We start from the raw sequence: 72,089 nt of genomic DNA on the forward strand, positions 1-72,089 counted from the left end.
TACCGGCAATAAATATGCATTATGGTTAGATTTTAGAACAACAGAGGATAATTCATTACATGGTTCTGGAATATATGGATGAGTTGAAAAATATTAAAAGATCAAAATTACTATTTAGATTACAACACCCATTTAAATATGAATTTATTTAAATTCAATTAGTTTGTTAATCTAGTTGAATTCTAGTTATTGGTAGTTGTAACAAAAATCAAATAGATTTAACAATATTTTAACTAGCTTGTTAATCTATTTTAATTCTAATTACATTCTAGTTGAATTCTAGTTGTTAGTAGTTGAAACAAAAATCAACTAGATTTAACAATATTTCAACTAGCTTGTTAATCTAGTTGAATTCTAGTTACATTCTAGTTAAATTCTAGTTGCAACATCACACAATTAATTTTTTTGTTATATAAATGGGAGGTGAAAAGAAAATAAAATCTAAAAATGGTGATGTTCCAATTGAAAAAACTTTAGATGATTTAGGAATAACAGAAACAAAATTAACTCCAGATGATGGTGCTTTAAATAATGTTACAACAAATAATAATTATGAATATTATCTTTATTGTAAACATCAATTAGAAATATTAATAGCATCTGGAAAATGTAAAAATTTTGTCGGTAAAAATTTAACTTATAATGAATTAGACACAATGAAATCAGATGAAATTATTAGATTATTTAAGATTTATGAAGCCGCGAGAACAGCTAGAATTAATGACGCGATATCAGAAAATGTAGTAAAAGGTTATAGTAAATTATGTAATTATATACTACCAATTGAAAATGAAAATAGATTATATTCTGATTTAAAAAATGATTATTTAGTTATGACTGAATTAAATAAATGGATTGGATATTTATCATTTCAATTAGGTGGATTTATGACATTATTATCAACTGGAGTTATAACATTTTCAAATATTGAAAGTAAAGATATTTCTATAATAAATGAGCGAGGTGAAAGAAGTGAAGGAATTAACTGTGAAGAAAAAACCGAGAACTCAGAAACAAATTGAATGGTCTCGGCAATTAGGAATTAAATCACAAGAATATAAAAAAGCTGTAAAAGAAAAAATAAGTAATAAAAATGTTAATAAAAATGGTGAAAATATTGTTATTTCTACTCCTTCTGATAATAGAATATTTGATAAATATTTATATTTTACAGTTGGATTTGTAATTGTATTCATTTTGATTGGGTGTAATTGGTATAAGAAATCAAATAAAATTCATGATATTAGTAATTCTGAACCAACTGCTATCAAAAATGAAAGTACTTCTGAAATTCCAAAATTGATAATAAAAAAAATGGATTAATATTTTAGAAAAAAAGCAAAAAAAAAAATAATTGAATATCTCACTACTTTTGTCTATCACTGTGGAGCAATTAAATTGTCCAGATAAGTCATTTCGGATTCTAGATATTCATTATTTTATTAATTTATTTTGTTTTTATTTGAATATTTGAATTTGAATTTGTTAATCAATTAACATAGTAATTGATTACTAATTTGATTAAAAATTATATCATAATGAAGTTAAAAATACATAATTCATTTATCAGTTTTCATTCTTACATTCTTTTCATTCGGAATAATCTATAATTTCAAATTTCACATATTTTTTTAGCACCAACAACATTTACTTAGGTGTTTTAGCTAAGTATATAAGGTAATTCATTCAACCACTGGAGTAGCTCTGGCCAGCAGAGGCATTTTGAAAATGCACCTTCGTCCACTCTCCGGGTTTCTCCTTCGGTTTCGAATTTCGAGGTTGGTAGAAATTACATTAGGCGCCTTTAATATAATGTGATTTCTACCAATCATTGAAGGAGATCCCGGTTGACGTGGGTCGCCGGGGGTGTAAGTAGAAATGACGGGGGATAAGCGTCCCGTGGCGCCTTTCAATAATGGGATGCTTATCCCCTGAAAACTCTGTAGGTTGAGGATAGGGCAATTTTGCTAAAACTTACCGTAAAAACATTGAAATATTCCTTTTAATCACGAGAGAATGATGACTATCCTCCTGTCGTCACGGCCGAGCTAATTTAAATAAACCTCGTTTTCAGCAACTAATGAAAACGCAGTAATTCAATACCAGCTAACTGGTTTGTGTGTGTTGTATGTACTGCGTGCTTATTATATAACAACAACGTTGTGCAACACCTGTTTGATTGATCAATATTCAAATAAAGCACTCTCTTATAATAATATGTAACAGATGTACTGTATGATTATAGTTGTTTATAAAACGACTAAGGTCATTTTGGATTCTAGATATTCATTATTTTTATTTCTTATTTAATCAACAATTTCTAAATCATGATGACCGTCTTCATTTTTCCCATGATATATTATTTTAAATCCTACTAAATCTTTCAATTCCTCCATACTCAATGAAACCCATTTATCGGGTAAAAACACTTTAAATTCTCGTGATGTACTAACATTACAGTAGCTTAAATTAGCTGATTCTTTCTCTCCATATTTAGTTTTTATCTTTTCTAATTTCAATATTTTATGTTCAATTTCTTTTGTAACATCAACTAACTTTTTTATTTCAAATTGTTTTTTTGCTGGTTTTATTCTGTTATTTATTGTTGCTAAGAATGCTTTTCTATCTCCCATTTATTAGGAAAACAAATTACTTGTGGTGATGAGTAATTACTTCCCTTGTATATAACAAGCTCACAGCATCTATTTATCCGGGTACAGTTGACACACGCGCAGCTGTTGTTACGCGCACTCACTGTTTATGTATGTCACAATTTTACTACGTAATATTTCTAAAATTTCAATTGCATCTTTTATTTCTAATGAATCAATATAATTTCTAACATTTTCCATGTAAGGTTTATCGATGTATTTTTTACAATATGGGCAATAATATTGATTTTCATTAACATCACTTTTTTCTGTTTGGAACTCACTGTCTCCCATTTATTAGGAAAAAAAAATTACTTGTGGTGATGAGTGTTAGGAAAAAAATTACTTGTGGTGATGAGTGGTGTCTCGCCCTCTCGCCCTCTGGTATGAAACCCCACTTTTCTAATTACTAACGGCAGCACATCAAATTCGTGAAGTCCGAAGAGGACGGCATCGATAACAGGTTTCTAATAAAATTTCTCATATGTTTATTTACAGTACCAAGAAAAGCTAAACATTTACAATACGCTACAAATAGGTATGCACGTGTCCACAAAATGCAAACCTCGTCTCAAAGGTAGAAAATATTCTATTTAGTATTGGTGAGTTTACAAAACTTGCACAAAACCTGACATGACGATTGGGAGAAATTGAGACCGACCAAGCAATGAGCCCCGACGACCGCGCACCGATAATACAATAAAACATGAGGGCGTAACCTGGAAACGGATATGCCATGACACTTGAAGGCGGACAAATAACACAAAATACAACTACACCAGAGAACGACAATTCGGTGAAATAAGTTAACACGAAATATGTAGAGTACTGACTAAAGAACGGTTTAGACAAAAGCTTGACTACAATAATATAGAATACATGCTGAAAAGCTGAAATAACGGGTTTTCCGCCTCGTTGGGTTAGATATCTACCATCATGCGTAAAGAGTTTGGTTGAAAGCGGCAGAAAACCCTGATAAGAGGTCGTTTCATCGCTGGGTACATCCAGCGGATCTCCGGCCTTCATATCAAATATCTCGCACGGCAAGCGACGCGAATGAGTAAACTAAATGCAAAACACCGACGCCTACAAAAATATACGGATATCCGAGAACCGGCTGAAGCGCCCCGATTATCAAGAGGCAAACATTACCGACGATTCGCGATACAGCGGCATCCAACGCGTAAATCGTTTCGTAATTGCCGTCGAATTTCCGGTCGGCGACGTCCGAAAGCCACGAAAAATAGAAACTGTTCAAAAGCGCGAACGCCACAGTGCTGACGAAATGCGGACCGAAAGACTGCCAGATGTTACCGATGAACCGATACCAGACGAACGCGCAGGCGATCGCCAGACAGTAGACTGTTAGATAAATCCATCGATAGCGACGGGTGACCGCGACGATTATTCCGAAGAGGAAATTCGTGCACAAAAAGAAAATGGCCGCCGATACGAGTAAAACGGTGGCGAGTTGCCAATTATCGGCTTTTGAAAAACGCGAGATCAGCAACGGCGCAAAAACTACGTTCATATTTGCACTCGTGACAAAAAGGCATTTCAGACCGATCAACACTAACGTCTGTGCGTCTGTCAACATCGATTTTACGACGCTGCTCTGCAGAATTTCTTTCACAATCTCGTCTGCAGGTGTAGACGCCCGATTGTTATCGATTTTAATGAAAGCGCGAATTACCATTATCACCACCGCTACCGCGAATAGTATCCAGAACGGCACAGCGCCATCTAGCGATTTTATTTCGTATAAACGTCCGCCGTATCCGAACGCTGTACCGGCGAATATGCAGCTGTAAACAAGGTTTAACGCTAAAACGCGACCGGACTCCCTAGCGACGAATGCGATGGCGACCATCGTCGAGCCGGCGTTCAGAACGACGGCGCGGGAAAACCCGAATACGAAGTTCAGAATCGCCAGCGACCACCAGTGACGCGACGCGAACACGGAGGAGAGAATAGCGACCAGCGCCGACACCAGTCCGAACCAGAACGGTAAAACGTGGCCGTATCGAAAAGCGAGACGTCCTGAGACCAGGTTTCCGACGATGAGTCCCGTGTCGTAGAAGACTTTAGTAACGGCGACGCTGATGCCGATATGAGGATGGTCGGATACGCGCGTTCGGTTGTTGTAGAATCCGTCTTGTATGTCGGCGACCTCGGCCATCAACGTCCCGCACCCTGTGTTTATAACGAGCGACGCGGCGCTTACGATACACACTATCAGTACCGGAGTCGCCCGCGAGCGAACGTCGCATTTCGTCTGCGTTTCTCCGCCCTTCGTATTTTCGTCGTCGGTCAGAGATCCGTAATCCGGGTCACCGATGGTTGACGGATGGTTTTCGAACAAACGTTCTTTCATTTCGACTTCGTTGCTCATGTTTCTGTTCTCGGAAATATACAATAGAACTTACTTAATTCGGGTCACCTGCGACTGGCCCGATTTAGCGCTATCATTCGAATAGTCGAAATAACTTAAAAACGAACTGGAATTCTAGCCCGGAATAAGTGAAACTCCGAAAATGAATCGATCGGAATTGCGCGAGTTATTACTGTAGCTGTAGAATTTCAAGTCAGTGTAATACATTTCCAGTCGTTCCAGATATAGTTCGGTGCAGAAATGGCCCGGTGCTGAAGTGCTACGTTGTATGGTCGAACTGTGGCCTTTATATTCACTATTCAATAAGTTATATAGGCCAACAGTAGTACTTCGAAGTCACCTTACCATAAGGTGATATGAACAATGTAGTTTAATGCCTATAATATAATAACATTCATAGGTCGGCCTACTTTATTACAGTAATGTGTATGCATTGCTTCAATGAAATTTATTTTCACATTTTTTGGAAAAAAAAATTCGTATGTATATGTTAGTATTAAATTGATTTACTTACGATAATAATTGGACTAGATAATTAACCTGTATGTTTTTTGATAATAAATAAAATTCTGCCTGCCTGGTGCAGAGTTTCCATAAATCTGTGTTGTTTCTTTTGATAAATAAAAAAAACCCTCTGCAACGCGATCTCAAATGTTTTGATACTTTCTCAGTTTGTACCAAAAATATTGCCAATTTTTGGTCCTCCAGTCCTGAAAAGTTATTTATTTTCAGCACAAATTCATACAAACGTGTCATCTATACCACAAAACACTATATTCGCGGACCAATTTATGATGTATGTGTGGGCCTATCTATCGTCAATATCTGCCTGTGATCACAACTTTCAATTAAGATTACGTAAGCTACTCGTGCACAAAACGCGGCAGGCGCACAATAGAAACTACGCGGTATGTGTACTTTTATTATCGCCGACAAAGAGGACCGATATTTCGCAAATTGGATTCGGGAGGTTTAAACCTCCCAAGGTCAAATGTCCAAAATCGTGACCTTCAGGGAGATTCTACGAAAGGCCGATCGTAATCCATGTTGGTTGAACTTGATACCATAATGCTCAATGGTTTGAATGTCAAACCATAGTCCGTATTTGGTAAAAGTTGTAAATTACTTAAAACCGAAAGAAATACCCACTATTGGATCAAGTTTTTCCTAATTACACAAATTACTTGAAATATCCACGTAATGAAATGTCTACACAATACCAAGAACAACCTGATTTTATTCTGTACGGAATTCATTCCTATATTTTCGTCATTATAATCGGAGGCAGTATTTCTCATTGATTTTTTCAATAGCGTCATTTCAGCCATGGACTGTAAAAAAAAACGTTACTGATTCCATGGTAACAAGCTCATCTCCCAGCAGAATATTGCATTTGATTCCTTTCTCGTTGTGGTTTTGTCAAAGCTATATTTTCACAGTCCGATCAGTGATGCAAATAGCTAGTCAGTAACGTTATAACCAATAATCTACAGAACCACCCGAATTGTCATATATTTTGTTTCACAGGAACAAAGCTTCTATGCATAACCGAATATTCGATGACCCTGAGTTAAAACTTGCTCCTTTATAATGTTAAGATATCGTGAAAATGATCACAGGTTCGAACCAAAAATAAAAACGAATTATTCTTAACAGATTTTTGCAAGTACGATATTATGAGAGATTATACAATAACCGATTGCTCTACATGGCAAATATCAAACGTAATACCCTTATATTGCATGGGTTTTGCATTGTAATTCGTTAACGCGTAGGCCGATGTTAAACCTCGTTTTGCATTTTTCCCGTATCAGCAAAGCCTAGGCGTAGTTCGACTTTCAACGCGATCATCTTATAATATCTTTCAATGCTTCTAGTGAGCCCACTTACTTCAAGCCTTGGTTGGCCTTATAGAGTCGACTACGATTAGTGCTATCGATAGCTTTAACAATCTCTTTTTGCCAAATGGTTTCCTTTTCACTGGGGATACATGGGAACCAATTAGATGTTTGTTGCTTGATGAATGCTAACTTTTGTGGATCAAGCTTACCTTTGGCTTTCACGCCGTTCACCTTCTACCTCGAATGTCATCAAGACTAAACCCCCGTGAAGCTGGCACCTGGTTCCCGGTTGCCGGTTCAGCTCCCAATTCAAAATCATTTTGAATCGGGAGCCGAACCAGTAGCTAGCTACCGGTTCCCGGTTCCCAGTTCGGCTCCCAATTCAAAATGTCACTTTCCTGTATATTTTGAACCAGTAGCTGAACCAGTAGCCCGTCAGTAGCCGGGGTCAAGACTAAACAGTTCACAACATAGTTTACTGACAAAACATGTTCTAGACCCTTTACTTTTATATACAAGATTTCTCAGAGATATAATTGAAAAATATTCCACTCTACCGGCATCAACTGCTACATGTCGTTAGAAACCACATCAGACGTGAAACGCTGTATTGGTGAATCAAATGGCACATTCAACATTGCAGTGGCATTTTTGCCAGCTGGGCTTGTAATGGGTTTAGTAGAATCAGAAATACTGGCATTTTCAATCAAATATGCCTGCAAACAGTTTACATTAGATTCCGCAGAGACATCAACAAAGTAATCACTACCGTACATGAAAAGAATTGTGCCATTTTATCCTGTGAAGTACATTGGGAGGAATCGGTCTGTACAGAATCTCTGGATATCTTAAGCAGGCAAATTTCCACTTCAATGAGGCTTTTACGTGAAGCGCTCATCATCATTATCATTATCATTATCATTATCATCGTCCATCGTTATGGTCGTCGAAATATAATTAAAAATTCAGGAAACAGTACAGGTTTACTAGACTCAGGCACCGCAGTGGTCCGTAGTGTGTGATTAAGAAATCTATATTCCGGCGGTGAATACGCGTTACTTAGTATTTTCTATTTCATAGAATTCCCGCTATCGTTATTCATAGGGGCAGCACTGATCGGTTGAGATCTAGCAGAGTCGCCCATCTGCTGTGTCATGTAAGGAATATAGACTACGCAGGCCAGATTACGCTTCTTGTGCCCGGTTCTGCCATCCTCGCTTGCCGGGGTTTGATTGCCTCCCGCCGAAGCTATCGTCAAAATTCATTATTATGAACGCCAATATTGATTACGTAGTGCACATCGACTCGCACAGTACCCCCGTAAATAACGCGTTTTAAGCATCAATGCATATTAAAATTATTGTGACGGGTTTAAAGGCGTCAAACAGGGTTAGGGTTAGGATAACGTCCTCTATTTGACCTCGTGAACATTGATTTATGAGGACTAGAGAAATCTCACAATAACGAAGCCAAGATTTGAAAATTCTTTATCAGAATGATTGTATTTGATGAGCGACGTTTCGGCTAACAACTGTTAGCCATCATCACACGTACTGAGAACAAAATCAAATGACAGGATATTTATACAAGAATATGACAAATGATAAAGATTAAAGGATTAAAATTAAAGTAATTAAATAACACTAAGGAAGAAAACAAAGAAGACAAACGACAAACTCAGGGGATGTAGTGCGAGATTAAAGGGTAACTGACACTTTTTAAAAGATTTTCTACTTTTTACACTAAACGATATATTATAGTATACAATAAGGCTAGGTGATTTCATAATTGGACAAATCTTTTCAATCTAGTCAGAATTGATGATTTTGATGTTCGCGCACCTGTTCAGTGTATGCATTGCTTCTGCTGAACGCGTTGTACTGTGTCTATTAATAGAACTACGTCACTAAAGTAACGGCTCGGAAATGATGTCTATAGAAATGAATAGGAAATAAGCTACAAGAGCAATTCAACTTAATTTCAAACCTATTTGGCATTCGAATTGAGCCAAAATGCCTCTTGATTTTGAAAGTCTACATATTAATGATTATAATTAGCTGTTGAACGGACCATATCCGTTCAAACTAAGCGCAAAAATAGGATTTGAATAGCAATCCATGGCATTTTCTAGTAGACACCAGGGAACATGGATGTTTACATCATCGTTTTGTAATATCATTTAGTGATAGTAAGTAAGATCATGGTTAGATCTAAGAATATTTTGACTAATGAACTGATGATGAAACTTAGACAGAATTAGCCGCAAGAATAATTTCAATTCTTTTCTTGAAATATACCTCGTATTGGTAGCGGCTTTGGTCACAAAATACGAATATTTCCTCATCCATCCTATTTTAAAACTAAGAAATAACGTTTGTGAAAGATTTGTGATGTAATCTATCAAAACTCTTCTGCAGCGTGAAACTTTAATCGAAAAACATTATTCCTTTGAATATTTGTTGTAAAGGCTGTAGAAATTTATGAAAGTTTTTGTAGAGTTTTGAAGTGTTAGTTTTAAAACTAGGCCTACTTAGTCTTAAATGACTTTGAAAAATAGTAAATAGTAAACGAATATGAATCTATTTATTCTTTAGCGAGATCGAAATCTGTGATTACATAAGACACTGTAGTATGCTTGTGGTGCTGAACTATAGGTGAACTATGGAGCAGCAGTAACAGTGCTGAGAGCTTAGCATAGTGTACTTTAAAATAGCTTCATAGCAGCGGATTGAAATCTGCATCTTCAATTTGATCGATTTAGCCTATTCAAATTACTCATTGATTCTTTGAAATAGGTTTATGCAATAGACAATAGATCCTTTTAACTCCCTGGCCAGTTTCAAAGCTGTAAAACAATCTGGCATTGAGATATAACAGAAAATACACGCAGTTTCCTCAAAATTCAACGCATTTCTATAGACGCTATTTCTCAGCTCTGCCTGTAATGACGTTGCAGCGCGCACCTGCTGATTAGCCGACGCTGAACAGTAAGCGATGTAAACAACGAAATGAGGTCAAAAATCTTGTTACAAAATCACAAATTGCGCGTTAACTAAACATTTTGGAACAGAACGGTTGAAGATGAGTGTATAGATCAATAGAATACATCATACTTTGAAATAAAAAAAAAAGTGTCAGTTACCCTTTAAAGTAATCTAAAAACAAAGCCCAGACAGTTGAATTATGATTGATAAAAGCTGCTGTAGATTTTGCATATTGTGCGTATATAACTGTGTTTCATTAAGGTTAAAGGATTCACGCTAAATCGGTCACTTATAACCTACAATATGGCGCTTTGAAAATAATCCTTTTCGAAACAGCTTTATTGTGGAGCATCGCGCGCATAGGTAGGTTTGGATTGGTTTATCCCGGAATTCTCTTCTTCGTTTCGACCAGAATGTGCTCTACTTGCTCCGGAATAGGAAAATCCTGTAAACCTGATAGGTTTAATGGCCTCTACTTATTCGGGAATACTCATCTGGAGCTTTCGTTCGACCAAGATACGCTAAAATATCCGGAATATAACGTTCTGTACACCTGATAGAAGCGACCGGGAGAGAGTTTGGCAGGTTTGATTGGTTATCTATCGATTCAGGAGTTCTCTTCTGGCGGGGTCGCGTCGACAAGAATATGCCTGAACGGTTCGATGGCGATCGGAACCTGTCTAAAATGGCACCCAGAGTATACTGAGATCAGTGACTCAAAAGTGGATTTAAGATAACCGACGGATTAATAGCATAGTAAAAATGAGCTTTCAATTGTCACTATGTCAACTATCCACTGATTAGCTATAATACAACTTTTTGTTTCTTTTTAGCAGACGACACCCAAGTTACGAAGATGAACGATCAGAAATACGGCGAAAGTCTCCGATTTTTTCTTCTGCATTGCAGCCAAATGAACTTCGGACTGAAGAGATTATGTGAAGCAGTTCGTGTCGTCTGTCGGACCGCTACCGACAAACTGATGACAGCAGGCGGTAGGCGAAGAGGTTTGAGAGTGCTATCAGTCGGTGCGGCTCACGGGTATCTGTTAGAAGATGCGTTCACCGAACTCGGCGATGAAGTTGGTTTCGAACGCGTCGACTGTGTTGAACCGAACGAGGTCATGTCGCTGGAGCTGGAGACTCGAATGACTGAACTCGCCAGTAAGTACGACTTCCAGTCCGAGGTCTATTGATACACCGGTCACAATCCTCTCTTTAATCGTTATCTATAAAATACTTGAGTAAGGCCCTGGCGAGAGAACGTGTCCGTGCACAAATCCGAATGAATAAATTGAAATACCGGATGATGATATTGAAGATAATATATTTTATTTACCTTGAACCTGAGAATGATTTTCCTAATCCCTATATTATGAATTCCTATCGTTCCGAAGCTTCTCCTGTCCTGCTGTCGACACTCGTCTTACTAATGTACAGATTCTCCCGATTGACTGCTCTCTCAAGATGCGGGTCCCTTTTATAGAAAGAATCGGCATTCTTTAAATACCGACTCTCCCACTCGACTTTTGGCAAGGAGCAGCAACCTTACTATCATGACTGTTTTGGTCATATAGAATTTGGCCTTAATGATTCGCTGATCTAACATTATTTTCAAAACTGATTTGCTAAACTAACTTTTTCCTTCCAACCCTCCTGTCATGACGCGTTGTGATTTACTCACTCCTTGCTAGTCGTTGTTGAGAGATCAGCTATTGTCTGTGAATTACCAACGAGCGCATACAGACAACAGAAACTTCAGACAGCTAGTTTTAACATTTAACTCAAATTAATTTTTCTAAAACATTAGCGATTATTAACAATTTGTTCTTTAACAACATCTAGATTACTCAAATTAAATATCTTTTCAAAACTTTGTTTTCTTTTCTAATTACAGTACAAATTCATTGTTTCTTTTTTAAATATAATTATAATTAACTACGATTCAGAATACATTGTGATTGATTATCAATTCATAGATTATTTGAAATACTATACTAACTATTTTATCTACAATTTAACTAATTCTATTTTAATACAGGATAAGCAAAACAACCACATCTTCCTAAACTTCCGGTTTTTCCTTTTACGGAAAGTAGCCGGGAATATCATCAAGTATCAGCGTGATCCCTTCACGAGCCTCATTATAAATACACTCCATTGTCCCGACCCAACCAAATATGGTTCCAACTATTTAAAAGTTTTATATAAAGATTTTCTGAATGTTTGCCAGATCTCACAGCAGAAGAACCGAGAAAGAATTGTTGTTTATAGACTGATTTATGGTTTGCGTTGGTAGATGAAAGCATCAAACAAGAACTTTCGTAATTCTTACTACTAGTACGTTCCTGTCTGACGGCTTTAACGTAACCCCTACGCATACGGAAACAACATTAAGAACATTTCTAAATACTACGAAACATTTTCAAATACAACGAAAATCTAGCTGTGGATCAACACTCCCTATCCAGTTTAAATTTCGTCCCGAAATTTTGAATTAAAACGAACTCGTGAATATCCCGCTGATACCTCTAGAACAAATCCTGAAAAAGAACATTAGTAAACAATTCATTATAACGAGTAACTATTTCTTAGAATTCGACACTACAACGCATATTAAAGTTCATGATATAGTTTATCATAAAACCGTATTTAAAGTTCTGGATACCCAATCGGAAAAAAGTTCATTCGAGACCGCTGTCCCCGCACACTAAACAGTCGAAAGTTAAGCACAAAACAGTTCACAGTTTGAGTTTAGAATTTACCGCGAAGTGACGCAACAGCTACCAGACACAACAAGGTACGTCATGGACGGACGAATGACGTCATCCACCGCAGTTCCTCGAAGCGCGTACTGCTACGTCGATAGTACGGCAAAACGCATTGATGTTCAGCTGATACTTGCTCGCTATTCATAGACGCTATAGTACTACGGTTACTATATCGGAGTCTTTTCTCCACAGTTAATATAGAAACGGAACAGTAATGTATCTGCATCATATACTGCTTGCGCGAACAACATTCCATTGAACGTAAATGTGAATACACGGGAGCCATCTTGAACACACTCGACTTCATCCCGCTAAAATGTCTACGGAATTTCTCATTTTTTTTCTGCTCCTTTCGTATCGCGTTGGCCAGGTGTCTTTGTCCACCCTTCATCACTTAAGTTTGTGAGTATATAGCAAGTCTTCGAGAGTGACAAGCACCGCTAACCATGGCCATAATCGCATGACTAACATCGAGCATGAATCCATCCCGTTAAAACCAACGCCCAAAGTTCGCTGTTGTATGTCGAATATTCGCTCCGTTTCTTCGTTATTTGACGAATCGGGAAATTAATATATTATATTAATATATATTAATAAAGTTGCTTGTTTATCATACTATCAGTTGCGTCGAATAGTTTCAGGATACCTCCCAACAAGTCCCCATCTCCATATGGTCACTATCAGGGGGGTACCCATCAACATCTATTGCGGTTGACAGAAGAAGGCATTCTTCCATCGTAGTGCTGTCATATTCCGACGGTCTCATCTTCACATCCGATAAGGGTACCTTACAATCAAATAAAAACACAGAGATTATATAAAAATTTCATAACTCTTTCTTAACTGACAATCAATGACATCCATTCAGACTACAGATAATAAACCCTAGAGACTAGTGATATTTCAGCAAAAAAACCAATATTACGACAATCAAGCTATTATTCACTTTTATTTATGGTTGTCTTTATCTCCTGTATTAGATTAAACCCAGACCAGGAGTTAACTCATTGGCAACAATGCGTTATATATACTTCAGTTTTACAACACTTAAGTAATTATATTTTGATAACTTACTGAAGAGACGCTTACCGTATACAATTCATAATTTTCAATAGGACGTATGCATCTTGATCCAAACTCTAAATAATTCGATTATACTTACAAATTTCGTCTGACGTCTGAGGGTCTTCCACATGTGTGACAGACACCTCGGTGGCCGAGGAAGCTGTCCTGACTTCGCCTCTGTTTTGAGTGATCGGTCAAGTGACCACCCATCTGTCCACGAATCACTACGACACGTATCTTCAAAGAGGGTGACGTGTCGTGATGTAGGGTTCGTGACTCGAAGCCTATGCCTCGATGGCATGACGCTAACAACTGACCTTGCGCTCATGAGATCACGCATTCTCAAATCATGTACTGGCTCAAAGGCTGCAATCGATGACTGAGACTTGTCAATTAACCACTTACGGTCTACGGTGACATCGCATGAAGGGGAAATAATAGTCATACGCGTGACTTTAACCGACGAAGATTTCCCCAAGATGACATCATTACTAAAGTAAATTATGTCGGCGCCTGGCAACAAGGGAGCCTTTTTAGCATAATCGATAACTGCCTGGTTTCGTTCCAGGAAATCAACTCCGAGAATGAAGTCCGAGGTGACTCCATCCACCACGTACATAGAATGTGACACGTCCAAATTTCCTAGTACAAAATCTACGGAAATAACACCTTTTAAATCAAACTTAGTACCATCTACCCCACGGGCGGACTGAAATTGTCCCTCCTGCAAAGGGCCATTCGATATCTGAGGATGATTGATGAAGTAATTGTTTGACACTACAGAAATATCGGCACCCGTATCAATCAAAATGTTTAACGGTGTCCCTGAATGACTACCAGTCACTCGGTTGGCGGCACTTGCCATGATTGACGGGGAATAAGCCTCCTGTCCAATAGTGTTGTTCTGACTGGAAAAGGACCCTATGTCGTTGGTTGACGTGTTACCTAAAATCATCGTAACAGGTGGAAATTGTTCCTGACAGTGAACAGTTGGTTGACAATCGGAGTTCGAATCTCCTATCCCAACCTTTTCGTTGATTGGTATATTCGGTTTAGACGTGAGAACAACTTGACCTCTATCCTGTTCATGGGACATTCCATTCCCAACCGGATGGTGAAAACTGCTGGCATTTGAGGTGACAGGAAAGTTCTGTCCTCTTTCAAACGAGTGACACAAATTCTCCGAAATTGACTCCTGACTAGATATCTTTGATAAAATAGTTTCCATATTACTCTGATCATTAAGACATTCCGATCGTGAATTATTACTACTACTTGAACCTGATGACACAAGATCACATTGTATTGCTGATTCGGAGGTTGCTGGGTACCTATACTGATCAAAAGCGCCTTCGTGACAATCTAAATGAGACTTCCTATCTCTAAAAAGGTCATCTGCCGAATCCGTCGGACCATTAACCCCTCTAGGGTGTGACCTATCCATACTAATATTGTCACTCGAGCACGCCATATCAGCACGTACCTCCTGCAATTTAACCGGATCGCTAACCGTAACCCTCCTGTGTCTTTTTATATGCTCGTAAGTAGTCGACAACTGGGAATTGTCCCTCCAGATGTCCTCAAAATTGGATCCCTGATCCATATAAAAATTTCCATCTAACGACAACTGGGAATTGTCCCTCCAGCTATCCCCAAAGTTACGATCTTGAATGTCATAAACGTCATCAGCACCCCATGAAGGAGTGTGATGGCCGGCAAACCTATCTAAATTCAGAGACTCACTGTCATGAAAGTAATACGCAGTACAATTTTCCTCAGGTCCAAAATAATCGTCAACTGAATCAGCTAGCATGTCGCCCTGATCAAATGACATGTCAAATATATCCTCCCTATCGTCCTCAAAATAATCATCATCATCATCAAAAATATAATTATCAATTACCGGACTGTCATTATCATAACTATGATAACCCGAATATGTGTCATCCCACCAATAATCACTCCTTATTAACGAGTCCGGCGAGGGCTCAGTTGACCATTCATTGCGCGACCCCACCCTTATCGGTCCATAGGATGAGGTCTCCGGTCGTTTCCCTGACCAAATGTTCGATTAACCCGTTGGGAATCACACCCAAGATTCTGTGACCGAAACTGACCCCTACCAGAATTTTGGGGACGGCGATTATCACGCTGAAATGCGTCCCGGTTTGGCGAGACCCGTGACCTTTGTTGGTCGTAACGCCACGTCGGGCAATTCCTGGCGTAATGACCAGGGGCGTGACATTGAAAGCACACCACCTGGCCATCCTGTGACCTTTGTGACGGGCGGCTTTCGCTATAAAATGTGGCTCTATCATTCCGCTGAGTACGGGTAGACTTCTGGATGTCCATAATTTGGCGGAACATGTCCCGTAACTCAGTCATAACGTCACCCATCGCTTTATTTGGTTCGGTCCCAATTTGCGATACCTTGGGAGAAGACAGAGCTTTACGTTGTTCGATATGCTCCGCCATTCTGGCTGCCTCCCATGCATCCCTAAATGTCGTCGGACGCTGTGACAACAGGTAGACAGAGATGTCAGGGCGAGAGTTGTTAATTAGTAACATCTTTTTCTGGTGGTCCGAAAATTTCAAACTCGAGGCCACACGATCGATCTCTTCCGCAAACCTATCGACCGGTTGTGTCTCCCCCTGTCGCATCGTCGTCAAAGCCGACTCCTTGACCAAAGCCCACGAGGTGGGGCTAAATCGCGCGCAAAACGCACGGACAATATTTTCCCAGGGAGTGACAACTTTGCCACCGGCCGCATCGGTTCCCTGATCAATTCGAAGATCATTAAATAAGATTAGGGCCGGGCCAGCCATAAACCAATACAACTGTTTCTTTTAAGCGTCATCGTTCCAACCCCTTAGATCGGCCAAACGGTCAAATCCTTTGAACCAATCAGAGACGCACTGGTCGTCTCGTCCCGTAAATTTAGGGAGCAAAGAGAAATTCATGAACGCCGTGGCTGTGTCCACCTGTTCGCGAAGGCCAGAGAGGGCCTGCAGAACAGTGTCGTTGCTTACAGCGGATCGTTCCCGTGAGCCACCCGCACCGTACGTCGTCTCCCCTCCAGTCGACATTGTATATCTTTAAACGAATACTAATCTTAAATAACATTTTAAAAATGTCCAACCCAAAAAACAGATGTAGGTTCGATTCCCCATCCTGGCTGGACGGTTTTGGCAATTCACAAGGTGGAGGGTTCGAACCCCTCAATGGCTGTAGTGCAGCCCCATCGGTGTCGACCTGCATGGCGAGTGGGTTAGAATCCCACAGAGGTCCCCGACACTCCTCCGGTATTACACATGAGCGTGCAGTGGTGGGTTCGAATCCCACGACGGCTCTCGAAGTTCCTCCGGAATCTCAAATGGTCGTGCACTTCGCGGGTTCGAATTCCGCAATGTCTCAACAGGGACGACCGGTGTTGGCAGTGGGTTCGAATCCCACAATGGTTCCCGAAACTCCACCGGAATTTCAAATGGTTTCGTTTGAGGTGGGTTCGACTCCCACAATAGCTTTTCGAATGTTGGGTTGGTTGTAGCGCGGCGCTTCTTAGAAAATGCGTTCTTCGCACGACAATGTGAGCATATAAAAATGTATACCATTTGAACAACAATTAATTACTAATGCAAAAGTTTCCGGCACAACTGAACAGTATGGGTTTCGGCACCAGTGATACGCCAATATCCCGGGTTTCGGCACCAGTGATACACCGGTCACAATCCTCTCTTTAATCGTTATCTATAAAATACTTGAGTAAGGCCCTGGCGAGAGAACGTGTCCGTGCACAAATCCGAATGAAAAAATTGAAATACCGGATGATAATATTGAAGATAATATATTTTATTTACCTTGAACCTGAAAATGATTTTCCTAATCCCTATATTATGAATCCCTATCGTTCCGAAGCTTCTCCTGTCCTGCTGTCGACACTCGTCTTACTAAGGTACAGATTCTCCCGATTGACTGCTCTCTCAAGATGCGGGTCCCTTTTATAGAAAGAATCGGTATTCTTAAAATACCGACTCTCCCACTCGACTTTTGGCAAGGAGCAGCAACCTTACTGTCATGACTGTTTTGGTCATATAGAATTTGGCCTTAATGATTCGCTGTTCTAAAATTATTTTCAAAACTGATTTGCTAAACTAACTTTTTTCTTCCAACCCTCCTGTCATGACGCGTTGTGATTTACTCACTCCTTGCTAGTCGTTGTTGAGAGATCAGCTATTGTCTGTGAATTACCAACGAGCGCATACAGACAACAGAAACTTCAGACAGCTAGTTTTAACATTTAACTCAAATTAATTTTTCTAAAACATTAGCGATTATTAACAATTTGTTCTTTAACAACATCTAGATTACTCAAATTAAATATCTTTTCAAAACTTTGTTTTCTTTTCTAATTACAGTACAAATTCATTGTTTCTTTTTTAAATATTATAATTAACTACGATTCAGAATACATTGTGATTGATTATCAATTCTTAGATTATTTGAAATACTATACTAACTATATTATCTACAATTTAACTAATTCTATTTTAATACAGGATAAGCAAAACAACCACATCTTCCTAAACTTCCGGTTTTTCCTTTTACGGAAATTAGCCGGGAATATCATCAAGTAACAGCGTGATCCCTTCACGAGCCTCATTATAAATACACTCCATTGTCCCGACCCAACCAAATATGGTTCCAACTATTTAAAAGTTTTATATAAAGATTTTCTGAATGTTTGCCAGATCTCACAGCAGAAGAACCGAGAAAGAATTGTTGTTTATAGACTGATTTATGGTTTGCGTTGGTAGATGAAAGCATCAAACAAGAACTTTCGTAATTCTTACTACTAGTACGTTCTTGTCTGACGGCTTTAACGTAACCCCCACGCATACGGAAACAACATTAAGAACATTTCTAAATACTACGAAACATTTTCAAATACTACGAAAATCTAGCTGTGGATCACTATAGACGTAAATTCTCTAGCGAGGAGGTGCCTTCTTTCTTGCCGAACGACTTCTACGATTTGATCATTTTTTCGCACGTTCTCTATTACTTCGACGATCCGGCGGAATGTCTGGAAGTGTCGCTTTATAAGTTAACTAACGAGTGTGGACGAGTTTTCCTGAGCTCATCGACGAAGACCTATTATTTCAGCATCACTCGAGAAATCAAAGCCCTCACCGATGACGGTTCATCGCCCATTCCCTGCGGACTAGTTGAAATAGATGAACACCTACGCGCTGAAGCTGCTAAGATGAAAGCGGTTTCGCGCTCGACCGACGAGGGCGCGATTTCTGGTGCACCTAGCTCTGAAACCGGTCAGATCGTGCCTCAACGAACAGGACGCAGCCATTCGTAGAATGGGTGATGCGATACTGACGTTCATCGCGGGTCGGGATATCGATACCTTACTGGAAACATCGCGCGCACAACTTCAGATTATCATCCGTAAATACGTCGTCTATAATTATGGATTCCCGATGTTGCCTATAACCCTCGAACACTTTTTATTGGCCAGAAACGTCTGAGGAACTGACGCACGTTTAAATACCGTATATTCGTGGGTCCAAGGACTGACTCTCAAATATACGTTGATCCATCGAATAAACCTGACCGGGCCCGTACCGAGCGAACCCTTGAATTTTCAAAGTACCCTTCTATCAATCGCTGGGGTCAGAAAATTCGGTTCAAGATTTTTTTTGAGATTTAGAAATAGGTTCCCTGTTTTTTATCTTTGGAAATTGTAATCCAATAATATGTAGAAATTAAAATGGATATTTTTTACTTATCCTTATAATTAAAAACCGGAAGACACGATGCTTCAGCCTCTCTTTCTTTAGGGACCATCGTCGGGTGTTGGGTATATAGTATTTTCTTGATTCCGATCGCGGATACAAAAATGACGCGTTCTATGTCAAACAAATCGTTATTTCTCTCTGCTTATATACATGCAGGTCTATATGCGAATAGTTTTGTCAAATAAAATGTCATGGAATACAATTCTATACATTTCACCTTTTTGTTGTTGTGATTGAGTTTTTATTGGCGGATTTCCAAATAGCCAGAACCTGATATTCATTTCATAATGCGACGATTGACCCTCCAAATGTAACGTGGCTCTGCCCTGTCTGTCCGGGGGGCACTCCACCAACCAGCACAAACTAGGGGTCCAGGGACACCATGCCCACTTGGGAAGTGGTTCCAAATGCTCAACAATCTAACAATTTCAATATTCAACACCCCCTGGTGACCATATTCAAAACCCAATGACCTCGAAACTCACCACAATCATAGAACATGTCATGAACTACAACTTTGCAATTGATCATGGTAACAAAATATGCCTAGGTACCAATATAATAAGGAAATACTAAGTTATTCTACTATTCAACGCCCCCTGGTGACCATATAGAAAAACTTATGTCCTTAAAACTCGCAACAATCATAGATGATGTCATGAGCTACAACTTTCCAATTGATTGTGGTTACAAAATATGCTTAGGTACGAATATAATAAAGAAATGCTAAGATATTGCATTATTCAACGCCCCCTGGTGGCCATATACAAAATCCAATGACCTTGAAACTCACCACAATCATAGAACACGTTATGAGCTACAACTTTCTAGATGATTGTGGTAACAAAATACGCTTAGGTATCAATATAATGTGGAAAAACTTTTTCCCACTTTTGAAATTTTTAAATTTGATGGCCGCCAATTGCATCATAATTGGCTGATGAAAAATACCTGTCTCAGGTATTAAACATCCCTTTCCAAAGAATACCCATCACAAATTGCAATAAGAAATGGTAAACCAGTAGGAAGCTACAGGACTCAGGATTCGGGCCAAAATTAACATTTTTGGGCACTGAAAAGGTCATAGGACGGCCATCTTGAGTCTGATCGACCTAATTTTTGTAATGCTGATGAACCCTGGAGGGATTCACATATATCCGAAAGATCAAGCTAATTGATCAAAGCGTCTTCAAAATTTCCCTCAAAAAGTTCAAAAATGTGTAAAAAGTGCTGATTTTGGCGAACAGCAATGGCAGTCGGGCATCTTGATTCTGACAGGGCCAGTTTTTGGGCTGAAGATGGGTCTAGGGTAGATACATGTGTAACCCAAATATCAAGACGTTACCTTGAAGCATCTTCAAAACTTCCCAAAATAACTGGATTCCGTCTACGGACGGACGGACGACGGACGAAAAGTGAACGCAATAGCCCGCTGGGACTAAAGTCCCAAGTGGGCAAAAAAAAGAAAGAACAACCTGCGGGAACGCATATATACTATATATTTCAGTGGTTGCCTGAAAGGCGGCCGCCAACAAACTAACCCCATTCCCGCCAAAACTTCGAAATATATACGTTACATGAAGGTGGCAGCACCGAACGGAGGCTGTTGAATAAACTGCCGAATAAAGAAACGGCAACTGAGATAAGAACACTCAGGCTATAAACAACACAACAGGGCTCAGTTTCACAAAACAAAAATTTAACTCAAATTTTTGGTGTAATTGCCATTGGTTACTTTATGTTTTCTTTCGCGCACTCCTTGACAAACCAGGAAGTAAAATATACATGCATCAACGACCTTGATAATATCGCGCATGAAAAAAGTGTCTGTGTAACCGAAACTAAGTATTAATCCATAGTTCAATTAGGGTCGAATCCCGCAGTAGACAATAATAATTATTTTGTCATTCAACTCAAGAAAAGAGTCGACTTAAGCAGCCAAAGGGAATTTATTATCAATCCTCATATAGGCCTGCAAAGAAACCATCGACATAATAGGGATGTTGTAGCGAAAAAATGTTTTTTTAAGCCGGCCTCTGCTAAATAAAAAGTTTCGGTCCCCAATTTCCTTAACAAAAAATGACATTGGTCGGTGTTCTTATCTGTTACTAATACTTGCATTTCGAAAGATAAACCGTACTTACCCGGAATGATGTTACCAATTCTATATGTCAACGTTAGATCGTTCACGCGTTGAGTTTTAATTGCGCCCCTCTTCTCGTTCCGTGCTACAAAAAAACTTCCAACTTCCGCTTCCAACTTCAATGGCCGGATCAGTCGGTCTTGGGTTCCGTTAGTGAAAACCATGATAACGTTCAAAGGTTCAAATATGTGAACAACACTGCTGTTTACGACAGTTCATTACTTCTTAGTTTAGACCTTGAGGGTCTAATTACGCCTCAAGATGTTTCGTCATTGATGTTGGTAAAACGCAAAACTGCATGCATTTTGCGAGCGGTAAGAAATTTTGCTGCTAAAATTCCCAGGCTGGGTATGACAGCTATAAAATCCAAATATCTTTTACCAGAGGAATTAAATGATGCAGAGATGTGTTTAATTGTAAATGCGCAACGGGAATCGTACCCGAGCGAGTATAATTCGCTGCATCAAGGCATAGTAGCTATAAGAGTAGGTTACGTTGTCTCGATCCATTCATAGATGGTTCCTGTATAAGAGTCGGGGGTAGGATACGTAACGCGCCCTATATTCCAAATGAAGCAAAGCATTAATTATTACTCCCATTTGGTCACCATACGAATCTAATCGTGAAACGTGAACATTTATTGTCATTGCATTCTGGGCCTGAACATGTCATAGCGTCTGTACGACAAAAGTATTGGCCTATCAAGGCTCGAATTGTGGTGAAATCAGTCATTCGCAAATGTTTTACTTGTTGGCCACGAACGGCAATGCCTAAGATACCTTTTATGTCTGATTTACCGGACTTTCGTTTAACTGCGTATTCTCGCCCATTTGAATATACAGGAGTTGATTACCTTGGACCTCTGTTGATAAAAAGAGATCGTTCTGTTATTAAACGATGGGTTTGTCTATTCACTTGCCTTGTGACTCGGTCAGTTCACCCTGAATTAGCAGATTCCCTCGAAACTGATAGTTTCATGTTGGTTCTACGTAGTTTTATTGGTAGACGTGGTACGCCTAGGGAGTTGTATAAAGACAATGGAACCAATTTCATTGGTGCTGAAAGGGAATTAAAGTCTTGTCTTTCAGAATGGAATCAGTCATTCATATCAAATTTTTTAGTAGAAAAAGGCACGAAGTGGATTTTCATGCCGCCCAACGCGCCTCACTTCGGTGGCGTATGGGAACGTTTAGTAAGGTCGGTTAAGAGAGCTTTGAAGTCATTACATGGGGAGCAATGTATCTGTGAAACTGTATTACGTACTACCCAGGGTGCCATTAACAGTAGACCCCTTACATATAACAGCTCAGACCCGAACGATCTAACACCAATAACCCCTAATCATTTTCTCGATGGTGGAGCATCTTCAATAGTCTCATTTGGTAAGTTTGAAAACAGAGAGATCAATAGCCGTAAAAGGTGGCGGCAGTGTCAGGTTCTGGCGGACCGTGTGTGGAGACGATGGATCATTGAATACTTGCCTTCCCTCACTGTAAGAGGTAAGTGGACTGATGAAACCTCTAATGTAAAAATTGGAGATTTAGTAATTATCGTTGATAAGAATATCCCAAGGGGACAATGGTCGTTAGGTAGGGAAACAAATACTATACCCGGTAAGGATGGACGAGTAAGAGCCCTTAAGGTCAAAACATGAGGTTCTGAGTACATACCTGTATCTAAAATTTGTGTATTAGAGGAAATATCGCTGATTGAATTATTATCAAAATTATTATTAGATAATAACCGTATCATGGGTACATGTGCTGTCACACGAGTGACTAAGCGTTGTTTAATTTTGCCAACATTTGTATTGTTGCCAAGGAGGTGCTATGTTAGAAATTAGCTTTAATTTATAATTAGATTAGTAAATGATTTTGTCATATAAGAAATTATTCATTAGCTATGGTTTTGTATTTGTTATGATTTGTAATTTCATACTTTCTTTGTGTTTTTTACACTCTGCAAGTTTTGATATGGATTATAGATTTATGAGTTGTGCATTTCCGTGTAGGCGAATGCCTTATATCATGCCTTAACGGCTCAGTAACTTTTGGCTTATATAATGTTTGATCAGAAATCTGTGTATTCAGTGTCAGCTCTACATGTCGCACAGTGAACATGAAATTGTGAGTAGCCGGTCTTTAAATATGATTATACATGTATCAGTTATTTCAAATGCTATAATTTGTGGTACATGATGTAAAATGAGCATAATTATTGTTGCTGTAATGTTTGTTTGTTTATTCTTTGTAGCAAACCGTGAATACATAATAAATAATGTGTTTGAAACGTTCGCTGTAGTTAGTCTAGATCGTTGCCAGTCGCCTGTCAGCCAAGGGACGACAGCATCCACCAATACCTTCATAAACAGATTATCCCTCTCCTTAGTCCATAGTAGAGCCATTTTCGCCGTTTGAATTCACTGGAATATCATGTTACCACATCACTGAAAATTAGTCCCCACTTCAGTGCCATTTTGCCTTTTGTTTTACCATAAAACTTGTCAAAAGTTCATAAAACTTTCATATTCGCTCACAAATGCCAGTTAGCCCTAAGTGGTAAATAGCTTCTCATATTCCATGCAATATCCAAATTACATATTTCATATGCAAAACTCCAAACGCGTGTGGTATTTTTATGGTGGCTAATAAGGGCCATAGCGTAAAATTTCTGGTATGTAAATGAGGGCGCCAGAACGCCAAAACGAAAAAAAAACGTCCAATTTTCTCTGAAAGTTCGTTTTGGCGCGCCAAAACAAAGAAAATTCCATTTTGGCGACCCCGCCAAAACGAACTTTCATTTTGGCACCCCCGCCAAAACGAACTTTCGTTTTGGCGCTCCCGCTAAAACAACGAAAAACGTCAAATTTTCTCTGAAAATTCGTTTTGGCGCGCCAAAACAAGGAATATTCCGTTTAGGCGCGGTTATTTCCGTTTTGGCGCCCCCGCCAAAACAAGCATTCAACCACAGTAAAATTATTTTTCAATTTGGCGCGTTGATCTTGTGTGTAATTTGCATAAATTTGCATATATAGAATTATTTTACGTATATATAAATTTATTTTGTGTGGTTTAAAGTTCGTTTTGGCGGGGGCGCCAAAATGGAATTTTCTTTGTTTTGGCGCGCCAAAACGAACTTTCAGAGAAATTTCGACGTTTTTCGTTGTTTTGGCGGAGGCGCCACAACGAAAGTTAGTTTTGGCGGGGGTGCCAAAATGAAAGTTCGTTTTGGCGGGGGCGACAAAACGGAATATTCTTTGTTATTATGAAAATTTGACGTTTTTATTCGTTTTGGCGTTCTGGCGTTCTGGCGCCCTCATTTACATACCAGGAGTTTTACGCTATGGCCCGTTTGAGAGCTACTTTGGAAAGAAGTTGAAGAAGAAAACGCAGACGGCGACAACCTAATTATCAGTACGCGCTGATAATAAAAATGCATTAAAGAAAACTCATCGTCTTAAAATAGGGTGGAAACATTACAACGATTTGCAGAAACTATTTGAACTGGTTCAGCCAGCAAAAGGTGGTGGGACACACTCAGTGGGTGTTGATAAAGAATGCTCCAAAGCAGACCTAATAAGGATTTGCTGTGACGTGTTTTTTTCCTGGCGGTACCTCAGCTGCTCATAGATAATCCCTCCTTCACTGGTTCAGAGATTACAGATAATCTTTGAATAGTCAGGAAATGCATTTACGATTAATGAATGCATATCTGAGCAGCTCACCGTGACTCAAGTTCCCAGAATATATCTGCATACAAAGGTAAGAGAAATACTTATATTGTATAGCCCTATTGAATAATTAACTGCGGAATTATTTTTTAACATGCTTTTATATTTGAACTCTCTGGTAGCCAAAACTTGGGCCAATCAAAATCTTGATGGCCGATCGGTGGCCATTGTTGTGTGAATCTGCGCTTTAAAAATTTCAAAAGGAAATTGTGAGAGCACCTTGAACAATTGTCTTGAGATTTAAGACGTTAGTTTTTTATGATTTCTAGATCAGAGAACAATCGGAAACTGAGAGCACGACTGACTCTCAATTAGCCACAGCGGAGAACAACAAGCGGTTCAGCGGAGGACTCCACGGAACCAAAAGTAATGGAAAATGAAATTGACGAAGAACGTGGCTTGAATGCGACCGACGATATTGAAGAATTTCTCCAATTAGACCTATTCCAGTAGCCAGACACACCAACAATTCGATTTCGTATTCGAAAATTCAGCTAATGATGTGGCCATCGTGGAACAACCTATTCCAGATATAAACTATCTGAGTGCGTTTGAAGACCATGTGCTTATAATCTATAAGCCTAGTACCTAGGTCAAATATCATTAATGATACGATACCTGCATTTACAGATGAGACTATATTGAACACAATGATAAGTGTACGTATGGTACTTCCAAATGGAGATTTGGAAGCTGGTGAAGGTTGTGGCGTTTTTGAATATGAGTGGTAATGATGAAATGGTGCCCTTGCTTCGCCATGATTATGGCTCAGATAACTGGCAATCGGTGGCTAGAATACTTGTTGCGGGTTATAAGCATTGTCATGGCTATTTCCCTATTTTCTTAGCAAGACCATTTATTGAATTGATACTTTTTGATCATGTGTCAAACCTTTTTGAGTCGATCGAATCATTTCTGAATTAAATGTCCGCCTTAGAATCAGTTGTTATTAAAAGGGCTTTGGATAATTTCGATGACGATAAAAACGATTGCGATGAAATCATAGAAATTCTAGGGGGGGATACGATTGTAGGAAAATTCCCAACAAGGAAAATTTTCACACGTTGATCAGTGAGATCAGCAACAAAGAGCTAATTCAGAAAACTTTGTTTATTGTTGACAGTATAAAGGTCGTAGTCCGAGGCAATTTCGGGACAACGCGCGACCAGTTCACTAAAATGTACGAAGAATTAAAACCGATAGCCAAAAAAATTGTAAATGCTTTTTCGTTCCCAGAAAATATGAGGCCATTGGAGTCTTCAGTTACTACGTATCTACGTATCGTTATATCGGCTCTCTTGACACGAAAGAGCAGCAGAGATTTTTTCGCGATTTTGTGCTGTCTCCGACCTCTGCAATACACCTGTTATAAAGGTTTTATTCAATCAGATGCCAAATGGGCTTACAAGGGCTCAATTTGGCTGAACGTGTACTAAAATGCTGGAGCTATATATGAAATTGCCGACTGTTGCTCACACTCGACAATTTAGCCACTCAATAATTCTCATTAACTACTCCAGATCCGATTTTAATATATAAACTACCTACATTGACCTTATGCTGATATGTTTTCGTTGTTTACACTTTCCGGACCATATCTTAAGTTCATTGTGCTAAAATTGCCTCTGATGAATAATATGGTAATAGTCTACTGTCTATCCCAAATGCGATTGCCAACCATCATTGAGCCATAGAATTATAAAACACTCGCAGTACAACCAAAGCTGCAGGTTGTGCCTCTTTTGTAAAAACACCTGCATTTTGAAAATCAGACGGATTTCAGAGCTATGTAAATTCGCGTCGTCGACGAAGAAGAAAAATATGTCCCGAACAAAACGCAGTTGTTTCTACATTTGCAGTTGCCATACAATGGCTTTCCACATAAATTCATGTTAGTTTTGTACATTGTCAATATTCAAACATACAATAGATCCACGGAGATTCATTCTAAGTCTGTTCACGCCTGATTAAATATTATGCAATTCGTAAAATGAATAAAACAGTTCAGTTTCCGAAGGGAAGTTGTTGTGTTTTGCAGTGTTGAGAAACAGTGACGTCTTACAAGCTACAAATTTAGGGCAAGTACGGCATAGACTAGAGTTATAGTTTCATCATGGGCTCAACGAACAGTTTTAGAATTTGCGAGTCCACGGTTTTATAGACTAGGAGCCAGTTTGGTAGACTATGAATCAGTTCAATAGATTATGAGTCAGTTTCATAGACAAGGAGTCAGTTTCATAGACTATCAGTCAGTCTCATAGACTAGGAGTCAGTTTCATATACTAGGAATCATTTTGATTCACTATTAAAGTCAGCGTCATTGATTGGAGTTAGTTCCATAGACAAGAAGTCAGTTTCATAAACTTGGAGTCTGTTTCATAGACTAAGACTCAGTTCCATAGACTAGGAGTCGGTTTCTTAAAATTGGAGTCAGTTTTATAGACTACGAGGCTTGTATTTGACTATAGAAGTGAGTTTCATCGATTAAGAGTTAGTTCCAATGACAAGAAGTCAGATTCATGGGAGTCTGCGTCATAGAATAGGAGTCAGGTCGATAAACTTGTAGTGTGTTTCATGGACTAGGAGTCAGTTCCTTAGACTAGGAGTCAGTTCCATAGACTAGAGTAGAGTCAGTTCCATAGACTGGTAGTCAGTTCCATAGACTAGAGTCAGTTCCATAGACTGGGAGTCAGTTCCATAGACTAGGAGTCAGTTCCTTAGACTAGGAGTCAGTTCCATAGACTAGAGTAGAGTCAGTTCCATAGACTGGGAGTCAGTTCCATAGACTGGGAGTTAGTTCCATAGACTAGGAGTCAGTTCCATAGACTAGGAGGCAGTTCCATAGAATAGGAGTCAGTTCCATAGATTAGGAGTCAGTTCCATAGACTAGGAGTCAGTTCCATAGACTTGAGTCAGTTCCATAGACTGGAAGTCAGTTCCATAGACTAGGAGTCAGTTCCATAGACTAGGAGGCAGTTCCATACAATAGGAGTCAGTTCCATAGACTAGGAGTCAGTTCCATAGACTAGGAGTCAGTTCCATAGACTGGGAGTCAGTTCCATAAACTAGGAGTCAGTTCCATAGACTAGGAGGCAGTTCCATAGAATAGGAGTCAGTTCCATAGACTAGGAGTCAGTTCCATAGACTAGGAGGCAGTTCCATAGACTAGGAGTCAGTTCCATAGACTAGGAGTCAGTTCCATAGACTAGGAGGCAGTTCCATAGACTAGGAGTCAGTTCCATAGACTAGGAGTCAGTTCCATAGAATAGGAGTCAGTTCCATAGACTAGGAGTCAGTTCCATAGACTAGGAGTCAGTTCCATAGACTAGGAGGCAGTTCCATAGACTAGGAGTCAGTTCCATAGACTAGGAGTCAGTTCCATAGACTAGGAGTCAGTTCCATAGACTAGGAGTCAGTTCCATAGACTAGGAGGCAGTTCCATAGACTAGGGGTCAGTTCCATAAACTAGGAGGCAGCTCCATAGACTGGGAGTCAGTTCCATAGACTACGAGTCAGTTCCATAGACTAGGAGTTAGTTCCATAGGCTAGGAGTCAGTTCCATAGACTAGGAGGCAGTTCCATGGACTGGGAGGCAGTTCCATTGACTAGGAGTGAGTTCCATAAACTAGGAGTCAGTTCCATAGGCTAGGAGACAGTTCCATGGACTAGGAGTCAGTTCCATGGACTAGGAGTCAGTTCCATAGACTAGGAGTCAGTTCCATAGACTAGGAGTTAGTTCCATAGACTAGGAGGCAGTTCCATAGACTAGGAGTCAGTTCCATGGACTAGGAGTCAGTTCCATAGACTAGGAGTCAGTTCCATGGACTAGGAGTCCGTTTCATAGACTATTGGAGCCTGAGACTCAATTCTATAAGCGATTTTCAAATACTAAAATAGTCATTGACGTTTAGATTCCGCGGACACAGGTTGTCTATGTTCTCCCAATAGACACCACATTGTCTCTATTGACAATGGGGATACTTCCTAATTTCGCAGTTAATATATCGAACATTTTAAATTATTTTAAGCTAACGAACTAGTCTGTTTTTGTTTCGTTAGTAGAATTTTTACTTGTAGTTTCAGACATGGACTATTATCTAACCTTTGGAATCACGCTACTGATGATGTCGTATGTGACGTCATGCGCCACACCGGCCCAGAATAACAACAGTAAGTATCAAATGATCCGGAAAACATTCTTCTAGTACATCCTCTACCGGAACGGATTCGAAATTTTCGATGGAACGAACTTGCTTAAAAACTACCCAAAATGTTCGAATGACTGTCCTGAATAACTACCAGTAGTGAATTTAGAATAACTGAATTTTTGAAACTATTTGTTTGGGCGGAGGTGAGTGAATGGAGAGATAAGAAGGCATATACGTGAGTACGAGTGAAGTAGAACTTTTGAAGACGTAGTCAGAATTTTAAAGCTAGATACGATATGTTGTCAATGAAGATTGAAATATAAATCATTATCTTTATTTCCAGCTCAAAACTTTTGCACTTCGAACTCGACCAACGACTGCGGAGTGGGAGTCGATTGTGTCGATACAAAGAATTCTTATTATTGTAAATGTCAGGATGGTTTTGTGCTCAGCGCAGACCAGAAACAGTGCAAAGGTAAGCAAGCACGCAATTTCTTATACCGACAGCCCCCGTGTGCCATTAGCTATCAATCCAGGAAGCGTATTAGCCGATTGTTTGTTCCTGTTTTTGTTTATTTCTATGGATTTAGGCTGTTATTTATTTAATTGATAGATTTCGTTTGATTTGTCTTGAGTTGGTGTCCCTCACAAACGAACCACACCTACCGGGAGCGAAACAGGGGGTTCAATTCTGAAATTGGAAGTTGTTTAAATGGAAATAATTGGAAATTGTCATTCAAACAATCTTGCAACAAGCCCGAATCGACAAGTGACTCATTGGGGTGAATTTTGTTGGCTGCCTGATTTGATACATCGAGATCTTGGAAGTAACTGTACTACAAGGTTGAAGATCATTACAGTTTGGTCGTTTTCTACTTGTAAATAGTCCGATTATAGTACATTGTGATGTCGTTCTAGATAGATGTTGGTGATGAAGTCCTCTAAGTCGATTGTCCCGCGTGTTGACTAGATTGAAAAGAAACCAATTTCGAAACGCAAATTATCCATCTACACATTTAAATCAAATATGCCATACGAATGCTATACCCATTTCCATAAAATTTCCTTCCTTTTGTAGCTATCAAAAACCTAATATTTACCAGATGAAATAAGCAGGGATGAGATGCAAGATTCTTAAATTTTCAAATTTTCTTACATTGCGATTTTCCACTTTTTTCACATTTCTTTACACAAAAATCAGGTTTTTCACATTTTTTACACAAAACCTTTCAGAGGTGCCATACTAATAGATGTCTTCTTTTTCTACGTAGATTTATGCAAGAGGGAAGTTTCCAGCTTCCAGGTGCCACTTTGAAGTTGTCCCACGTGTCCCGCATTGTTGGTCAGATTTTAACATTTTTTTCAGATTGCGTAGTTTCTACAAACCGATACTTTTATTTACAATATTGATAACTATATCAAATTGGAAGGCACTCGATATCGCTGCTTTGCAGCTATATTCATTCTTATTATTTTATCATTTTTCGTTCAGTCGACATCTATGTTATTTTTCAGAGCATCAATAAACGTATTTGTTATAACAATATCTGTATAGGTTTCCGTGCTATTGTTATTTCCATTTACACAGAACTGAATTGCGCATGCGATAGCGGTTGGACGCGAGCCTCACCAGGCAAATGCTTCAAATACACTGCGTCGGGCCGGGATGAAATTCGCTCACAATTGGCCAAAATCGACAACGCAAACGAAAACGGAGTGGCCAGAAGTAAGTATGCCATACATTTTTCGGTGCAATTTTACGATTTGTTAAATCTCGTTCACTCCCGCATTTGTAATAGCTTGTACAGTGCTGGGGATAGTGATCGGAAAAGGCCGTTGCATGCCGGCCCAGGTCTTTCTGTATCGGTAAACGAACTTTTTTATCAACGCTTTTTATAGAGCTCATATCGAACTACACCAGCGCGTTTATTGGTTTTAGAAGACCGTTCAAAATGGTGAGTGTGGTGACTAATTGTAGGACTAAGACCAGGAATGAGTAGGGGGGGGGGGGGGGCTTTCGCATCCGCAGCAATCAGACTCGTCGGCTGTCCACCGTAACAACATTTTATTGCAGGCATACACAAATTGGAATTGGGGTGAACCTAACAATAGACCTGCGCCTGAAAACTGTGTTGAAATGTTTCCCAATAGTGGAAAGTGGAACGACATCAACTGCGCAGATTCGAAAGCCGTTATCGAATATTATTCCTGTAGTTGTCGTGACGGTTACGAATTAAGTGATGATAAAAAGAAATGCATCGGTACGTAGTGCGCCGTCTTCTTACTCATAACTTCTGCAGATATGAACAGATCTGCCTGATAACCCTTTAGACAATCTACTGTCTGTACCCTGCATCCCCTCAGATAGTCTGCTGTCTGTACCCTGCAACCCGTCAGACAATCTGCTGACTGTACCCTGCACCCCTTCAGACAATCTGTTGACTGTACCCTGCACCCCTTCAGACAATCTGCTGACTGTACTCTGCACCCCTTCAGACAATCTGTTGACTGTACCCTGCACCCCTTCAGACAATCTGTTGACTGTACCCTGCATCCCTTCAGACAATCTGCTGACTGTACCCTGCACCCCCTCAGACAATCTGCCGTCTGTACCCTGCACCCCTTCAGACAATCTGTTGACTGTACCCTGCACCCCTTCAGACAATCTGCTGACTGTACCCTGCACCCCCTCAGACAATCTGCCGTCTGTACCCTGCACCCCTCAGACAATCTGCTGTCTGTACCCTGCGCCCCTCAGACAATCTGCTGTCTGTACCCTGCACCCCTCAGACAATCTGCTGACTGTACTCTGCACCCCTTCAGACAATCTGTTGACTGTACCCTGCACCCCTTCAGACAATCTGTTGACTGTACCCCCCTCAGACAATCTGCTGTCTGTACCCTGCGCCCCTCAGACAATATGCTGTCTGTACCCTGCACCCCTCAGGCAATCTGCTGACTGTACCCTGCACCCCCTCAGACAATCTGCTGTCTGTACCCTGCGTCCCTCAGACAATCTGCTGTCTGTACCCTGCACCCCCTCAGGCAATCTGCTGACTGTACCTGCACCCCCTCAGACAATCTGCTGTCTGTACCCTGCACCCCTCAGACAATCTGCTGACTGTACCCTGCACCCCTTAGGACAATCTGTTGACTGTACCCTGCACCCCTTCAGACAATCTGTTGACTGTACCCTGCACCCCTTCAGACAATCTGTTGACTGTACCCTGCACCCCTTCAGACAATCTGCTGACTGTACCCTGCACCCCCTCAGACAATCTGCTGTCTGTACCCTGCACCCCTCAGACAATCTGCTGTCTGTACCCTGCGCCCCTCAGACAATCTGCTGTCTGTACCCTGCACCCCCTCAGGCAATCTGCTGACTGTACCCTGCACCCCTCAGACAATCTGCTGTCTGTACCCTGCAACCCCTCAGACAATCTGTTGTCTGTACCCTGCAACCCCTCTGACAATCTGCTGTCTGTACCCTGCGCCCCGTCAAACAATCTGCTGTCTAAACCCTGCACTCCTTCACACAACCTGCTGTCTGTACCCTGCAACCCCTCAGACAATCTGCTGTCTCTACTCTGCACCCCTTCAGACAATCTGCTGTGTGTACCCTGCAACCCTCAGATAATCCGCTGTCTGTACCCTGCACCCCCTTCGGACAATCTGCTGTCTGTACCCTGCAACCCGTCAGACAATCTGCTGTCTAACATGAAATTGTTTTTTTTAGATATAAACGAATGCGCTTTAGGGCTCGAAAAGTGTGGTCACGTGGGAACGTGCGTCAACACTGAGGGTTCCTATCGGTGTAATTGTAGCGACGGTTATGAATTAAGCGCCGACCAGAAACGATGTGACTGTAAGTTCCGTCATTCCAATCGCTCTCGTCATTATTCTCATTCCCGCTATCTTGTTCCTCTTTATTTTCTCCCTCTCTCCTCTCTCTCTCTCTCTCTCTCTCCACCTCAGGCTCTATCCCTCTCTATCCTCCCTCCTCCTCTACTCCCCTACCCTCCCCAATCCATATCCCTCTCCCCTGGCTTTCGCTAGGCAAATAATAGAGCCTTCTCAATTCTATTTTTGTTTTGCCTATACATGTTTTTACACAGCCCAGTTTTACAACAAGCATTGCCAGTCCCCTAACTTCACATTTTAATATTGTCTTAGTAAAAACACGGTGATAAAAATGCCGTTTCTATTTCTATTTCATACCAATGCAGTTTCAGCGAATGGTGGTTGGATCCCGGTGGGAAACAACAAATGTTTCAAGATTTCTGCGCTTGCTAGTACGTTCAATCGGACCAAACTTTGTCCCGGCTTTTCAATAGCTGAAATGGAGAGCTGGACTGAAAATCAAGCAGCCAGAAGTAAGTACAGAAACGAGTCGATGATGATACACCCGGGTCTCGTACGTAGAAGGCAAGTGTGCTAACAAGTAGACCAATAGAACCAGCCCAAGTTCGGTAGATATGAGCTTCTAGTTGTCCGTCGATTTACATTTTTACTTTAATAAGATCAATTTTAATAGTGACGATATTCAAATTCAAGATATCTACCGACTAACTTCGCCCAACTTCCTTTCTTTATTCGCATTGAGAAAATTGCGATTTTGAATTTTATAACCGTTTTCATTTAGGGCTCATTCCTGCAGACTACGGATCAGCGTGGCTTAATTACACTAGACCGTTTACAATGGTGAGTCTATTTCCTGGAAGTAAGTAGCGAATTGATTAACTGTTAATTATATCGATGCAAATTGATATATTTATAAAACCCTATCAATATTGATGGCTTTTTTGGTGTCCACAGTTTCCTTGACATGGTGAAAATGAATTACGATATCTGCTACTGTCCGTCACGCCTGCTCTCCGTGCGACGTTTTGGTCCGTAATTTCGTTAATTATCGGTTTATTTACCTTTATTATGCATCAATTTTTTCAGTGGGGAATTTGCGTTCAGAAAGAAACAACAATTTTTGCTTAAAATGTTTTTGTTTTCATTTATCAGCGATAGTTTACTCAGCATACACTCGCGTAATGTTGAAAAATCCGCCCTGCGGACGCTCGGAAACGTTACAGTGACGTCATGACCTGCTCATTAGCATAACAAAATACAGTAGACGGCGCCACGTGACGGGCTACAAAAGCCGTTTTTCAGCATTACGCCAGCGAATGCTACGTAAACAATCAACGATAGATAAAAACACCAAAAAAAATTATGCAAATTCATGATAAATTTCTGAATGCAAATTAATTACTGAACAAATTGATGCATAATATTCACAGATTAATTGATAATTAACGAAACTACGGACCAAAACGTCGCATGGAGAGCAGGTGTGACAGACAGTAGATGAATTATGCCACCAAGACTTTTCACAGAGAAGTAAAATGGAACAAATATTTTGGTTTTTTAGTTTTGGCGAGTTTGGCTAAAGCAGCATTTTTCAAGAAACTATTTACCCTGGATGACTAGAAACGACGCTATTTTCAAAAATCTTATAATAGCAATAATTCATGCTTTTGTTCACGAGGTTCATAAGCGTCCATTATCGTAATCGAACACACATTCATCGACAATTTCACGTCCAGTCATTTTTACTACCGGACACACCTCCCGGGAACGAAATGGGTTTTTCTTTTCTTGAAGTGGGATACCGATACCAACCGAAATATTAGGTCGGTTGGAAACGGGTAAATTCCTTTTTTTATCGAAGTGCTGGACACTTCGGTTTCGGTTTGGATGAACAACCTTCCATTCACGACCATTAATTTATGTCCGTTGCCTTAATCTAATACCGATAACTTTAACCCAGAGAGTAGAACATCATACTTCTCCGGAAGCTAGCTCAATTCTCATTATCATGCACATGACGTCGTGGTTTGTTCGCCAACCAGTCGTGGATACTTGTCGTACTATATTGAGATGATTGCTCGCAGGTCGTACATATATACTTTCTCATGTTTGGAGTTAATATGGCCACTTAAACCATGACCATAGGCAGAAACTGACCCGAACCAGACTCGTGTGAAATTTGGCCCGTGTCAAATTAAAAGGGCACATGAAGCTTGTTGGACCAATTAGCATTCACACGAAAATGCATAATTTGGCGCGGGTCTTACGTTTTGTTCGGGCTATGTTTTTCCCGTTTCAAACAAGCACGGACCTACGCTTAGTCCGGCACCTCCACGCCCGGGCGCAGGTCAGAAATTCTCGGTGATCGCGACGAATATCATTTCAGAACTACACCAACTGGAAGTGGAGAGAACCAAACAATCGGAATAATGATGAAAATTGCGTCGAAATTCAACGCTATTTCGGCGGATGGAACGATCTTCGATGCACCTCCAAACGTGTGCCTGCTGTTTGCTCGAAGGCTTGCTGATAACAAAAAAAATATGCGACCAGGCGAAAAAGCACTTTAGATAGGTTAACTATAGTTTTCTAGACTAATTCGCCCGATGAAGCTACTATACATAAATAGCGAAAACTCGTGCGGCTAATTAATTAGTTAACCTATAAAGTACTAGTAGTATCGACACCTGGTAGCCTGTCTTAATACATTTTTACCCGATTTACTTATCTTAATCCTTATGATTTAAATGAATCATACTTCATAAGAAACGGAAATAAAAGTATATCTTCCCAGCTCTGCATACATACGCTTAGTTGTTTTCTTTTTAAGAATATATCCATTTGAAGGCTGCAAAAACTAATCCATTTTACTAATCCATTGCTAACCGATATTCGTTCAGATCGCGAGTTCAGTTATTTTCAACTGGTTCCCGCGCTGCGCCCACCAGTCTATGTATTAATCAGATCAGATGCGTTGTTTCTCACCGATTATTATTGTTACCATATTTATTGCTGTGTATCAAAGTAAAATTTCATGCTCAAAATCACTTACAGCATATCAAAAAATGATGTTTAAAACATGACTACAAAATGCCTTGATCAATCACCTATGATCGGGTGGTAGGACATTCCAGATAAAAAGCGCACTCCATAGCGGCAATCAAACCCTGGCAAGGTCAAGTTCATGTTCAAATGCATTTCACGGAAAGCATGACAGGCTATGTACAGAGATCGAGAGAAAAAAACAAACATACAAAAGAAATTACAATTTCTAAACAAGCACAATTATAAAAAGAGAGAGAACATTAGCTTTCTGTGTGTGAGCAAAGCAAAGCTTCTCGCGAGCACCCAGTAAATAGTAGCAGCGGCAATTACCGTAGTTTTATTGAAGAATGTATTTTCTCTGAAACACCAGGCGTCATACCGACTTGACCGAATACGTGCGCCGTTATTCTAGTACACAGAAATTCCGCTATCGTTATTCGTAGGGGCAGCACTGGACGGTTCAGATCATCAAACAGAGCCTCGCTATTCTACTGTGGCATGCGAGGAATACAGATATCAAGTCAAACTTCGTCCATCTATAAATACCAGTTTGTCTAGAAAAATAATCGTAACAACGCGAAAGCTTGATTTCAGTAGAATATTCTTTTTAGATAATATTCTTTTATTCTTCCTTTAAGCAGTATATTGTATTGTATTAGCATCTAGACAGACTCGCTTGCCACATCAGGAATATCTAGTCAATCTGATTCTATTCCCCGAAGAATTTCAGAATAAACAGATCAATTATAACAACAGTACTAATACAGTAGACCGCACTCGCCACGGATCTCAAAGACCAATGAATTTCTCCCAATTTTATGTTTCAGCCGAAAATTCATCGCTGTAACGAGGGTGTTTCAGATAACCCGACCTGGTCTCTCTATACAAGAGACAATTAAAATGTGTACTAATTTCTGACTTTCATCGAAAACCTTTTATAATTCTGTTGATTATTATTATTATCATTATTACATATTTTCCAGAAATATGACGGTATGAATCTGCACACGCAGATTCTATGTATGTACTATACATCCAATTTTAAACTAAATCCTATCTTAAACTTCTACTTAAGGCGATCGGCAATCGATAACCGTGATACCGTGGAGTTACCGGCGATCCCCGAAACCTGGACGGAGCGCCCCTGATGTCGAACGTTTGCGAAGCTATCGTTTTGTGGCGCCCTCTTGTGGAGGACCATCTTCAATCTGTGTCGAATTACAACGGTTTATATCCAGGAATCGGAACGATTTTTTTTTTCAAACCAGGATGCTCCTTTATTGATTAAAAAATGATGGCCAAAACATGCTATTTTGTTAATTTCTTAATAAGGGTCATCGGGAAGGGTTTGTGTTGGTTTGAGCTTCGGCAGGAGGCAGTTTAACCCCGGGCCCTACAAGCAAGGATGCTTTGAGTCTGTGTACTCAAGTTGAAGAAATTTAACAATAATAGCATATAACGGCTATCATATTTGAATCTACATGTATTCTATTTGTATATATTACATCGAGTGAGAACAGAATTCCACGTTGGATAAGCGTACAAAATCAGCCAAGGCGCTGTTGGGAATCGACGGATTCGAAATGGCATCTCGGTGAAATAACCAATCCGAACTAGTTATAGCGTTGCAGGGGGGAAGACCTAGGAGTGACATGTCTGCCATGCGAGTCACGAGATGGGAACTTCAATTCACATATGACGCCCATAATTGAAGTCCAATAACTATCATGAAATGATAATCCCAAACGGTATTATCACTTGAACAAACAAACTTTTTGCCAGGTGCGGCGGGCTCAGAGACCGAAGCTAAAGTTAGTTACGATGAAATTCACATTGAATTTTTCGTAGTTGAGACGCTCAATTTATATGAAAAATTATATGAAAAATACAATAAAGACACTTTATACTGTCAACCCCCGAATACTGTCAATACCACCCAAATCGGTGCAGAACGATTTTGGCGGTATATCGAGGGGTTTTACTACATATTTCTATAGAAGTGTACATCGAGAAAACCTGGCGGTAGGCGGGGTGGCTGTTAATTGGAGGGCAGTATATCGGTGGTAGACTGCATGTATTTACAATACAGTATAGGGAAAAATTAGATGGCGGAAAAAGAGCAAAGTTCGGGGTTTCGAAATACCAATAACTGCGTGGTTATAGGGGGTAAGACGTGAAACGAGACCGTGTTTTACTATATAGAGCCGGTGCTTCAAAAATGATAAAATCCAAAATAACTGATATTGCTATTTCCCGTATAAACTGTAGTAGCGTTAATATCAATATTTCTTCTTTACGTATTTCTTCTTTACGTATCTTCTTTATCTTCTTTACGTTTAGCCTGAATTTGTTGCAGTTTTATTATCATAACTGTATTGAGAATAATAAACAACGCGATCGGTAAATGCTCTTTAAAAATTGGTTCGTAAACAGAAAAAGTCGACGAAAATAAAGTCCTCAATAATATCTGAATCACTTTTATTGGACACCATTTGAAGAGTATTTGTGCAGACATCCCGAAAAGAACAACTCTAGTAGTATCGAGATACGGACTGTGTAAATTGCTGCAGAAATTGCTACCATCAAACTACGTAGTTGTTAGTCGTCAAAAATCACAACATACAATTAGTAAGTTATGTTCGAACTGTTCAAATAAGAATTAGCAATAGCAAGTTAACGTTCATTTGATCATGTCGCGTTTCGTCGACATCGGTCTCGCATAAGTTTCAGAGCTGTTTTCCTAAACGTACCGTTTACGATACAGTACAGGAAAAAATTGGACGCAGAATTCAACATAGGAAAGAAAGCGCTGACAACTCGACCGAAATACCAATAATCATTTGGCAAAGGGGGTAAAGACGGGAAACCCCATCGTATGTAATGATATATCGAAGAGAAAGATCCGGGTGTCTCAAAAACGCTGAACACCAAAACAACCGATATCGCCATTTTCGTAGCCTTGATATCAATATTTCTATTCTTATCCTCACCTCCGTGTGAGGTGAAATCCTCTTTACGTTTAGCCTGAATTTGTCGCAGTTTTACTATCATAATTGTATTGGAAATGATTAGTAATATAACCGGTAGATATTCTTTGATAATCGGTCCGTAAACAGCCGAAATCATATTTTGTATAGTTTTCGATAATGTTCCTTTGTTTTCGCGGATGAACATTTGAATACGGTCCGAGCAGTCGTCCCAAAAATGATGAACTCCGTCGATTGTAGCGAAATAAGGCGCTTCGATCAGTCTACGAAGAATACGAAGCCTACAACTATCAGGACTTTGATTCGAAATTGTGTAATAGTTCGTTTCGCGAAAAATGGAAATATAATCGATAGAGTTCGTTGTACGACGACACCGACAGTTATCCAGTTACGTGTCATTTGGGATGCAGTGCGCGGAATACGCGATATCAGAAAGATCCACGGCATAGTCCCTATCTTACTGTAATTTGCGAGCACGTATTCTCCTTGTATCATCAGCGCTAGTATAATGCGTACCGGTCCTTGTATCCCGCGCCATATTAAAAACACAATGTCCATAACAGCCAAACAGCGTAGAAGATAATAAGAAATGTGAGTCGAACTCAATATCTTTAAAGTAACGACGACCAAAATGTTCAACAGAATGCCGAGTATCATGACGGCGAGGGACGCGATTCGCGTAGATACCTCGAATGTAATGTGGAACGTTCTGACCTTACATTTATGTTCCGATGAGACATCGGGTGGAGTCGTTGAGTTACCGTCCATAGGAGCGGATCATGCCGCGGTCCGATCTACGCGACGTAGAAAAATATTGTGTCTAGTGTCGACCAAAACCTAATTAACGCTGCCTATATCAGTATCGCGAATCATAAAAACGATAATACGCTATTTTGCGACCTGACTTGAGATTTTTTGTAACGGCTGTCGAACATTAACTATTCTATATGCCACTAATTGATGATGTACAGGTATGCACGTGTCGAGATATCTGTACTATAAGAGTAACGGCGAAACTTAGTCAATGGTTGGCGCGGTCTGTGCGCTTTGGATTACCAAGTTTTTGGTACAAAATGAAAGATACAGGTCGTGTGTATGTTCGACGAGCATTTATCTCAACAGGAGAGGTTGGATATAGCAGCGCTGCGCGTTGATTCTAAGATCAATCCGTTTAGGTAGTTTTAAAAGATGATGTAGCCAATTGGCACCGCAATGACTGCGCTTATAAAATCCACAGCTCGGCGAAAACATTTTGAAAATCGGTTGTTAATTAAGATTTTTACGATATCGTTGCATCTCCCAAGATTTTTAGTATGTTACGCAATGAATATATTTTATAAATCACATATTTTATATGTTCCTGACGGTAAATGCGAATAAAATATCCAGTTTTGAGTAGATGAAGTGTTGATGAACGCCCGGATTACATTCCGAAGAATGCGGAATAACGCGGATTCAGATTAAATGCCCCAAAAACTTACAAAAATACGATATTTATATTCATCCTACAATATGGCCGATCATGGTCAGGACATCTATCACATGGACGGACTTTTTCAAGAAATGCTGATCATTAGGTAAATTGTTAATTTTCTCGTAACATAAATCAGTTAGAAATTACAAGGACGCTGTTCATTTACTATACGAATACACAGAATTCCAGAAAAAAATAAATCTCAAGAATACGCGAATCCCGAACTACCAACTCCACACCGCTTTTTACCAATAAAGATAGTTGTACAAATCGCAGCCGTTTTTTCGAATTTCTCACGATTTCGTTGAATGTTTTGATAGTGAACTTTTATAGATAGCTAAATCGAAAATAAAAACAGAAATAACCCCCCCCCCCAAAAAAAAAAATCCTTTTTAATGAATGTGGGCAACGTAGAAATATTAGATTATTTTCTAGCGATGTGTTTGCCTGAATTCCGGGTTCTGGATCCGTAGTCTACTCTTTACGAGTTTTCAGCACTTATCAATCCATACGTCATACGTTACTCAATCGTAAACAAACGATTCAGAAAACTGTATTTCTTTTATTTGATATCATTTGAATCCGTTTGAATCAAATCCATGCAAAGACAAAAATTATGCAGCTTACGACTCCAGAGTCGATGACTCCGAATTTCGAGCGAGGTTGCAGCTTGTGACTCCGAATCAATGACTCCAAATTTCACGTAAAGTTGTGAATGTTGCGGCTTGTTACTCCAGAGTCAATGATTCCAAATATTTGTGAATATGGGTTATATTTGTATCTAGACGTGGTACCACTGGTGGTCTAATTTAGAATTTGGATTCCGCGAAGTCATTAGAAATGCCAGCAATTTTCCGGTATTGATATCGTATCAGGTGTCCACATGAGTTTATCTGTGAAATGTAAAGAGTAATATGTAATATCTACACAGGTATGAATGAAGAGAAATATACAATTTTCACCGAACAAGTTCTATGAATATATGAAATATATATGAATAGATGCTTTCGGACCGAAGTGTCAGATGATACCGGAGCATGTTTCAGCTCGAATATGAATTATCAAGTCTATACACGCTCGTAGAGTTTCATTTTGCGCAGTGACAAGTAGAAAAGAACAATTATATAAACACTTAAATATCAATAAACACTTAAATATCAAATATCAATCATTTCATCACCCCCTAATTCATCTTTAAACTTTCCAGGAATGTTCTTATTATCATTGCTAAATAATTCATGATCTTTTGGATAATTGCTAAATTCAAAATGATGTTTTAATGTTTTAAGTCTTTTTTATGATATTTGTCTTGATTTTTAGTATGTACGCATCAGTATTTTTTAGGATTAATGGGAACCCAGAATTGAATGTTCCGTCATCTGTCGATAAATCATAAACATAATCTGATGGGTTATATATTTCAAATAAATCTTCAGTTAATTCTTTTTCTACATGCCTTAAATTAAAACAATTTGGTTAGATTTAATTTATTCAATGCATAATATGTTTAATCCTGATACAGCAACTTTTCCTTTTTGTGCAAATCTTATTACTGGAGAACTCGTAAATTTCTTCCGTCCATCTGCAGCATAGAATCCAATGAAGAACATTTTCTTAAATTATATTTAGCATTTAAAGAGCATATGTCATCAAAATGGAATATTTTATAAAATTCATTTTCAAATGTGATGTATTCACAAATATCAAATATGGAATTGGTTTGAATTTTAGTTCAGCCATTACTGAGAAACATGACTATTAAATCGGCAATTTCAGCGCGTGCTCACTGTTTTTGTTTATCTTAGCAGGTGCGTGTTTCTGACGTCATCTCTAACAAACGCACGCGGCTTCCAGTCATTTCACTAGACATTTCATGTGATATTTTATCGTTTTGTGAGTGATTTGAATTACTAAACTCTTTCCATTGTATAGTGTTGCTACCGTTGTATATAATATGATAATCGTATATCAGTGAGTAGCGCTGTAGGTCAGTGAATACGGTGAACAAATGGTGTTTATTTTATCAATCAGACGTAGGCTTCGCGTACTGACCCGCACATGTGCTTGTGTTGATTGTCATGGTTAACATCATAAATAGCGCCACCCGTGGTTTGATTATGAACTATACGTACGGAGTGAAGGACTATTCCGCTAACTATTACGGCTAATTCGTGCTCATTTTTTCAATAAGTCACATTTCAGGGGCCAGTTGCTCAAAGGTTGTTTAAGTCTTAAACAGTCGTTAAATTGCTAAACGAGTCGTTAAAAATTAAACAGTCGTTATTTCCGGTTGTTCAAAGATTTAACGGTCGGTTAAATCACTTAAACGACCGTTATAGTTAAACGGTCCAAGGTAGGTTGTTTATCTCACCTAACGACTCGTTAAATCAACAAAAATGGCCGACGACATAGGTTGCTTTCTTCCAAATTTTCAAAATGAAAGACATTTTAGACATAATTTTGAGCAATATGGGAATTCACTGATGATCAATTGCGGCAAAGATTCAGATTTGGTCGGCATGGTCTGGAATTCATCAAAAACCTAGTCGGAGACGATATGAACAGGGCAACTCACCGTAATCATTCAATTAGTGTTTCAAACCAGATTCTGATAGGACTCCGATTTCTCGCCTGCGGTTCATTCTTGGAAGTGGTTGGTGATGGTTTTGGTGTGCATAAGAGTACAGTTTCACGTATTGTACAGCGGTTCGTAAATAGTATTTGCGAACACGCCGATGAATTCATTAAATGGCCGGCAGTCGACGATTTGAATGACCTGAAGAGAGGCTTTTATGATCTGGCCGGATTTCCGAACGTTGTTGGTGCCGTCGACTGTACGCACATTGGCATTCAGGCTCCAACAGAAAATGAGCCAGCTTTCGTCAACAGAAAGAGCTTTCATAGCATCAATGTTCAGGCAATATGTGATCACAAAGGTAAAATATTGCTCCCAGTTAATGTTTTGTTTCTCCCGTAATTTATATATTTCCGGGTACTTGCGACTAGATGCAGCAAGCAACAGTTTTATCTCAGTCTTAGCATTACAGTAGAAGGCGCTACTATACAGTCCCTAATCTTCCCCGCTTCAATACTGGTTCGAATCCCAAGATAGGTCTACCATCATGAAGCATACCCTACTTATGTTTGTGTCAAACTTAACCCTCAGTCATTATACGTAAAAAATGTCTATTAGTAGGCCTATTGATCACGCTGTTTTTCTTCTTTCCAACAAGATTTACCAACATCATTGCAAAATGGCCTGGATCGACTCATGATAGTCATATATTCCGATCATCTCCAATCTGCAGGTATGAATGTCTCCGTCTCACTTGAACTATGTGTTCGCCCTCCCTTGTTTCTGTAATTTATGAACTATAAAAATAACCTTTTCACAGAGATCAATTCTTGCATATTCTAAAGTGTTACGTTATTGGAAAAACCAGAAGGAAAATAATTTTCCCATGAGTCGAAATCTAAGAAAAAGTCCATTTGACTGAGAATTGCTATCAATCATTGGAATCTTTTCTTATTGAAGCTTAGAACCATTCACCATCTATAACTCACAACTTGATTTAGGGATGGCTGATTTTTTCTTTCCTAGATATTTGGAAGCACATCCTGATTCCACATTCTACACGCAGAAATAAGAATGATACCCGGACGTGTCTGTAAGATCGTTTTGTGCTGTGCCATACTACACAACATAGCTATACAGTTAAATGAACCAGAGCCCGCAGATGTCGTCGACGAAATGGAGTTTGGTGACGTCTTTGCACCACCAAATGTTGATGGCGTGGCATTCAGAGCCAAATTTGCGACCAGGCATTTCAATGACTAAAATCAATCTAATCATGGGAAAAATTTTTAATAAAATTGAAAAAAACATTAAATCATACGTTGTATTGGATAATTATAAACATGAAACGGAATCTTTAAATTATTCTTCTAATTTCCTAATTTCAAGACGTATTTTTTGTTTTTGGAGTTCTGCCACTTCTTTCTGGACAACCAGCAACTCGCACTGAAGCTGCAATCGGTCATCAGTGGTAAACTTCCTCCGTTTTGGCAGTTTTGCGACTACTGACTCCGGCAGCGTAGGTGTCAGCTTCTTTTGCTCCTCTGTAACTTTCGGCTCTGGTTCCGAATTGCTGTCAATCAGCGATTGTAATTCATAAGCATCTGAAAATGAGAAATCAACCCAATGAGTAAGATGAGGTAATAAAAAGCTGATTGACATAGAATTGAATTGGACCGAGCCAAATTCCAAATCCGTAACCGCAATTTAGGTACACCCTCCACTAGTTGTTTTAGGTTCTTCTTAAACTTTGCTGTACATGACTGTCATGTTGCCTAAGTTAACAGTTATAATGGCCGGAATCTAGCATTGATTTTCATATCAGACATTGAGAAAGTATGTAAAGGTAAGCATTTAAAAAATCATTTAAAAAAGTCCAGAGGGCTTTAATTAGCTCTTATAGGCCTATGTGCGAACTAAATCACAGTCACTAGAAGCCGGTCTGAAGGTCGTTGGCTAGAAACCAAAACAAAAGCAGACGATTGAAAATATGTTACCAAATTAGACCCAAAAATCATTAAAAGCCCTTTTAATAGTATTTGAATAAAATGATACACGATAGATTAACTCACCAATAGTTGTTAAATCGCTCAAAAAGGTAGTTTCCACACCACCTTCTATTCCAAAAAAGGTTGGATTCCCTCGCTCTTCTTGGATGGCAATAATCTCGTTGATAACTGGTGCTGGCTGAGTAGGTGCAGGTCCTCCTCCAGTTTTCCGGCTCTCCCGCTGATAGCCTCCTACTGTGGCCTTGGCAGTTACACAAAGCTGCCGCCACTTTTCCTTTACAGCAGCAGGTGTCCTCTCACAAATTCCAAGAGAACTCACCGACTTACTTATCTCCACCCACTTATCATGTTTTTCCGATTTGTAACACTGTTAGTGAAGCTGCTGGTCAATAAATCGTAGTTTTCTCTCACTAGGCTAGTTAACAGATCGATTTCTTTTACACTGAAGTTAGTTTTTCTTTTATTTCTAATGTTTTGTTGAGCAGGTTTAACTGACACAGATTCCATGTTTGCAGTCATTTTGATTTTGAAAATGAGGCTAAACACTGTTTAGGACTTAACTACTAGTTTAAAAAAAGATAACGACTCGTTAGTTAACCAAAGGCTTAAACAGTCTTTGAGCAACCGATCTAAACAGTCGTTAAAAACGAGTGTTTAAGTAACGACTCGTTAGGGATTTTAACCAGTCGTTAGTCTTAACGACTGGTTAAAATTAGACAACCTTTGAGCAACCGGCCCCAGGTCTTTACATGTATGCTTAAGTTTCTTTTGAATAAGAAATCGCAAAAAGTATAATTTTGATGGCATTTGCCCTTTAATACATAATCTGGCACTATCGTTTCTTTGGTTGAAGTATTACTTTTGACTATTGCATGAATATAGAATTCAACATTATATTTAATTGCAAAATCTTTAGGATAATTCACAAGTATTCTATAAACTGCTGTTGATTTCATAATATCTATGATTTTAGATATTTTATTTTGAAAAACTTCTTCAAAATATCTTTAATTCTTTCTAATAATTTCAAATTTTGATATCATAAATACCAACAATATTTATTGCCTCCAACATAATTATACACACCTGCTGAACCATCTCCCATAAAGAATCCTTTGATAAAATATTATTTTTCTTCGAATGTTTCAGGTTCTATGTTATAAATATTATCAATTATTTCATCAAATTACCTATGATTCATTCTTGGATAAAATCTTTTATCCAATTATTCATCTCCAATTTTTATATCAGTTGGTTTTATTTCATCACCATTTCGTTTAATTAAACTATGATCTTCAGTAACATCTACAAACCCTAATTTAGTTCTAACTCTCTAAATCTTCTTATTCGTTTTATGTCTAATAATATTCTTTAATTTGTTCAATCCATTTTTTGTCCAAACATCCATTAATTCATTTATTTGTATTAATTCTTTTTCACCATATGAAATATAACGTTCATTGTGTTTAGGAATTATTTCTGAAATTCCTCTAATTAACATTTGATTATTATATTTTAATGAAATTGGGGTGTCACCTGTTCAAGAATCAAAATATAATATTTCAATATGCTTTTCCCAAAAAGTGGTTGTAAAACATTATAATAAAAATCTACATTATTAATTTTGATATTTCTTAAACAGTTGAACCTATGAATATTGGTTTATTAAATTTCATTGACTTTCTTTTTAGTTTTACTGCCGTTAAATAATCTTCAAATCGTTTATTTCCTAAGTGTCTAGGTGTTGGGAGAGTTCTCGGTCCAACACCACGGTGTTTCGGGCTCACTCCACTGACAGGCGATGGGAATGAGGAAGCGAGCGAGGAGGACTGTATATGTTCTCGGACAGAAGCAAGGCAAAGGCCGGGCAGAAGCAGAAGCCAGGCGGGTCGACAAGGCAGAAGCAAAGCCAGGCGGGTCACCAGGCAGAAGCAAAATTAGTGAGTCGGCCAGAGTCACGTTCCCTTGTTGAAGCAGCAAGGCAGAGTCTTGAACTATGTCTTCATTTAATTCATTTCCTTTGTCCATTAAAAATTGCTTTTTGTCATATATTTCTTTTCTCTCAGTTAATTGTTTATTCAACGATTCAAAATCCCCATAAATTACAAATGGCACTATATTTTTAAATTTATAATTCGTAAATTTAAATTTATAACCTTTTTCTGCTGTTGGCATTATTAATTTACAAAAATCTTTATTTTCACACAATTCTTTATGTTTTAATAATGCATTCTCCGTCATAAATTTAGATAAACATTTTCTACATAGATAAATTTTATGATGGTGATCACTTTCTGTTCGAAAGAATAAATCTATTTGTTTTAACCACATATAATGTTCATTTTCGTCTTTTTTGTAATATCACAAATCTATTACATTTTCATCATCATAATATTCTGTTAAATATAAAGCGTCTAATTTATGATCTTTAATATTTTCACCTATTGTCTCTGGTAATTGCATTAATTCGAATACATTTATTTTTAAATCATTAACTTTTTCTATTTTAGGAATCATTTTTATAGTTACTGGATATTGACCAATTTTATATAATGTTTCAAATTTCCGATAATCTGTTATTCTAAAAACATTTTCCTGAGTTGGATGTAAACAACTAATAATTGACCATAGAAAACATTCGTTATCTTCAATTTGAACATTTAGTACTGCTTTTGTTGTAAATGGTTATTTAATATAAGATGATGCTTTAATATCCTTTTCTGTTGTAAAGTTTGAATTATTTGAAAACATTGTATTACTTTTTGATGTTTTATTCCTTTTTGTATTGTAAATATTTAAATCTAAAAATATAACTTCATTCAATGTTAAACCAGAACCCTCAACATATCTTTCCTCAATGTGACGTTTAAATTCATTAAATATTTTTTCTAATTTCTCTTTTGTTTGTGTTTTTGAAATTATTTCTTCAGAATGTGTTTGAATATTATACTCCATTTTTAGTTCTGATTACATAAAACTTACTTTTCCAGAAATAATAATTTTTGGATATTCAGCTTCTGTCATAAGGTCCATTATTTTTTCCATTATTTCAATATATTTGCTATAATCTTCTATTGTTGATCCTTAAAAAAATGTAAATATAATAGCTGCTGGTCCAATTTTACTACGTAATGTTTCTAAAATTTCAATTGTATCTTTTATTTCTAGTGAATCGATATAATTTCTAACATTTTCCATATACGGTTTATTTGAAAATGATTTCGTTTTTGAAGCTGGTTTTTTACTTGTTGAGGTTTATCATCAAAATATTCTGTTCCTAAAATATTTCTTCTTAAATTTTGTTGGTGTTTTTGTGATACGAGATGTCTTTTATTATTCCTTTTTACTATAAATTCATTACAAACTTCACATTTTATTTCGTCTTTTTTCATATCATTTAATCGTTCTTTTCTTTCATTGGAATTTTCTGGAGTCTCAACATCTATTTCATGTTTTTATGATTTGCATTTTTTTTCATGTCCAGATTTTTTAGATTTATCGATGAATTTTTTACAATATGGACAATAATATTGATTTTTATTGAATTAAATATTTTCTGTTTGGTTTTCACGGTCCACCATTTACAAGGAAAAAAGTAACTTGTGGTGATGAGTGATGTGCCGACCTCTCGACCTCTGATCTGAAAGCCCACTTCTCCAATCACTAACGCGGCAAGTGCGCGACATTGTTTCCGATTCGATTGAATTGTTTACTAAAAATGTCTTCGTTACTCGATAAAAATCAATACGCGATTTAATAAGATTTTAATATTTCGCATACTACCTTGCTTGCCAGGGCTTGTTTGCCTCCCGCCGAAGGTTGCGTTAATTACATAATCGAGTCGAATGAGATCGTCGAGTCCAGAAATCATGACCTTGACAATAGCATCGATTAAGGTTGTTGAGTGCCATTACGCGGTTAATTTAGTGAAACTGGCAAAATAGCATAATTGAGTCCCGCGCACACATCGCAGCTGAACAAAATCAGAGCAACAGTGTGCGTACCTTTTTCATTGTATGACGTCATAAATCAACGGCCAGAAATGGTAGGTTCTTTATTTCAAGAGGGATAATTCCCTAAAAAAAATCCTTGACCTTCCACAGTGACTAGGTTGGAACACGAGAATAAAATAACGGACAAAAATGCCGATAACCTTAAGATACGCCTTAAGCTGGACTCGAACTTGCGACCTCCAGCGCGCGCCAGACGAGCACGCTAATCACTCGAACATATACCAGCATTGACGGACGAAGTTTGTAAGTTTGTCTGGCGATTGAAGTGACTGATGACCAGTCAGGTGAAGCGACTTGGTGCATGATTACTGTTGGCCGTTTCTATGGTCCGCTCATTCTGTGGTTACTGCAATACCTTATCGGCCCTAAACCCTCTCTGATTTCGAGTCGCCCATTGTAAGAAATCCAAATAATATAGTTTTTGTACTCTGAAGTTCAAGTATTTCCATCCTCCCTTTGCAGGGACTCGAACCTGATGTCATCGCTACACTCAGCCACGGCACGAACCCCTGCCATAAACGACCATGTGCGCAGTTACATGCGCACTATCCGAACGAAAACTGGCGGCACCAATCAGATTGCTCGTTGTATAATGGCTTTGGCAATCAATTCCAATATGGATTCCGGTTCGTCTCTGAGTAAATTCGAACTACAAATATTTGAAGAAATCTGTCGTAGTTTCGGTTTGGAAAGTTTATCGAGTCATCAGATGTTGTGTTTGATAACTGTTTCACGCGATAGAAATGACGTTTTTGTATCAACGAAGACAGGGTCCGGCAATATCTTATCAAGCCTTGCCACTCTTCGATTCTAATTGTATCTCCGTTAATCAGTATAATGGAAGAACAGTGTAAATATCTGAAAAGTCTTGGGTTTTCTGCATCTTACATCGGACATGCAGAAGAAGAGAACCGGAAAATATTGCTTGGTGAATACCAGTTCGTGTTCTGTTGTCCGGAGACACTATTGGCAAAGAGTTGTTGGAGGAACATGGTTTCATCGGCGTTGTATTTAGAACGATTAATTGCTATCGTTGTAGATGAGGCACACACTGTCCTTGGGTGGTAAGAAAATGTCAATCAGTCTTTTCTCTGTTGTTGTCTCTCTTAAACGAAGTCCGAAAATGTTCTTTTTTATTAGGCCTATTTATTTTGTTCTATATTTTGGCTCTCCAATATTTTCAGGGGCGATTCTAGTAAAACCGAAGCCTTCCGTGCATGGTTCAACCACATCGGTGAGCTACGGAGTCTTTCTCCAGGTAAGCTGAAGTAGTAGACTTTTATTGTCTATTCCTCGTTGCATTCTGTTAGGTTCTTTGACTTCGATTTAAATTTTTCAATACAGGTGTTCCGGTCATTGCATTTACTGCAACCACTAGTAATAGAACTCGGCGACCGATAAGGAGAAATCTCTGTATCAATTCGAACGCTATTGAAATTGTTGATTCTCCGGACCGGGAAAACGTTAAACTTTCAGTTTTAAAGGTAATTGACTTGATGTTTAAAATTGTTGCAGAGAATGAAAAATTTCAACAAAATAAGTTCTTACTGAAGTCTCTCAATCGATCACTTTGAAAATTTGGTGGTATTTGTAATATTTAATATGTTATGATAACTTTCTTTTACAGAGATCCTGCAAGGACCCGAACTCTGTTGCGTTTGGTTGGCTGGTGGATTGGATTCATGACCTTCAACATAATTGTCCTCGTGTGATTATATTCTGCCAGTCAATCATGGAAACTGCGAAGGTCTATGATGATTTGGAGGTCAAAGTTGGACACCGTCACATAAATATGTATCATAGCTGTACACCAGATCCAGTAAAGGAAATTATTGGAAAAGACATGTCCGACTCTGATGAATCCATCAGAGTACTGATCTGCACATCCGCCGCAGGAATGGGGGTGAATTTCCGTGGAGTTCACAACGTTGTAAATTTTGGCCCACCATACGATGTCGATATGTTCCTCCAAATGTTAGGTCGAGCCGGTCGCGATGGTAAATAGTCAGATCATATACTCATTTATAACGGACGGCAACTGAATTAAAAAAGTGGACCATTTAATGACGAAAAACATAAAAAACTATACCGAATGTAGACGTGAACACTCAATGAAATCTTATGACACCGAAGTCATACAAAAAATCAAACATTTTTGCTGTGATATATGTTGTGAATCGTGTGAATGTGAAAGTGTTGATTGCAAGTCAACTCATCCGGCTAAAGTCTCAGAGTCTCCTTCCGAACGTGAAAAGCAGCGTACTTGCACAAAAAGTAACATCGATGAACTAAAGAATCGTCTTCAGGCGTATGATTGTGATTCATCAACAAATGATATTACAGTGGACGTGCAAAACTTTTCAAACTCTGTCATCGACTCAATTATAAAAAAAGTTCCCATATATATGCGATGAAGATGATATTTTGACAATTGTGGAGTTTGGACATTTGATCAAGCCATTTATTGCTTACAATGCATTTCAGACATTTTCGACGAGTTATACGTGAATTTTTATGTATAGATTTTGTAATTTCGAATGCTCAAATAAATTATTTTGTTCCTTTTACATTATTGTTATATGCCTTATGTATTTAAGAAAGCCTGTTCAGCATTTCAATCATTATCATGTTTGTACGTCGTTTGAATCTAGGTTCCCCACGACTAACCCAATTGGATTGTTCATTCAACCTCACGAAGGGACCACGGCCTTTGAAGTGTTGCCCGCACACACTGTAAGCAGCCAACATGACTCAAACCCGATTGATCATGAATGCAACGACATCACACCTTTTATCCCACTGAGCTACCGATTGAGATAAAGAAAATGAAATAAAGATGAATAATTAAAATATGTTTAAAACATATCATCCACTTATATTACCGGCTTAAAGAAAGGACAATATCATAAGACAAGCACGAACCAGAACTTGTTGCTGGGTCAATACGACTAGTTAACAAAGCATTCTCATAGAACACTATATACAGTGGAACATTGTTTCAACGAATTTCTAGGCACCAGAAAATGTGTCTTACCCATGATTAGTCGAAACATATTTCGTATTTAAGACACCATTTTAGGGTTGTAATAAATCATTATATCTCTGAGAAAGTTCTTTCAACGATTTTCTACTGAAGTAATAGTGATTCAATGACAACAAATATACACACATTGCACATGAATAATACACATTCATTTAACCCTCTCCTATCGCAAAGATAGTTTGTTTAATTAAAGTCATTTCCCTTTTAGCTCTACATTTCTGTTCCCTTAACCATATTTTCAACTCTGAAATTTTGATCCTTTCCATTGGACTCTTAAAGTTATCAAATACACCCATATCACGTTCGGCATTCACAATGAATACATCAGCTGCAACTAGTTCATTCACCATCAACGAAACATCCTTAAATTTAGATACTGAACTTTTTGAGCCACCTTTTATTGGTGAACCGCTGAAACTTTGCACATTGTTAACAATTTCGTCAATTATTTGGCAGGATTTTGCTGATTTAAATGTTACATTTGCTCCTTGATCACACAATTTCTGCTTTATTTTCTTAACTTTTATTTTAACCAGGTTATCGTTAGGGATGTTGTTTCCTAATCCTCCTCGGAGATTAACTCCTATGTTCCATTCATATTCGAAAGCTTGTTTTTCTGTTTATAGGGCAAGTTCATATGCATTCATACCCCAAAGCCATAATCGGTATTTGGTACATGACCGCATGGAAATGCATTAAGCATTTCAAATTTCGCATTTCGAAAAGAGCGATCACCATCACTATATTTGAAACTGTCATTCGTGTCATGTAAGAGTAGACCTAGCTGTATAAACGCGCTACTTAATGCTGGCCAACTGTCCACAGTTTTTTCCAATTTGGGAGATTCATCGGGTAAATCCCAGTCATGCATTTCTACCAAATGTTTCCTCAGGTTCTTCATTATTTTGTAAGGTTTATTACAAACCTTACATCTAAACACATCCCCTGAAATATGGAAGAGATTAATAATCAATTTAGTCAAACATTTAAAAAAATTAAGTACCAGGGGTAATTTAATTTACCAATTCGCATTTCTGATAGAATGATGACTAAATCGCTTGGTTCTGCAACATTTTGTGAAACATAATCTACGTAACTATCAAAAATATCATCCAGTAGAATAAAACATGGGAGAAATGTTAGTAATAATCATACATGCTCATACCATTTTGAATCTAGAAACTCGATTTATAACATATATTTCAAGTCACGTGCAGAGTCTGTGCTAGAAACTGTATTCGATTCATCCAGATATTGTCATGTCCATTTATTATACTACAGATAGGGAAAATAATCTAACAAAATTCATAAACAGAAGATTTGGTAGATGCTGAATTAGCCTTTTTTGTAACAAAACTAGAGCAGTATAGTAAATGTCCTTGACGGAACTAGTAATTACTTGAAAGATTGATAATCCGTCAGCGATCAGTCGCCGCCTCATAGACCTAAGATTTTAAAATGTCACCCGATAAATATTCATTACTCTATGAAGACCTTCAGGATGATGGATGATACTCGACAACTTTTGGCAGTCAGTAACAACATTTTTCATTGAAAACTGTGCTGAATAAGCTCGTTCATTTGTCAGGACATCTCCACCAAATACAATTTTCCCGAGACGTGACGGTGTACCTGCATTCAGCAGTGGTACATACTCACTCTGAATGTGCTGAAGGATACGTATGATTCCTGCTGTTTCATTTTCCGATTCTTCCATTAAATCCACTAATAAATACTCTGATTTCGATTTGCTCTGATGTATGTATGGATGAGGGATACATTCAGGCAGCAAACTAGCATAAGGTATCAAACACTTTACGTAACTGACGAGCACTTTCGCAACGTGGAAAGACGTACAATCAATAAGTTTATTACAATCTTCATCGGTGGGTAAGAACTGAATTTCTTGAAAGTCAGCGATGTCAGACTTTGGTTTTGTGTCGTCAAGCGGTAAAAACCTTTTCTTGACACAAACATTTAAAAACCAATGAATACTTTTCCTTTGAAGCTCCGAGTTATATAGGTAGGCGATATAGTTAAGTCCAAGTTATCTCCGATAACATCAAATGGAGTTTTTTTCTATCGTACAATCCAAGCTCTTCAAATACTTACACGTAGCAGGAATCGATGCAACAGCAATTACTGGTGAACTACATGTAGTAGAATTACTTATAGGCATTCCATTTTCATTAGAACATTGACAGATTTGTTTTGTAAAGTTGTTTGCTCATTATGACATGTAAAATACATCGGTCGATGCTTACTTTGGACGGAAGAACATTGGTTTGATTTTTTTCATAGACACATGACTATAGACGGAACGACAATGGTTGAACGAAGAGGCAACTTTGACCACAGCTTTTGATTCACATTCTTTCTCATGTAATGTGACCTGATGACTTGGAAACAGTGTTTCAGTCCTCATAGGATCAGAACATATTTTGCTATAATGCACTTCCTTCGTTACCGGATATTTCTCATAGTGTTTGACTATTTGATTTCTAGACTCCAGCACTTGCTTATCGATAGCATATCTTTTTTCTGTGTATAATGCATCGCCTGAATTTCTTTTTTGTTGAGAATAGATCTATTCGATACACTGAGCCCCATGTGATTACACATTGTTATAACCTAAAAATAAATTTCAATCATGTACTCTACATCTGAATAAAAATCAAATGTTCTCGGTCAACTGCAAGTCCTTTCTGGTCCTAATAAGACTTCTGTCAGTTATGTACCACCAAAACTGATTGAGCTATGCCACCTGATGTGCTCTCAAGCCAAGTTGAAATAGACATTAGTGTGGCAGGGGATTGTGCCGTGGCAGAGTGTAGCGATGCCTTCAGGTTCGAATCCTTGCCAAGGGAGGATGAAATATGAATGTAAGTGGAAATATAATTGAACATAATCAGGCAAATTTTAGAAAACATTGAAACACTATTCTACCGGTTAGCGTCTTACCTTATCTGACGTACCACCATCATCAAGAGCTAAACCAACAATATGCTGCATGACTGACAACATGCGATTACGACTGAACAGCATGATCGAGCCAGCCATTGCCATTTGCTGCTCCTTCTGGTAAGAAGTTGTGGTCCCATAGACTTCGGTTCTTAAAATGTCAACAAACATCTTCGTTGCCATTCATCTTGCCATTCATCTATGATAATATCTGGCTTGAAGTTCAGTAGACTAGTCACATCAGATGACCGTAAAACTGACGGTGGATCCATCGCGCACAGTGAAATTATCTCCTGGTTCAAATGATGTAACATTAATTCGAATATCTCCGTTTTGTACATATTTACAATGGAAGCAACCACCACATGCCTTGGCTTTCCAGCAACTAATTTCATCAAAAATCCTCGGCTTTTTTTCGGAAGCCACGGAACGTCTAGTCTGCGATGGGTATGCAACAGTAACAGTGACGTAGATTCACAAAGAAAAGAAAAGAGAATAAGACCAGTTGTAGAAACTTACTTGAACTTACTAGAACTACAATGAATTCCATGCTAGACTAAGCTCAGAACCTTGTAGCAGGCCTAACATATTAACAAGAAAATACAAACTAACGCTAGTTTCTTCTTGGCTCTGGATGGAGAGGCACGCTGTAAAAGTAAATTTATATTTAGAATAGACAGCAGTAAACTTTATGAAGGCGATGGATCATTATCGACGATTAATAATACTACAGCGGCATAATGATAGTCTACTTAAGTGAATTGTGTATTTTGTACCAAAGATTTAAATGCTACATACCGGTAATACAAACGTAATAGTTCGTTTGCACTTTTTAGACGAACACAGCGCTGGTGATAGTATCTTCGAGTTAAATTTTGACTGGGGTGTCGAAGTCTTCTGCACTTTTTCACGAGGTACAGGTGTCTGCCCACTGGGGATGCGACAACGTTTCACCGGTTTGGTATTCTCAGAGTCCGACTCAGTTGGCAGTTCAAATTCATTAGTCTCGGCCACATCTAAAGATTCAGTCTTGACTGACAGAGACAATTATGTCAATAAACGTCATCCTGATACGCATGTAATAGGCTCACAATATCTTGCTGCACATCTTTCAATTTGTTCGCAGCATTTGAAAATTTTCTTTATTTCGATAAACATTCACGACACAAGATGTCACTTACTCGTTTTCGGTTATTGGTGTCCAAAAACGACATGTACAGCGATAATAACGCCGGTTGGAAAGTGACTGAATCTATTCTCACACGCATACGAGAGTCATCAACAGACTTTTTGCACAGATCACAAATCTTTGACATTGTAACAGGTACACGTACGCATCAGTAATTAAGAACATTCAGCATCTGAACGGGATGAACTTACGTGTATCGAGCAAAGCACACGAGAACGAACAAACAAACTATGCTATGGAAATCATATAAATGGGAAAAACCCGGGCGGAAGTATGGGCCAAATGAAACATGATTTCTGATTGGCTGACAATGACATCACGGTAGAGCTGCGCATGTATCTGCGCACACGGTCGTTTATGGCAGGGTTTCGTGCCGTTGCAATCTCGATGCCATCAGGTTCGAATCCCTGACGGGGGAGGATGGGTCCCGCCATCTTCGTTAAGAAACTGGACGATATCACAGTGTCCGAATATGTGAACTGGGTTATATTTCACTGCAGGAGATACGTAACGGCGAGGGGACTGAAACAGTAATACTATGAATAACCTGTCTCAGTGACACACGCATTCTTTCTTTTTGAATTTATTTTTCTTACCACTTTCATACGGGTAGCCTCTGACATGGTAGGTTTTGATATTTAAAAAATCTGTTTCATGCCTTGAGGATAAAGTTAAGATATATTTCTGGACCATGCTTTCTTTACGTCAATACAGTGCATCCATTGACTGGTAGCCCCGGGAATATCACTTTTAGAAAAATATAATTACAAGTGGAACAATTGGTTAGCTAAATGACGTGAAATATTTGAGTAATGCAATTCAATGTAATTGGTTCAAAAAGATAATCGAACTCCCAGCAGGAAGATTGATAGCAATATTATACAAATTCAACACGGTGGGACAGATGAATTATTCCACGAAGTCCGATTGCAGGCTCGGAAAGACACGAGGAAAAATGTTATTCTGCATGCCTGTTAACCCGTATGCTTTAATTGTACGGGAAATTCAGTTTTCTTTTTCATGTACTTCGTACATGGATCATTATATGGGAATTTGCAAAAAATAGAAGTGGTTTTTTCCATGAATGAGAATGATTGACCTGGAGAATAAAGGCGTTCAAATTTTCAAATTCATACCTTTGAAAGGTTCAACCTTCGTTATTTTGTAAGGTTTTCCAAAATATTCTATGTCATGGCAACCCTATATTCAGCGGAGAAGTGGCTCATTTCAGATTTAATGAAACGACAATATTTCCATCAGCAACAGATGCAGGGGTGCACTTCTAGCATGTACACCACCTCCTCACGACACAATCTCTTGCTTTTTGGAGTCCAAGGTTTTGGACTCCAACCGTGTCAGAGATGCATCTCAGGCGCCGGTGTTGTCATATCGCGGAATAACTGAATCGCGGAGTTTTTTAAAAACACGGATTTTCTTCACTCTCACTATAAATAGTAACCATGTTTTCCCGCGGGGATGCCCTGTGTCGCTCAAGGCACCTGACCAATCGATGCACTGAGTTAGCTTCGAATCACACTATTAAGCACGCAATCTTATCTGACATTATTGTTCTATGATACCGTTCATCTGCAGTCAGAATGTAGACTTTTTGCGATCTCAAGTAGATTTGAGCACAGTCGCTCTAGCTTGGGTCGTAGTCAGATGGCTGCAAACATGAAATGTGCTACTACCAAACATGTACCGCGATTCCATGAATATTATTTCAATAGAAACCGCCGTCTAGTACCGATAATACGTATTTAGACTCAAGGAATCAACGCGGAGAATCAACTAAGTAACAGCTTTCTCTTCAAGAATAACGGAATCAACTAAGTAACAAATGATGTAACATTAATTCGAATATCTCCGTTTTGTACATATTTACAATGGAAGCAACCACCACATGCCTTGGCTTTCCAGCAACTAATTTCATCAAAAATCCTCGGCTTTTTTTCGGAAGCCACGGAACGTCTAGTCTGCGATGGGTATGCAACAGTAACAGTGACGTAGATTCACAAAGAAAAGAAAAGAGAATAAGACCAGTTGTAGAAACTTACTTGAACTTACTAGAACTACAATGAATTCCATGCTAGACTAAGCTCAGAACCTTGTAGCAGGCCTAACATATTAACAAGAAAATACAAACTAACGCTAGTTTCTTCTTGGCTCTGGATGGAGAGGCACGCTGTAAAAGTAAATTTATATTTAGAATAGACAGCAGTAAACTTTATGAAGGCGATGGATCATTATCGACGATTAATAATACTACAGCGGCATAATGATAGTCTACTTAAGTGAATTGTGTATTTTGTACCAAAGATTTAAATGCTACATACCGGTAATACAAACGTAATAGTTCGTTTGCACTTTTTAGACGAACACAGCGCTGGTGATAGTATCTTCGAGTTAAATTTTGACTGGGGTGTCGAAGTCTTCTGCACTTTTTCACGAGGTACAGGTGTCTGCCCACTGGGGATGCGACAACGTTTCACCGGTTTGGTATTCTCAGAGTCCGACTCAGTTGGCAGTTCAAATTCATTAGTCTCGGCCACATCTAAAGATTCAGTCTTGACTGACAGAGACAATTATGTCAATAAACGTCATCCTGATACGCATGTAATAGGCTCACAATATCTTGCTGCACATCTTTCAATTTGTTCGCAGCATTTGAAAATTTTCTTTATTTCGATAAACATTCACGACACAAGATGTCACTTACTCGTTTTCGGTTATTGGTGTCCAAAAACGACATGTACAGCGATAATAACGCCGGTTGGAAAGTGACTGAATCTATTCTCACACGCATACGAGAGTCATCAACAGACTTTTTGCACAGATCACAAATCTTTGACATTGTAACAGGTACACGTACGCATCAGTAATTAAGAACATTCAGCATCTGAACGGGATGAACTTACGTGTATCGAGCAAAGCACACGAGAACGAACAAACAAACTATGCTATGGAAATCATATAAATGGGAAAAACCCGGGCGGAAGTATGGGCCAAATGAAACATGATTTCTGATTGGCTGACAATGACATCACGGTAGAGCTGCGCATGTATCTGCGCACACGGTCGTTTATGGCAGGGTTTCGTGCCGTGGCAATCTCGATGCCATCAGGTTCGAATCCCTGACGGGGGAGGATGGGTCCCGCCATCTTCGTTAAGAAACTGGACGATATCACAGTGTCCGAATATGTGAACTGGGTTATATTTCACTGCAGGAGATACGTAACGGCGAGGGGACTGAAACAGTAATACTATGAATAACCTGTCTCAGTGACACACGCATTCTTTCTTTTTGAATTTATTTTTCTTACCACTTTCATACGGGTAGCCTCTGACATGGTAGGTTTTGATATTTAAAAAATCTGTTTCATGCCTTGAGGATAAAGTTAAGATATATTTCTGGACCATGCTTTCTTTACGTCAATACAGTGCATCCATTGACTGGTAGCCCCGGGAATATCACTTTTAGAAAAATATAATTACAAGTGGAACAATTGGTTAGCTAAATGACGTGAAATATTTGAGTAATGCAATTCAATGTAATTGGTTCAAAAAGATAATCGAACTCCCAGCAGGAAGATTGATAGCAATATTATACAAATTCAACACGGTGGGACAGATGAATTATTCCACGAAGTCCGATTGCAGGCTCGGAAAGACACGAGGAAAAATGTTATTCTGCATGCCTGTTAACCCGTATGCTTTAATTGTACGGGAAATTCAGTTTTCTTTTTCATGTACTTCGTACATGGATCATTATATGGGAATTTGCAAAAAATAGAAGTGGTTTTTTCCATGAATGAGAATGATTGACCTGGAGAATAAAGGCGTTCAAATTTTCAAATTCATACCTTTGAAAGGTTCAACCTTCGTTATTTTGTAAGGTTTTCCAAAATATTCTATGTCATGGCAACCCTATATTCAGCGGAGAAGTGGCTCATTTCAGATTTAATGAAACGACAATATTTCCATCAGCAACAGATGCAGGGGTGCACTTCTAGCATGTACACCACCTCCTCACGACACAATCTCTTGCTTTTTGGAGTCCAAGGTTTTGGACTCCAACCGTGTCAGAGATGCATCTCAGGCGCCGGTGTTGTCATATCGCGGAATAACTGAATCGCGGAGTTTTTTAAAAACACGGATTTTCTTCACTCTCACTATAAATAGTAACCATGTTTTCCCGCGGGGATGCCCTGTGTCGCTCAAGGCACCTGACCAATCGATGCACTGAGTTAGCTTCGAATCACACTATTAAGCACGCAATCTTATCTGACATTATTGTTCTATGATACCGTTCATCTGCAGTCAGAATGTAGACTTTTTGCGATCTCAAGTAGATTTGAGCACAGTCGCTCTAGCTTGGGTCGTAGTCAGATGGCTGCAAACATGAAATGTGCTACTACCAAACATGTACCGCGATTCCATGAATATTATTTCAATAGAAACCGCCGTCTAGTACCGATAATACGTATTTAGACTCAAGGAATCAACGCGGAGAATCAACTAAGTAACAGCTTTCTCTTCAAGAATAACGGAATCAACTAAGTAACAGCTTTCTCTTCAAGAATAACGGAGTTAAAAAAAGATACCATTTTATATATAATCTTTAACATCATTCAACTTTTATTAGCTCTTCTAGATATTTTTCTTCTAGCAATTTAGCTCTTCTAGACAATTTACACGCATTAAAAGTCCAAAGCCAGAATATGCATAATGTGTATCTGTTTTCGTCCGACATCGTTCATTTTGGGATAATTTCTCTTGACCGTATAAAAATGTACCTCGTTTGGTCATAATACGACCAATGAAACAGTGCAGTCTTAATAACCATCGTTTTTATATCTATTTCACAATGCAGCATTTATTGAATTAGTTTAAGGGGTTTATTAATGGTAACATTCACTGAACTCGTATATGTGGTCTCACCCGACGCACTGCCTTGAGTACAGGCCCGATGCACAAATTACTGTGATTGGTTCAGCAGTCAATGTTGATAGATTAATTGCCCACGTAGGTTCTCTATTTTTTCGTTTGGAAGTATCATAAATTTGTTGAGCGACGATGGTAATAGATTATCACATAGGCCTACCAGGTATCGGTAATGAAACCATGCGTCCGGTGCCTTGTCCAACAAGGGTTATCCCGTGGAAAAACACGGTTATTATGTATAGTGGAAATGCAGAAATTTCCGTGTTGTTGGAAAATGCTGCGATTCCGTGATTCCGCGATATGACAACACCGCTCAGGCGCATCTTATATTCAAAAGAATTTCGCGGGGAACTCCCAGACCAAAAACTTTGCTTTGTCCTCCCCTAACCGAAATCCCGAATCCTCCGCTGACAATATTTTAGCAAATCTCCTCTGAGGTAACGGGTAGCTATAGCTCGTATCTAAACCCGTCCCGTGGACGGGTTGTGCTAGTATTCATATACTCTAAATGGATTATGTCTATGACTAATTTTTCTATTCAATTTGTCAAACAAAACTTACGCAATATTATGTTCTTTCTATTAGTAAAATGTGATTCAAATAGAAGCAGTGCTATTGATTACTTCATAATATACTTCTGAAAGTGTAATGCCAGCGCAGTATTCAAATGTAACTCTACGTAGTGCCCGACAGCAGCGTTAATCTATTGAGAATCTGTTACCATAGCATTCAGCGATTATTTCTTAATGCCGTAAAATCTCTCTCGCCAGTTATGTTACTGCCAAGGACGACAATAAGAAACGGTTCAAATGGCACGATGGAAAATTCTACAGTTGAACAACACTGTTCATTGAATAAGGTCATCTTTAACATCGTAATCGTGTATGTTTACTGTTTACCTGCAATTTGGAGCACTGGATTTTTCCTCAATATTTACACATACGTCATTCTATATCGTTTTAAATCAGATGTAACCACATATTACATTCTGCGACTACTTGCAATTGCGGATAATATGTTTATATTAGGCACAGCTGTTGCGAGGTCTGGGAGATATTTCGATGGCCTGCTTAAGTTTGGTGTACATCTTTATTACTTGGATCGCTTAGAATTTGTTGGTGCAATTCTGATACGTCATACGCGCGAGTTACAAGAAATTTTCAAAATGATTAGAAACCTACTTACGATGCTGATCAGTTTGGAACGATTAACTGTGGTGTTATTTCCTTTAAGATCTAAAATCATTTGTACTAAACGCACTTGTAATATTTGTTTATTGTGTATAATTATCATTGCTTTAGCCACTCAAGGCTGGATGTATTTCACTTTACACAATAAACGAATGCAATCTCTTTGTCCATTTAGACGTAACCTGTGGGCTATAGCCGTCGTCGATCGACGAGTTTCAAGAATAAAGGGTCTGACACACATATTAGGCATATTGGTACCTCTTTCTGGTATAGTTCTTGCAAATATAATTTTAGTAAATTCATTGCGTCGAGCTTCCAAAAGACGCATCGAAATCAGCACTCAAAAAATGAATGACAACCAAGCTGTTGTACTAGCGATTGCAGTTATAACGACTTTTGCTGTATTCGAAATGCCAACGGCCGTGCACAAGTTGCTCTATCAATTTTTTGATTTCAAAGGTTTCATCCCGGATCTTAATTTCTTCTTTGTAGCGTCAGTGTTTGATCAGATCGATTCCTCTGTCAATTTTGTGGTTTATTGTTTGTGTAGTAAAAGATTCCGATCGCTTGCGTTTAACACTTGCCCACATCAAATGTGCAGACATCGCCCCAAATAGCGAGGTGAGCGATCGTAATTTCTTAAAATGGAAGATAATATCGCTGGATGTCAAAACGTCTATACGGTATATCGAGTCGCACTCCTGTTCAGTGATGAGAATATTGTTTCCAAAATACAATTTCTCTCTACCTATTACATACCCTACCCAATTTTGCACATTAACCGTAAACAAAGCAAATGAAAAAGAGAGGGCACTGCCTGTACCAAGAGACCAAAAGAAACTGAGCTCCATCAAAAGGATAAATTTTCGAGAAAATAAGGAACAAATCGACTCAGATACTAAAATACAAGAAGAAAATAAATTCAAGATAAACCTGGGTATCAAAACTGATGAAACGGGAAGAATGTAGTCCGATCAAAACGTAAGACCAGGCCCGTGCAAAATTATGAATCTTCGTGTGAATGCGAATCGGTGAATATTGATCCCTTTTCAATTGACACGGGCCAAATTTCACACGTGTCTGGTTGGGGTCAGTTTCTCCCTATGGTCATGGTCATAAGTAACCAAGTATGCTGATTATTGTGTTTTGTTATTATATCTACGACCTGCGAGCAATTATCTCAAGATAGTACGAAAAGTATCCACGACTGGTTGGCGAACAAACCACGACGTCATGTGCATGAGAAAGAGAATTGAGCTAGCTGCCGGAGTATGATGTCCTACCCTCCGGGGTGAAGTTAACGGGATTAGATTTGGCAACGGACAAAAATTTCCCCATTTAGGTCACTTCCTTGTCCAGGATGGTTTTTTATCGGATCCAAAAAGAAACCGAAGTGTCCAGCACATCGATTAAAAAAGAGAATTAGCCTGTATCCAATGCATCTAATACATCTGTTCGTTTCGGTATCCTATTTCAGGAAAATACCCCGTTTCCTTCCAGGCAGGTGTGGCCGGTAGTAAAAAAGGCTCGACGTAAAATTGTCAAAACTTCCTATTCCTCAATGAATTTATGTTCGAATACGATAATGGACGCTTTCCGACCACATAATCAAAAGCATAAATTATTCCCATTATAAGATTTTCTAAAATAGCTTCGTTTCTAATCATTCAGGAAACTACAAACACTGCTACACGCACTCTTTTTTCCAAAAACAATTTCCAAAGCCCAATTGAATACTCTCCCTCCATCAGTTGTTCTTACCCAGTCACCCGTATCCTTCAGGAGTCTGGTATCTGTGGCACAACCCTAGATTTATTCCGAAATCCTGTTGAGTGTTTTTAAAAATGTACATTATCTCTTTTATCATTATTATTAATCAGATTTCCCATGCACATTCTTTTCCTTCCTCTTTAAGACAGACGCGCACGCTCCAACAATACTAGCGAATGCTAATGTGCTGGAGTATATCAATGAATGGAATGAATGAACTAGTTTGTTAGAAAACATTGACAAAATATTTGTCTCTGAAAAGTCTTGGTGGCAAAATTCATCTAGCTAAAATGTCGTAATTCATTTTCCCATGTCTAGTTAAGTGGACCCATCGAGGGCGCCTGATAAAGCCATCAAAATCAACATTGATACGGTTTTTTGAATATATATATAACCACTTAATCAATTTACATTGAAAAGCTGCTAACTACCAAATAGACTCACCATTGTAAACGGTCTAGTGAAGTTAAGCCAGGTTGATCCGTAGTCTGCGGGAATGAGCCCTAAATGAAAACGGTCATGAAATTCAAAATCGCAATCTTCCCAATCCGAATGAAAGCAAAGAAGGTTGGGCGAAGATGGTAGAAAGGTATCTTGATTATGAATGCCGTCACTATTAAAAGTGATCTTATTAAAGTAAAAATGTAAATCGACGGACAAGTAGAAGCTCATATCTATCGGACTTGGGCTGGTTCGATTGGTCTACGGGTTAGCACGCTTGCCTTCTTCGAACGAGACCCAGGTGTATCCTCATCGACTCGGTTCTGTACTTACTCCTGGCCGCTTGATTTTCAGTCCAGCTCTCCACTTCAGCTATCGAAAAGTCGGGACAAAGTTTGGTCCGATTGAAGGCACGGCCAGTACAGCTCTCAGACAGTCAGTACACTCTAAGACAGACACTATCAGACAGGCAGCACACTCTCAGACAGTCAGCACACTCTCAGACAGTCAGTACACTCTCAGACAGACAGTACACTATCGGACAGGCAGCACACTCTCAGACAGTCAGCACACTCTCAGACAACCAGTACAGCTCTCAGACTGTCAGTACACTCTCAGATAGTAATACACTATCATTTGATCCGCATGAATCATGAATTCTTCTCAGATGCAAATTGGTCGACCTTATCTTGGTTACATCGTTCTCATGTCTGTAGTGAACAGGTCTGGAGTCTACCGTACTGTGTCACTGGTCATTTTGCCCGTCTGGTTCCTGTTAGGAGCAATCGGAAATTCGGCTACTTTCCTGATAATGATTAGTCGAAGATTCCGTAGTTTATCGTACGCTAACTACCTGATCGCTTTGTCTGCTAGTGATTTTATGTACTGTATCAATTTCACTCTGATGCCCGTTTTACAGTTTGTTCTCTATCAAGTTAAAGACGGTCCTATATTCATGATGAATTCACTGATCAGTTGTCAAATATATGAATTTGTAATGATTCTTGCATGCTGCAATAGTTCGTGGTTGATAGTAGCGATATCTCAAGAACGTGCGGCGATTGTGCTCTTCCCGTTCACAACTCGTTTGATATGTACACCGAGATTCGCTAGATTTACTATATTGATAATTACTGCAGTGAATTTACTGGTTCTACATCTCACGCCTGTTTTGTCGATGCATTACATCGACCAGTTTTTAGCATGTTTCGGGGAATCATTTGAGCAAATAACATATTTCTCTCTGATCGTTGTCTACGTAAACATTCTACCTTTGATTTTGATTCTAACATCAAATTCTGTAATAATCATTCAGTTATTCAGAGGTTCAAAAATGGTTTCGTCCGATCAGAAAACAACCAAATCAAAACGTACAACGATAATGCTTGTAACAGTTTCACTCGCTTTTGCAATGTTCACTCTTCCGTCCACTATTACTACATATTTACCAATCTCGGTAGAACAGAGAGATTTTCTTTATGACATTTTTACACCGTTTCAAATGTGTAATTATGTGGTGAATTTTTACATATACCTATTACTAGGACGAGAAATTCGCGAATATTTCTATGCGAAGATTGGCTGTAGAAATTCAGAGAAATAACAATGCCTGATTTCAAGTATGGTTCAGACGGTCCTTCCCCTAAACAACAATAGACTATGTTTGTTAATTGATAAACTGATATTTCCTGCACATGTTTGCAGAATGTATCACGGCTCATAACACGTGCGTAGCGATGAGTCATTTCCCGTGCGTCATGAGAGGAATCTAACGCAGCAACTGTCAGGTTTCCTGAACTCGGACGGCTCGGTGACCTACCGCGCACAACGATCACACGGCCGAAGAAACGCGCAGCTGACGCGGAGATAGCTGAAAGGAAAATTTAACCTAAATCTAAATTCATCAAGCTTGATTTCGTTTAGGAATTTGTAACTATCTTTACAATCGAAGTGTAAGCTATTTTACAAATACATAATCTATCCATTACACAACACTTTTGACTAAACTAGTATCAGGATATTAGTTGATATTCGGATTCAGTATTACCGATACCGCGGGTGATCGGTGATCGTTTGGCCGCTTGAAGTGTTTATCGAGTTGTTCTACTTTTAGGCCTACGTGCTTTACTGTTTCAAACAATCACAATATAATTGTTGAGTTTATTTACGGACACATGGATTAAAATTCAAACAAAATTTGCAATAGAAAATCCGACAACATTGCTATGACACGTAGTACAAAATATTTGATTCTTCGTCCAAAAATAAAATATAACACGAATCACTGCGCATAGTTAGGTTATGGGTCCTGGCGTACTGACAATTTAAAAGGAGTTTATTATGAGAACTGAAACCTTTGTTTGAGATTGAAAGAGCGATCAGAGTGAGTAATATTAGAAAGGCCGTTGTATCCATAATTATATACGGTGAGTTTGATGTCGAGCATCTCAACTGTAATTTCATATCGATTGTTGAGAAATGATAACAGTTGATAGACGGGTGCATCGCAGTTCACCCAGGAAGAAAGCCACTAAATATTTGGATGGATATATGAAAGCTGTGGGTACTGGAGTATGTAATGAGTAGTGTAGTGTGATCTGTGTGCATTTGTGGCCAGCACACAGATCACATTGTTCATTGGGGTTTAGTCCAGGACTCCCGAGATTTTCAACAACACGGAAGTAACGTGTAATAAATGATGACTTGAATTGCATGACTACCTACCACCCCTCATTATTGTTGGAAAAGTAAACGTTCCCACTGACTAAAAATTAGTAATAATAATTAATAACATTTTAGAAATGGCCAGAATTTTAACTTAGGTTCTATCTCATTTTTAGCCCACTTGGGACTTTAGTCCCAGCGGGCTATTGCGTTCACTTTTCGTCCGTCGTCCGTCCGTCCGTAGACGGAATCCAGTTATTTTGAGAAGTTTTGAAGACGCTTCAAGGTAATGTCTTGATATTTGGCTTCTACATGTATCTACCCTAGACACATCTTCAGCCCAAAAACTGGCCCTGTAAGATTCAAGATGACCGGCTGGCAGCCATTGTTGTTCGCCAAAATCAGCACTTTTTACACATTTTTGAAGTTTTTGAGGGAAATTTTGAAGACGCTTTGATCAATTACCTTGGTCTTTCGGATATATGTGAATCCCCCCAGGGCCCATAAACATAACAAAAATTGGGTCGGTCGGACTCAAGATGGCCGTCCTATGACCTTTTTAGTGCCCAAAAATGTTAATTTTGGCCCGAATTCTGAGTCCTGTAGCTTCCTACTGGTTTGCCATTTCTCATTGCAATTTGTGATGGGTATTCTATGGAACGGGATGTTTTATACCTAAGACAGGTATTTTTCATCAGCCAATTATGACGCAATTGGCGTCCATCTTTGTGTCACCAGTACTCATTCATAAGTGGGAAAAAGTTTTTCCACATTATATTGATACCTAAGCGTATTTTGCTACCACAATCAATCAGAAAGTTGTAGCTAATAACGTGTTCCATGATTGTGGTGAGTTTCAAGGTAATTGGATTTCGTATATGGCCACCAGGGGGCGTTGAATAATACAATATCTTAGCATTTCTTTATTATATTCGTACCTATGCATATTTTGTAACCACAATCAATTGGAAAGTTGTAGCTCATGACATCACCTATGATTGTTGCGAGTTTTAAGGACATTAGTTTTTCTATATGGTCACCAGGGGGCGTTGAATAGTAGAATAACTTAGTATTTCCTTATTATATTGGTACCTAGGCATATTTTGTTATCACAATCAATTACAAAATCGTAGCTGCTGACATGTTCTATGATTGTGGTGAGTTTCAAGGTCGATGGTTGTACAAGTGCGGTTTTCTCTCGGCGTTAAGGGCCTGGTCCATCTACCTGTTTCAATCCTAAGATGACTGCCGCATCTAAATTTAGAGATTAGGTTAACTTTTTTTGTGTCATTAATGTCAAGGTATCGTTCGTATACGAAACTTCCTTTGAAATATCTATAAAGATTGCACTTAGGGCTACGTTCTAAAGCCGCCCTCCACGACTGAATGTACTGGTCTTTCAACCTTTGTTCGACGAGTTTTAAAAAGAATCGATCATTTTGAACTTCCTGCGCTAGCCAATAATTGCTGACACCTAGGCCGTTAAGGAAGTCACGCATTTTTTAGGCCCAGTTACAGGTGCGCGGGCGGTTCTGAATATCACCATAAAGCAGATTGTAAGTTTGGCGTAAAAGTGTGTTCTCCTCTGACCGCAGAATTTTTAACCAAAACTTTGCTGCCGAGATTTGTATATCTATAGACAGAGGGAAACAGCCTAGTTCACCGTAGACCATTACATTCGGTGTCGTGGCGCGCACATTGAGTATGTATTTACAGAATTTGACATGAACGGATTCTGTATTTCTAACATTTTCAAATGCCCAGATTGGGCTACCATACATTAATACTGATTTCACTAATGAATCAAAGATATCAAGCTTGGTTTTAGGTGAAATGAGTCTCGCGTGTAGCAAATACTTCTTGAGTCCAAAGCAAGCTCTTGTACCTTGATCGGCCTGCGACTTGATTGCAGCAGACATTTTGACGTTATTTGACATAGTAATGCCAAGGTACTGAAAGGTTGACACCTCTTCCAGTAGGACATTGTTATAAAAACATAAAAGGGGGTTACGGTTATTTCTACGGTACCCAATTTTCATTGTCTTTGTCTTATCAGAATTCACAGATAGTTTCATCTTTTTACAATAATCATGCTGAATATCAAGCGCACCCTACAATTCTCCGGGCGATTGGGCTAGAATGACGGTATCATCGGCGTAAAGCAGGACATATAGTTTGAATAAATTAAAGTCAATGCCTGAATGGCCATTGTTTATAAAAAATTCTTCCATGTCATTAATATAGATATTGAGAAGTACAGGCGAGATACAGTCGCCTTGCCTTACGCCGACGGTGCAGTCAAAACAGCTATGAACAGATATGAACCCATTGTTTTTGACACATGATTTACTGTTAGCATACATAGATTTAATTATGTTATAAACTTTGCCAGTGATACCAGCTTCCAGGATCTTTTTCCAGAGAATGTCGTGGTTCAAATAATCGAAGGCCTTAGAAAAATCTACGAATGCCATACACGCATTTTTCATTTTCTTCGTTATACAGTGGTCGATGATTGAAGATAATACAAAGGATTGATTTATAGTACCATTATTTGGCCTAAAACCGGCCTGTGCATTATTTAATACTTGGTGTGCCTCTAACCATTGTATAATGCGTGTATTCAGAATAATTGAAAATATTTTTCAGAAGCAGCTCAAGACGGTGATACCTCTATAATTGTTTGGGTCGGAAGTCATCCCTTTCTTTTGAATGGGTGCAATGCAGCCACTGCTCCAATTTTGTGGGTAAATACCTGATTGAAGGATGACATTGAAAAAAATGGTCAGCACAGGTGTTAGGGTTTCAGAGGCAGTTATAAGCATTTCTGGTAGGATATTATCAAGACCCGGTGATTTGCCTTTTTTAGATTTCTTATCGCTTATATAACTTCATCTCTAGTTATGGGGATGTCTAGATCGTGAGGCATATTAATAGCTTCCGTATCATTTTCATTAAGCAAAAGATCAGGATCAATGTCATCGTTTGATTCAGATTGAATTATTCCGCGAAAAAAAGTTTCGATACAATTCCCATTCTTAGGATACGAATCGGTTGATTGAATTCGGTCATTTAAACTACTGGCTAATTTACAGTGGTCACTATTGAAACGATTAATTGAAGTGCCCTTGAAATCAAGATAGATTCCTGTTGCGTAAATTAACTAATTTTCAAGCGACCACCTTCTATTGTCGGTATTCGGTTAGCTCTTGGTTAGCCAGAAGTTTTACCATAAAGACTCAGACTAGATGATTGAATTAAATCTTTGAATCAAAATATTGTCACTGGAGTAAATATCTATTTTACCTAGGGGATTTCTACCTACAACCATCTAAAATGCCCCAGGCCCTAAATCCAGTAGGTTTATGGCGAAAGGTTAAGATTAGGAATGTATTAGCAATATAATTTTTTGAAACAGTATTTTGTCTCCCGATGATTTGATTTGCAGGTCAGACTTATTGTTGACCAAAGTTCTTAAAGTGAATTGCTTTAAAGTAATAAATATCAATAAAACAATATCATAAATTCTGAAGTGAGTTATTTTGTAATAATCCAATTTAAGTGCACTCCGATGCATGCTAAATTCTTATAAATTCATTTATAAATTTAATTTATACATTTTCCCTCCTCACTTATTCATTCTATATTAGTTTTACTAATGAACATAACAGTGGCTTCTGCCTAATGTCAATAAGTAGCGATTGGGTGCCGCCTCTCTGTGTTAATCTATCACGAAAGATTTAACTCGATTAGAGCCGCTGAAAACTTATTTCTCTATATCAGAGCCTATACTAAAGAAAGCATACTAAAGCATGCACTCATAATTCGTTTAAGAGTCCGAGGCTTAATTGTGAGAGTTGTTATACAATGAGTAATTAAATGGTGGGATTACAATGGGAGAGATCATTTCATCAGCCACATCGTTGCCCCAGGGAGTTAGTTATATTCGTTATAGCCAAAATACCTTGACCATGGACTCTAAAACGTTTTAATGTCTAAATCGTTTTAGAGTCCATGACTTGACAGAATATAGAAATTTGCCCAGAAAAGTTATGCATATTCCAATAAAAAAGAATTAATAAAGACTTATATTATTTGAATTTAAATGAAGAGACGAGTAGTACTTTAAAGGTTAACTATTTATTTCTTTTATTTCGACGCACGAGCTTTCGCTTCTAATATAGCTTCGGAAACAAAACCTAGTCTTAAGAACTACCAAGTTTCAAAGAATTTTGTTCCCTTATGATATTGAATGGTGTGAAATTGAAGTGTCCCTAATGAAATATCTTTATGTAAGTTCAACTAACTTACCCAGTTAGTGATGATAGTTGAATAATTAACAAAATAATAGTTGGAATATCGTTTAGGACAAATTAGGATTTTACCGGGTA

General features: G+C 38.7%; 3 protein-coding genes and 1 pseudogene across 6 annotated transcripts; 3 read left to right on the top strand and 1 right to left on the bottom strand.

Annotated features, from left to right (window-relative positions):
* Positions 1-3,678: 3,678 nt before the first annotated feature.
* LOC141910030 (chromaffin granule amine transporter-like) lies at positions 3,679-5,043 on the bottom strand. The gene has a single exon (XM_074800719.1). It carries the CDS (start codon positions 5,041-5,043, stop codon positions 3,679-3,681), a length of 1,365 nt encoding a protein of 454 aa, XP_074656820.1.
* A 17,377-nt stretch (positions 5,044-22,420) lies between these two features.
* Positions 22,421-25,764, top strand: LOC141910032 (uncharacterized). The gene is made up of 3 exons (XM_074800722.1): positions 22,421-23,153; positions 23,908-23,981; positions 25,654-25,764. The coding sequence occupies exons 1-3, from the start codon at positions 22,421-22,423 to the stop codon at positions 25,762-25,764; spliced, it is 918 nt and encodes a 305-aa protein (XP_074656823.1).
* Positions 25,765-27,372: 1,608 nt separating this feature from the next.
* LOC141909702 (uncharacterized) lies at positions 27,373-36,209 on the top strand. Of its 4 annotated transcripts, none has more exons than XM_074800285.1 (10): positions 27,373-27,462; positions 29,462-29,554; positions 29,876-30,007; positions 31,121-31,258; positions 31,432-31,487; positions 31,607-31,793; positions 33,269-33,397; positions 33,759-33,905; positions 34,175-34,233; positions 35,780-36,209. In XM_074800285.1, the coding sequence occupies exons 2-10, from the start codon at positions 29,470-29,472 to the stop codon at positions 35,921-35,923; spliced, it is 1,077 nt and encodes a 358-aa protein (XP_074656386.1). In that variant the 5' UTR covers positions 27,373-27,462; positions 29,462-29,469; the 3' UTR covers positions 35,924-36,209. The 4 variants fall into 4 exon arrangements, with proteins under 4 accessions (XP_074656386.1, XP_074656389.1, XP_074656387.1 ...); XM_074800288.1 differs by lacking the exon at positions 35,780-36,209 and adding an exon at positions 34,955-35,762; XM_074800286.1 differs by having other exon boundaries at positions 27,384-27,466.
* A 13,879-nt stretch (positions 36,210-50,088) lies between these two features.
* Positions 50,089-51,910, top strand: LOC141910033 (bifunctional 3'-5' exonuclease/ATP-dependent helicase WRN-like; annotated as a pseudogene).
* Positions 51,911-72,089: the final 20,179 nt, after the last annotated feature.

The sequence above is a fragment of the Tubulanus polymorphus genome, chromosome 8, assembly GCF_964204645.1.
Source record: "Tubulanus polymorphus chromosome 8, tnTubPoly1.2, whole genome shotgun sequence".
Classification (NCBI taxonomy): domain Eukaryota; kingdom Metazoa; phylum Nemertea; class Palaeonemertea; order Tubulaniformes; family Tubulanidae; genus Tubulanus; species Tubulanus polymorphus.

Coding starts and splice junctions, on each gene's coding strand:
- LOC141910030 (XM_074800719.1), bottom strand. CDS start 5,043: ATGAGCAACGAAGTCGAAATGAAAGAACGTTTGTTCGAAAACCATCCG.
- LOC141910032 (XM_074800722.1), top strand. CDS start 22,421: ATGCCTAAGATACCTTTTATGTCTGATTTACCGGACTTTCGTTTAACT. Junction 23,154..23,907: donor GCCTTCCCTCACTGTAAGAG/GTAAGTGGACTG, acceptor TATTCTTTGTAG/CAAACCGTGAATACATAATA. Junction 23,982..25,653: donor TAGATCGTTGCCAGTCGCCT/GTCAGCCAAGGG, acceptor TATGATTTCTAG/ATCAGAGAACAATCGGAAAC.
- LOC141909702 (XM_074800285.1), top strand. CDS start 29,470: ATGGACTATTATCTAACCTTTGGAATCACGCTACTGATGATGTCGTAT. Junction 29,555..29,875: donor ACCGGCCCAGAATAACAACA/GTAAGTATCAAA, acceptor CTTTATTTCCAG/CTCAAAACTTTTGCACTTCG. Junction 34,234..35,779: donor ACACTAGACCGTTTACAATG/GTGAGTCTATTT, acceptor ATATCATTTCAG/AACTACACCAACTGGAAGTG.